Source organism: Apodemus sylvaticus, chromosome 17 (assembly GCF_947179515.1).
Source record: "Apodemus sylvaticus chromosome 17, mApoSyl1.1, whole genome shotgun sequence".
Classification (NCBI taxonomy): Eukaryota; Metazoa; Chordata; class Mammalia; order Rodentia; family Muridae; genus Apodemus; species Apodemus sylvaticus.
In genome coordinates this window covers 48,735,590-48,806,058 of record NC_067488.1, presented here as the reverse complement: position 1 = coordinate 48,806,058, position 70,469 = coordinate 48,735,590, and the positions used below count along the sequence as shown (strand labels likewise).

The 70,469-nt window shown below is 52.1% G+C and overlaps 1 protein-coding gene and 1 long non-coding RNA gene across 3 annotated transcripts; one reads left to right on the top strand and one right to left on the bottom strand.

Moving 5' to 3' along the window:
• Positions 1 to 37,563: 37,563 nt before the first annotated feature.
• On the bottom strand, positions 37,564 to 49,732 carry LOC127667701 (uncharacterized). Of its 2 annotated transcripts, none has more exons than XR_007973919.1 (3): positions 49,401 to 49,732; positions 38,956 to 39,100; positions 37,564 to 37,693 (listed from the first exon to the last, which is right to left on the bottom strand). It is a non-coding gene; the product is annotated as an uncharacterized LOC127667701 (long non-coding RNA). The 2 variants fall into 2 exon arrangements; XR_007973920.1 differs by lacking the exon at positions 49,401 to 49,732 and adding an exon at positions 40,686 to 42,324.
• Positions 46,155 to 63,633, top strand: Pdgfb (platelet derived growth factor subunit B). The gene is made up of 7 exons (XM_052160909.1): positions 46,155 to 47,203; positions 54,791 to 54,887; positions 56,962 to 57,051; positions 58,454 to 58,659; positions 59,854 to 59,998; positions 61,789 to 61,936; positions 62,248 to 63,633. The coding sequence occupies exons 1-6, from the start codon at positions 47,141 to 47,143 to the stop codon at positions 61,911 to 61,913; spliced, it is 726 nt and encodes a 241-aa protein (XP_052016869.1). The 5' UTR covers positions 46,155 to 47,140; the 3' UTR covers positions 61,914 to 61,936; positions 62,248 to 63,633.
• Positions 63,634 to 70,469: the final 6,836 nt, after the last annotated feature.

Sequence of the window (70,469 nt, the reverse complement as noted above, 5' to 3'; positions counted from 1 at the left end):
CTAAAGGTCACACAACTCTCATGTGTGGTCTGACTTACAGCCAGAGCTCCTGTTCTCAGTAGGGTTTTCTGCACTGGTTTAGACCCCTCAGTTCCCTTTGGCATCCACCCTACTCTCACCTCCCACCCTGTCCCTTTTAAAGCAGCAGGGGTTTGGGGAGAGGTAGGAGGGGTAGAGAGGCAGAGCCGGTCTCTCTCCCTCCCTCCTGTGCCATGCGACCAGCACCAGCGGAGGAGTAGCCGCCACACCCCCCTCTGTGTCCCCAGCAACACACTGGTTAAGCCTTCCAGCCCACTGCTCTGCCTTTGTAAATCTTTAAACAGCTTGATGATTAATTAGTTACTCTGAACCAGGGGTCACTTGAGAGCACCTGGTGCCTGAGGCCCAGGGTACCCTGTCCCCTGTACCCCAGACCTCAACAAGCCCCCAACCACAAAGTGAGTAAGAGATACGCAGGCATGTCTTGCCAGATGCACAGACAGATATACAGACATGGCCCGTCCAGAAACATGGGCCTGGCCAGTGTTCTGAGCATCAGCACCGTCCACTGTAATCATTCCTCGTAGCTCAGTTGGAAAAGGTACTTTCCAGCAAGCCAGACAACCTAACCCTGGGACCCAAAGGTAAAAACAGAAAAAGGAGCCGGGCAGTGGTGGTGCATGCCTTTAATCCCAGCACTTGGAAGGCAGAGGCAGGCGGATTTCTGAGTTTGAGATCAGCCTGGTCTACAAACTGAGTTCCAGGACAGCCAGGGCTACACAGAGAAACCCTGTCTGGAAAACAAACAAACAAACAAACAAACAAACAAACAAACAAAACCAGAAAGAGAAAACGGGTTTCCATAGGGTTATCCTCTGATCTCCTTCCAGCAGCCATTGGAGCCTCTCTCTCTCTCTCTCTCTCTCACACACACACACAAAGTAAATAAATAAAAAGTCAAGATGTATTTTTACAAATTTCAAATGAGAGCTAGCAAGATACTATATGTTATGAAATATAATATGGGCCCGTGGGCCCCAGGGGTGCCTGGCCAGCCCATGCCAAGGTGCCCCTGAGAAATCACACCATGTAACAAATCTGGTATAAAGGAGGTTTATTTGGGGGAAGAGAGGGGCGTGAGGGCCTGGATAAGAGGTGGAGGCAGACAGAGGGGAGCAGAGCCATGAAGGCAGAGAAAGGGGGACAAAGAAGGACAGAAGTGTGTGTGGGAGAGACTGGCAGGGAGCACGTGGGAACAGAGGGAGAGAAAAAGACAGAGTGACTTGGGGTGGCCCGCACCTGGATGCAGGTAACGATGGCAGGAAGTGATGTAAGCTGGCGATGACATAAGCCGTTACTAAGTCCCTGGGAAGAACCTAACCTAGCGGAATTGCCTATAAATCAATACTGTGACCTCAAAACCAGGAAGGTGGAGGCAGAAGATCAGGAGTTCAAGGGCACACACATTCTGCTACATAAGGAGTTTGAGGGAGTCCGGCCTGCATGAGGCCACGATCAACCAACCAACCAACCAACCAACCAAAACTCTACCACCAAGCTGGGCATAATCGCAGCCCTCAGGAGGCAAAGGCAGGCAGACTTTTGTAAGCACCAGGCTAGCCAGAACTACACCAGTGAAAACTATCTCAAACAAAACAAAATGAAACAAACAAAGCCACCTAACCCTCAAGCAAGCAACCCCGCCCCCCCCCCAAGAAAAAGATAAAAAATTCAAATGAGGAGCTCAAGCCTGTAATCCTAGCACTTGGTAGACTGAGGCAGGAGAATTACTGGGAATATAAGGCCACTCTGGGCTACAGAGTGAGACCCTCTTAATACAAAGAAAGGAAATGTAAACAAGGGGACCTAGGTCTGGGGAGAGTATTTGCTTCTAGGGTGTATGGCCACCAGTGTGAGCCCCGAGCCCCGGCAGAGCAAAAGAAAAAAGTCCCCAGAGGCTTTCACGCCATGCACAGAAAAAGCGCCTCTCCAGCCTGTGAAGTGGGCTGAGTAGGGTCCCCCAGGTTCCTACCTGCCTCAGAATGTGACCTTATTAGGAGGAGGGTTGTTCACTAATTAGAGGGAGGATCTCAAAATGAGGTCATCCTGGAATGGGAGGGGCAGAAGTCCAGACAGAGCTCTTCTGAGAGGAAGGAGTGGGCTACTTGGAAAGCAACTGAAGGGGAGGAACTCACTTGGACAGAGGCAAAGACTAGAGGCCGGTGGCATCAGGAGTAGGAAGAGGCCGAATGCTTCTTGAAGTCCTTGGGTACAGACTTGTTACTGGCAGGTTTGGGACTTCCAGTGTGCAGCGCTATGGCAGTGGATGTTGGGTGTCTGAGCTTCAGTTTGTGGTTACAGAGGACACCGTGTGCACAGTCCATCACCCAGTCCTTTCTAGCGGGCTCTTCCTCTGCTAGTCTACACAGCTGCTGTGTTTGGGTTTTGTTTGTTTGTTTTTGGTGTATGTGTGAGTGTGCATGTGCACACATGTGCTTATACTTGTGGATATCAGAAGCCAACCTCCACTGTAATCCTTCAGACACAAATTTGCAGAAATCCCTCTATGCCGGCTCCCCCAAGAGCTAGGATCATAGACATGTACCGCCACACCTGGCCTAGCTGCGGTGTCTTCTCACTTAGGGTATGTGAATGGAAACAGAGGATGCAGAATAGGGGCCGTGGAACCTTGGGGGTCTTTCTTGGGAGCTCTGACATGGGCTGATAGGGTACCCTGCCCAGTCTAGTCTCCTCTTGCTCCATCGCCTTGGGGCTGCATTCTAGCTGAGGTACCAGGGCAGTGGGGCTTCTGTAGCCACACACAATGGTCCTTCTGTGCATGGCACAAAAGAAAATATGAATGGAAAGGGTAGGGGTGAGGGCAGAGGAAACAAGGCCGCCTGTACTAGAATAGAGCTTAGGCGTTGGCGGAGGTCTGGGGTCCAGAATTGGGCGTGAGGCTCTGTGCTAGACATTAGTTGACTGCTTTGGGGTCACCTCCGCTCTCACCGTGGTGATTTCGAATAAACCCTTCCCCAAATATTTAATCCTGATGCTGATGCTGACCCTTATCTAAGGGTCTCATGGCCTTCCCTGGAGTCTGGGCTCTCTCTGTGGGCAGGTACACAATAAATGTGGCACAATGATAGTGGAGGGGCTTCTAGGCCCAAGAAACTGCAACTCTGGGGGCCAGAGAGGTGGCACTGGTCTTTCAGAGAACCTGAAATCAGCTCCCAGCACCCACGTTGGGATGGCTCACGAGCACTTATAACTCTAGCTCCAGGGGATCTGATACCTTCTTCTGGCCCCTGGGGATACCCAAACTCATGTTCACACAACACACACACACACACACACAAATGCAAATAAATCTTAAAAAGCCAAAACAAACAAACAACCACACTGTAACTTCCACTTCTCAGCTCTTGGGAAGCTAGTCTCCAGGTTCTGATGCCCAACAGCTCCCAGACGAGACCCATCTGGGAAGCAGTAGACGCCTAGCTGTGAGTCCTGCAGAGCTAATGGCTTATCCAGCCTGTCCAGGGCCCTAACTGATGCCACATGGGGAGGAGAGGGGTCTGCGGAGCCTAGCTCAACATGCAGATCTGGGAGCTCGATGAATGCTTGCTTTAAAACAAAAACAAGAGGCTGGAGAGATGGCTCAACGGTTAAGAGCACTGACTGCCTGCCCTTCCAGAGGTCCTGAGTTCAAATCCTAGCAACCACATGGTGGCTCACAGCCATCTGTAATGAGATCTGATGCCCTCTTCTGGTGTGTCTGAAGAAATTTACATTGTACTTACATATAATAAATAAATCTTAAAAAAAAACAAAAATGAAATAAACGAAACCCCCTGTGTGTATGCATACATGTATGCATATGTGTGTGTGTGTGTGTGTGAATGTGTATACACAATCATGTGTGCACAGGGGCTTGTGCGAAGGTCAGAGAACAACTTCAGGTGCCATTCCTTATTTTCAACCTTGTTGGAGACAGGTCTCTTTGTTTTCATAGCCGAGTACATCGGGCTAGCTGGCCTAAGAGCTTCTGGGAAACTCTTCTGTCTCTCCCTCTTCTCTCTCCACAGGAGTACTGGAATTACAACCATGCGCTACCACCATGGTAGGCTTTTTGTAAGTCCTAGGAATCCACGCTCAGGTGCTTACACTTGTATGACAAACATTTTAATCACGGAGCCATCTCCCCAGCTCCTGCTTGTTTCCAGCCTAATATTTCAGGCCTGTATGCTTCATAGCAACAGATAATTGTAATTCTTCCAGCCGGGCGTGGTGGCACACGCCTCCAATCCCAGCACTCAGGAGGCAGCATCAGGTGGGTCTCTGCGAGTTTGAGGACAGCCTGGTCTTCTAGTGAGTTCTATACATATGTAGCTAGGGCTACATATAGAGAGACTCTGTCTCAAAAACAAAAATTGGCAATTTTTTCATGGCCAAGAATGTCATCTTTGATGCCTGTGAGCTGGTGAGGGATGTGGGCTTCTGGGTGCCGAGCCCTTCTCCTGGTCCCTGCTTCTGGGTCTGCAGGTGACAACTGTGATCATGCTCATAATGCAGTTCATGAGTGTGGCAGAGGGGGAGATGAAGTGATTGACATGGGAGTGTTCCATCAATGGCTGTTGTTTATTATTATCACAATCTTTTTGTTTGTTTGTTTTTTTCGAGACAGGGTTTCTCTGTATAGCTCCGGCTGTCCTGGAACTCACTCTGTAGACCAGGTTGGCCTCGAACACAGAAATCTGCCTGCCTCTGCCTCCCAAGTGCTGAGATTACAGGTGTGTGCCACCACGCCTGGTTTATCACAGTCTTTTGTTTGTTTGTTTGTTTTTGTTTTTCGAGACAGGGTTTCTCTCTGTAGCCCTGGCTTTCCTGGAACTCACTCTGTAGACCAGGCTGGCCTCGAACTCAGAAATCCGCCTGCCTCTGCCTCCCCAGTGCTGGGATTACAGGCGTGCGCCCCTACCGGCTGGCTTTATATTATTATTGTTGTTGTCTGTATTTTGTTTTTGTTTTGTTTTGTTTTAGACTCCCTCAACTGCTGGAATTACAGCTGTGCCCCACTATACCCATATTTACACGGTGCTGAGTGCTGGGCCCAGGGCATGCTGGGAAGGTACCTGACCACATCTCTGCCGCCATCATTTTCATAAGCATTAGATCATCCCTTTCTCCAGGCAAGTCTTCGCTGCTCTCCTCTTCAAGGACCTCTTCTTCCAAGAAGCCTTCCTTGGCCTCCCCAAACTGCATGGCACCTCTGGCGTCCTGTGACAAGGGTCGTTCCACATGTCCACTGCTTGTCTTTAGCTGGCACACTGACACCATGCTGAGGATACCATTGTGAAGCCAGCCAAGGGCTAAAGTCTCAAAGCTGGGACCGAGACCTCGGACACACAATGGGGGCTCTGAAAATACGATTTTGTTTGTTTGTCTGTTTGTTTGTTTTAGAGACAGCGTTTCTCTGTATAGTTGCTCTGGTTGCCCTGGATCTCACTCTGTAGACCAGGCTGGCCTTGAACTCAGAAATCCGCCTGCCTCTGCCTCCTAAGTGCCGGGATTAAAGGCGTGTGCCACCACTGCCTGGCACGATTTAAAAATATATATATTTATTTTTAAATAAATAATTTATTTAACTCCCTCAGACTGTGCAGGTTTCTTTGCATGTCAGTGTGCCTGCCTGCTTGGGTTGTGTCAATACAAGCATTTGCACACATGGATGTGGTTTTGGAATCTTCAGGAAAGGATATAGGTATGATTACACACCACCATTAACTGCCACGTCTGCATATGCTCGTGGGCATGGGTGTGTCCCTCTAACGTGCCCTGACACTGGGGCATGCCTCTGTGTGCCCAGAGCAAGGCTGTGGCGGGGAAAGCGTAGCAGCTGCTACATCCAGGTTCTGCCATTTCTCATTTGGAAACTAAAAATAGCCAGTGCCCAGCCCTATCCCAGGAGGCAGGGACCAGCAGGCAAGCCTCACAGGACACCCCAGACTGGCTGTCGCTTTTGTCCCTTCTTAGGCTGCCATACTCCCTGGGCCTCCCTGCCGTGGGCTCCCATGACCTCATGCAAGCCTTGCTCAACCAGGGCCACAGGAGGAGGAAGGGCCAAGGCCACGCCCATGGCCAGGCACTGGACACAAGCGAGGCCTGATAAGGTCAAGTAGGGACTGGGGTCCACCCCCGCCTCCAGCTGGGGCCAAGCAGGCGGACATGAGTCAGCACAGGGGGCATCAGCAGCCCAGGCCTGGCCACAAGCTGGTGACAGAGAGCTTGGAGGAAAACTCTTTCCCAGGAGGCCAGAGATGGGTGTGGAGGGCTCACCTGGTCTCTGACCTCACTTTCCAGTTCCTCATCTTCGCTTCCACCCCAGAAGCCCCTGGAAGAGCCCCTCCTCCCTCGCTGGCTTCCTGTCAGCTCCAGCCATACCCTTGTCCTTGGAAAAGTTGATGGTCTTTTACAGAAGAGCTTCTGGCTTAGCTTAGGAAGTGCCGTCCCTGCCCTCCCTAGGCAGGCAGTCAACATTGCCTTCTGGTCCGGAAACATCTCAGGGTGCCCCTTCTCTGGGAAGTCAAGTCCTTTGCACACATATCCAGACCTGTGCTTTGTAAGGCCTTGAAGTGTCTTTTGAAACTCTACCCGCACAATGTTCCCTCATGGGGTCCAGTCACAGGCCAGGAGGGGTCATTGTTGTCCTCCTTTACAAGGAACAAAAGCACAGCCCTGCAGGACACACACTGGCTGGAGACTCGCCAAGCTTCATCTGAGCCCAAGCACGCTCCAACATCCACTGGAGCTGGTCTGCTCTTTCCTGCTAATGCCTTTAGTATTGACGACCCAGGTTGAGGGCCCTGAACCTGGAAAGATGTGCAGCTAGGGCTGGGTTAGCCTGAGCTATGTAGTGAGACTCTGTCACAAAACAAGTCAATTAAAACAAACAAACAGCCGGGCAGTGGTGGCGCATGCCTGTAATCCCAGCACTCTGGGAGGCAGAGGCAGGCAGATTTCTGAGATGGAGGCCAGCCTGGTCTACAGAGTGAGCTCCAGGACAGCCAGAGCTATACAGAGAAACCCTGTCTCGAAAAACCTAAAATCCAAAAAAACCAAACAAAAACCAACCAACCAAACAAAAACACAACCAAACATGTACTGCTCTTGCAGAGAACCTGATTTGAGTTTCCAGGACATAAGCTCAATTGCTCACAACTTGAGTTCCAGGGGATCTGACGCCCCCTTCTGGCCTCTGAGGGTACCTGCACTCATGTGCATATACCCACTTCGGACCCCATATATACATGTAATTAAAAATAATTGTTTTTTGTTTTGGTTTGTTTGTTTTTGAGACATGGCCTCATTAAGTAGCCTTGGCTGTCTTGGAATCCACTTTGTAGACCAGACTGGCCTTGAAGTCACAGAGATCTCTCCTGGTCTGCCCCCAGAGTGTTATGATTGAAGGCACGTGTCACCACACCTGGCCTAAAAATAAAATTCCTTATAAAGACAAAAAAACACAAAAAAACAAATACACTCATCACTAAGTGACTGAGCCCCGTTTCCTTATTTGGAAAACAGAGCCAGTAGGAAGCTTTCTCCTGGACTGGGGAGACCCCAAGAGTGAAGATTCCGTCTGTGAAAGGAAAGCAGCAAAGACGTGGTTAATGCTCACAACGGGGCACGGTTGATCAATTTATTTAATTTTTTTTAAAGGTTTTTTGTTTGTTTGTTTGTTTTGTTTTGTTTTGTTTTGTTTTAAGACAGGGCTTCTCTGCAGCCCTGGCTGTCCTGGAACTCACTCCTCACTCTGTAATCCAGGCTGGCCTTGAACTCAGAAATCTGCCTGCTTCTGCCTCCCAAGTGTTGGGATTAAAGACATGCACCACCACCGCCCGGCTTTATTTAATTTTTTAATTGATGAATTTTATTTTTTTTTAGACATAGTCTCAGGGCTGGGGAGATGGCCCAGCACCCACTCAAATGCCCCGTTGGCATGGCTGTCTTCTTGTTATTCCAGTACTGGGAAGGCAGAGATGGGGATACCCACATCTCCACTAGTGAGCTGCCTAGACAGTCTAGACAAATCGATGATTTCTGTGATTGATTGAGAGACACTGCTTCACTAAATAAAGGGACAGAGCTATGGAGGGAGAGTCCTGACCACCTCAGGAGTGCACATGCGTGATCACAAGTACCCACATACCCGTACTCATGTATACAGAGAGACATACAAACCACATACATATACATGGGGGGTGGGAGAGAGAGAGAGAGAGAGAGAGAGAGAGAGAGAGAGAGAGAGAGAGCGCGAGCCCAGGCTGCCTTGAACTTGCTGTGTGGGTAAAGATTTCAGCCACCCGGGCTGGAGAGATGGCTCGGTAGTTAAGAACACTGACCGCTCTTCCAGAGGACCTGAGTTCAATTCCCAGCACCCACCTGGCAGCTTGCACCTGTCTATAGCTCCAGTTCCAGGGCTTCCGACACCCTCACACAAATATACATGCAGGCAAAATTAAAAAGAAGAAAAAAAAAAGATTTGAAATACAGATCTCCTTCCTGCCTTTACCACCCAAGCATTGGGATTACAAGGTTAGAGGCCTGAACCTCCGTGTCTAGCTTTTTGTTGTTGTTGTTTTGCTGTGGTTTTGTTTGGGGTTGCTTTTTTTTGTTTGTTTTTGTTGTTTTGTTTTGAGACAGGATCTCACTGTGTATCCCTGGCTGCTATGTAGACCAGACTGGCCTTAAGATCGCAGACAGCTGCTTGTCTCTGCTTCCCAGGCACTGGAATTTAAGGTTGAAAGTGTTTGGAGATAAGAGCTGAGGGAGGCAGACCCCCGCCTAAGCCTCCCGGAGGCTGAGAGCAGTCATCCAGAGAGCTGTGCTAAATCCAGAGGGAGGAGTCCTAGCTTGTCTCTGTCACTGGGACCAACACCTTGAACGAAAGCGACTTGGGGAGGAAAGTGTTTATTTGGCTTAGCCATCTGGATCACAGTCTCTGACTGAGGGAAGTCAGAGCGGGAGCCCAAGCAGGAACAGAGGCAGGAGCTGTGGACGAAGGTGGCTCAGGTCTGCTCCTGGGCTTATTTTCTTGTGGTCACCCAGGGGTGCTACTGACTACTGTGGGCTGGGTCATAGGCTTAGGTTTGTATCAAGTTGGCCAAACCTAACTGGCACAATGTATCTGTTGGGGATGAATCAAGGGAGGGGCGGGCAGAAAGCAAAGGGGTTGTGGGCGTCCCTTGAGAGTCTTCACAGTGTCGATGCATTCTTCTACAAGCAAATCCAAACTGCTGCAGTTTACCTCTGTGCCTCTTTACTGTGTGACTTTAGGCAAAGCTCTTAATCTCGCTGGTGTTTTCAATCGAAAGAGTCAGTTAGATGGTGATCTATCTCTTCCTGAGCCCAAGGGACACCATGAATTCCCAGGATGCTTTGCCCACCGACCAGTTGGGCAGGATGTACCGGGGATCCCCAGTATTAGCTCCTTTGGGAGCTGCTCAGCCCTAAGCTGTGCCAGAGGTTTAGAGACGGTAAAGGTTGGCTGGACTGGAGCCAGTCCTTAGACCCCGCTGGGGCGGTCCAGGAAGAAGCCCAGCTGCTCTCAGCCCAGCTGGACGGCGGGAGTGTGGGCTATGGAGGGGCCGGAATGGCCACCTGGCTCAGGGAAGGAACCTGAAACCATTCTGGGCCAGGAACTGTACTGCCGCAAAGCCCTGGGTGAGAACCGATGGCTGACAAAGGGGAGGCCCCAGGACTTGGCCTGTCCCAGAGCCAGTTTCCTCAGTATCCGGTTCCTGACTCAGTTTCCTCCTGTGTAAAAATGGGGGCGATCGATCACTGCTTCACAGAGCTGTGGGGAGGGACCCAATGAGCAGTATGGTACAGAAGAGTTCCTCTGGGATCCCCTCCCCCCCACCCCCACCCCCACCCCCACCCCCATCCTCTGCGGGGACCTCAGGGACACCTGCAGACCCCCTTTTATGTCCCAGACTTAGAGACTTAAACAAGAGGAAGAAGAGGAAATAGTTAAACGCAAATAAACAAAACAGCAGGCCGCCCGTTTTCTTGAGGAAAAGCTGCTGAAATCACGTGGCCAACCATTAAAATGCGTCAAAAGGTTCCTGGGAAAGAGCGTCCCTCCCACTGTCCAGTCCGTTTCTGGTGCATTCTTCCCGAGCCTTCGAGAGCAGATGCATGCCAAGATGTATTTACCCCTTCCTTAGAAGCACACGTTCCGGTCAGCCTTGTTTCTCCACCAGGATGCTAGGATCAGGGGCTGCTCATGAAGCACTTCCTGGTTCCTCCACGGCTGGGATGGGCACGCTATTGTTAATTAGCTAGGCCCTGGAAGAAAGAGCTGTGCTCTGTTTTACAAGCCCGGGAGTGGGGAGGACGGGGGTCTGGGTTTGGGATCCACTGCCGGCCATTGCGTGTGTGTGTGTGTGTGTGTGTGTGTGTGTGTGTGTGTGTGTCCCCTTCTGCCTCCTTTTCTTCATCCGGAAGAGCATGGCTGCAGCCATGGAGGAATTCACGTGGTCCACGATGGCCTGCAGGCCATATCCTGAAAACAGTGTTTTGTTCACACAACTTTCCTTAGCGCGCCCTGGGGAATATAGCCCTGTCGGTATAGTGTGTGGACCCTGGGTTGCATGCACGTCTGTGTGAAGGCATCGGAGACCGTGGAACTGGGGTTACAGACAGGTGTGAGCCGCTGGTGCTGGAATTGAACCTGGGTTCTCTGGAAGAACGGCCAGCGATTTTTTTTTTAACTGCTGAGGCATCTTTTGAGCCTTGAAACTGTTTCAAAAACAACCAAACAAAAATTTCCCCTAGATTTGCAGATTTTTTTCTTACATTGAACACAGATTTATGGATTTAAAACAAAAAAGAGACCCCCAGTTTTCAGTGCTAGCTGGCTAGGGACTAGATGGCCTTAGACCCCACCCTTCCCCTATTGCTAACTCCCTGCCTTAAGGGCCTTGAACATAAGAGGATTTAGCCACTCTGAGATGAGCAATGTTTAAATGTAAATACGCTGGGAGGCCCTGGTCCCCAGCACCCGGCTTCACCAAAATTTGCCAGTTTCGTAGGATCCACAATTCAGGATGAGCCGAGCCTAAGGCCTGGGACCCCTGAGCGCTGGCTCCAGGTTGTCTCCCCAACCAAACGGGAAGAGGAAATGCTGGCACCAAGTCTAGGAGGGGCGCTGGGCTCTGGGCCAGATGCTGCATCCCAGGAGGCAGCTCAAGGCTTCTCCCCTAGGCCTGTGCCGGAAGCTGGGTCACCAACACCTGGAGTTGCCATCTCCTAGTTCCCCAGGATGTAGATTCCTGTGCGCCCTGCCCCCACGCCTTCCTCTTCCCCACCTACATTCAGAAGCCACATCCTGCTCAGAGGGGTGGGCCAAGGCAGTCCTGAAGGAGACAGGGATGTGGGTGGAGTCTCTGGGGACCTAGGACATCCTCTCTCCAGGGTGGTAGAAATCCCTTCTCTGCCTCAGGTTCCTTGGAGAAAATCTTTTTTTTTTTTTTTTTGGTCGAGTTTTGTTTTTGAGACAAGGTCTCACGGATGCCTGACTGGTCTAACTTGCTGTGTTCCTGGAGGTGATCTTGAACTTCTGATCCTCCTGATTCTACTTCCTGAGCTCCAGGGTTACAGGCAGGCAGCGTCATACCTGGTTTCAAGGTGCTGGGCACAGCCTGCCTGTCAGCAGCAGGACTCAGAATAAGTAAACTGAGGCTGAGTCTCTGCAGAGGACGAGAGGGACCTGAATCCATCTCCGGCCAAAGCCACTGGGGACTGGGAAGAGTTCTCAGCATTATAGTCACTGGAGGTCGGGGTAAGGGTAAGAGGTAGGGGTGTGTGGGGGTGGGAAAATGGAGATGAGGATGTCTGAGAGGCCCCAGCATGCAGGCCTGACACTTGAGACCTACTACTCTTTATCTTCTCTGTGACCTCAGAGAAGAGCTTCCTGTGGGCCTCAGTTTCCCCATTTAAAGATGACTCCTCTATAAGCATCAGACTTGGCAATAAAGCAGATGTGAGAGAGGCCAGTGACCTGGGGACGGGTTGCATGAGGCGGCTCCGGACTGCTGGTCTAGAGGAAGAAGTACATTCATCTCCTGAGCCTTGGTGCCCCCGCCACCTGCTGCTTCCACTAGGGGAAGGGTGGGAGTGGAGAGGCTGGGGAGGAAGCCCCCCTCTGTTGAGAAGCTGGTAGACTGACTCACTGGCTTTGAAGACCCGTGGGTGGTCAGCCCAGGTGCAGCTTTGGGCCTCCGGTGCGACAGCTCTGCCCACAAAGAGCCGTTCCTTTCCTTAGGAAACCTGATGAAGGGGTGGACACCACTGGATGAGGGCCGGAGAGATACTCCAGCTCTGTCCTCACCGGGCTCCAGAGGGATATGGCGGATAGAAAAAGCAAGGACAGAAGGCACTGGCAGGGACGTCCCGAAATGCCATGTTTGCTGGGGCCATATGCGACCCACCCACCTCAGACACTAAGCCACTTAGTTCAGGAGGCAACACTTACAGACAAACCTGTGTTCACAGTGCGGATCAAGGGAATAAAACACACCAGGCAACTATTCCACCACAGAGCTACACGTCCAGCCTGTTGGTTTTGGTTTGTTTGGTTTTTCCAGACAGGGTTTCTCTGTGTAGCCGTGGCTGTCCGGAAACTCACTCTGTAGACCATGCTGGCCTTGAACTCAGAGATCCACCTGCCTCTATCCCCAGACTGCTAGTATGAAAGGCGTGAGCCACCACTGCCCCGCTCACATCCAGTCTATTAGACGATCCATTCTCCTTTATTTGTCTGTACCTGAGGGCGGATGCAGTTGGGAGAACAACTCTGTGGAGTTGGTTCGCTCCTGGCAACCCAACTCAGACCACCAGGCTTGTTTGTTTTTTTATTGTGGAAACAGGGTATACTGTGTGGTGTAGGCTAGCCTCGAACTACTGCCATTTCTTAATCCTGCTGAGTTTTCCTAACTCAGCAGGTAAGACAGTGGTAGCATGTACACACCATACATATCCGGACTGGAGACTTTTAAAGGGCTGGTAGTGGTGAATGGCTGCAGGCAGACCGTGCCTTAGGGTAGCCTGGTAGGGTGCAGGTGGGTGGGGGTAAGGGCAGCTCGGGTGATGGGAGTCTGGGCACAGGCCAGCACAGCCTGAAGCCTTATCTGTTGTCTGGTCTCCACCATCCTTCCGAGTTGCTCCTTGGGTTTCAGCCTGGAGTCTTGGGGAACGGATGGGTAGTGGGAGACCCGGGGGCAGGTAGATGGCTGCGCTGGCACTGCTAGTCTGTCGCGAGGACCCAGGACTGTCACAATCCCCTGACCCAAGTTATCTTCTCCAGGAATGGTGGGGAAAGTGAGAAGCCCTTATCTTCCCCACTTCCCTCCACAGATACCGCCTCAAAGCCCTGTTGTTCTGTCTCTCATGCCCACCCCCACAACTCCGAGCCCCAGGGACACGGAGTAAGGAAGGGGGAGCTGCCTGTAGCCCTCCCACCATGAGGCCACAGGGAGGGGCAAGAAGTAGGGTGAGATGGGGCAGAAGGGGTTCGAGGCTCCTTCCCTCCTTGCCGGCTCCCTGGCCATCTATCCTGTGCCAGAAGGGAAACCTCAAACAGTCACCCCAGTGTTGCTGAGCTGAGGACCATCAGACAACCTGGGGCTTCCTCTAGGGCTCACAATACCTGTGAGTTGCTGGCTCATAACCCGGACTGGGCTGTGGGGAAAGGTTTGGGCAGCCAGGGCTGTTGGAGCAAGGAGCCTAAGAGGGTTTCTAAGTAATCCAGGCTTGTACAAGACAAGGATGGCCTTGAACTTCTGATTCTCCTCCCTCCACCTCCTCAGAGGTAAGATTACAGATGTTGGGGGCTGGAGAGATGGCTCAGTGGTTAAGAGAGTCGACTGTTCTTCCAGAGGTCCTGAGTTCAATTCCTACCAACTGCATAGTGGCTCACAGCCATCTGTCATGGGATTCAATACCCTCTTTCTGATGTGCCTGAAAACAGCTACAGTGTACTCGTATATATAAACTAAATAGTTCTTTTTTTGTTTGGTTTTGTTTTTTTCGAGACAGGGTTTCTCTGTGTAGCCTTGGCTGTCCTGGAACTCACTCTGTAGACCAGGCTGGCCTCGAACTCAGAAATCTGCCTGCCTCTGCCTCCCAAGCACTGGGATTAAAGGCGTGTGCCACCATGCCCAGCAAATAAATTTTTTTTTTTTTTTTTGAGACAGGGTTTCTCTGTGTAGCCCTGGGTGTCCTGGAACTCACTCTGTAGACCAGGCTAGCCTTGAACTCAGAAATCCGCTTGCTTCTGCCTCCCAGAGTGCTGTGATTACAGGCGTGCGCCACTACCACCCGGCTAAATAGTTCTTAAGAAACAGAGTAATAATAATAATAATAATAATAATAATAATAATACAGATGTGAGCCACCATTCCCACACACTGTGGCCCTGGATGGAATTGGAATCAAGGGCTTCGTGCATGCTAGGCAAACATTCTACCAACTGACCCACATGCCAAGCCCCCTCTTTCAGGGTCTGAACAGCCTGCCGTATCACAGTGAGCTGTCTAGAGAGGTGGACGCCCGGCATGCAAGTGTGCCCATATGCACGTGGGGACTTTGTTTGCCTCTCTGGGCCTCAGGTTCCTGGCTATGAGTCTGAATCTGACCCACAGGTTTCAGCTGGAACACAGCTGCGTACTGCCCCAGATGTTGGCAGATGTGAATGAGGGAGAACCTGGTGGCATTGTTGATAGGGGTGTTGATAGGGGACCAAGCCCAAAGTGGTCCTGTCACATGCTCTGAGAGAAGGGCTGATTAGCAATGGAATTCATGTCTCCCGAAGCTTGTTCTAGGAACTGGGGCTGGCTAAGTTGGGGGGAAGGGGCTGTCGGTGGTAGAAACAGTCCCCCTCCCCCAACGCTGTCAACGTCCACACTGCAATTCTCAGAATCTATGAATCTGTCGCTGGACATAGCTCAAGGATTCTGTGGCAAGATAAGAGATTTGGGATGGAATATCTACGCTAGAGGTGATCCAAGAGCTTCATAGAGAGCAGATAAACTGAGGCACGCCGAAGAGCTCCGCCTGCTCTTCCAGGAGATGCGTGATTAATTCCCACATGGTAGCACAACCCTCTGGGACCGCAGTTCCAGGGGATCTGACCGCAGTTCCAGGGGATCTGACAGGCACACAAATAAATAAGCGTAATTTCGAAAAGGTTAAAATTATGCTGGCCATGGGGGCACGACATTTGGTCCCAGCACTTGGGAGAATGAGGCAAGTGGATCTCTGTGAGTTAGAGAGGTCAGCCTGGTCTACAGAGCCAGTTCCAGGACAGTCAGGGCTACATAGTGAGATCCTGCCAGAAGGAGGGGGAGGGGAGGAGGAGGGGGGAGGATGGGGAGAAGAAGGTGGAGGAAGAGGAAGAGGAGGAAAAGGAGGAGAGGGGAGGTTAAAATGAATGTTGGGGGGCTGGAGAGATGGCTCAGCAGTTAAGAGCACTGACTGCTCTTCCAGAGGTCCTGAGTTCAATTCCCAGCAACCACATGGTGGCTCACAACCATCTATAATGGGATCCGATGCACTCTTCTGGTGTGTGTCTGAAGATAGCTACAGTGTACTTATATAAATAAAAATAAATAAATCTTTTTTAAAAAAATGAATGCTGGGCTGGAGAGAGAGCTCAGTGGTTAAGAGCACTAACTGTTCTTGCAGAGGATTTGAGTTTGTGCCCAGAACCCACACAGCTGCTCCCAACTACCTGTAACTCCAGTTCCCGGACACCTGGTACACTTCTGGCTTCAAGAACAGCACACACGACACACATACAAACAAGCAGGCACGCACATACATGTAAATAAAAAGAGAGTGCCAGTTGGGATAAATGTGGAGGGACCATGGAGGCTGGGTGATTATGTGATATGTGGGTCCCAGAGCAGGAAAAGGACATTGGTGGGAAAGGTGGCAATGTCACTACCAGTGTAGGTGGCAGGGTCCTGTCAGTGGGGATGGCTCATCTGTTCGTATTTACTAGCTGTTTCTGCGTTATTCGGTTGAACGCATCCGAGAGGCCAGAGTCCAAAACCGGGTTTGCTTTCCTGACTTTGTTTTATCTTTTATATATTGAGACAAGCTCTCACTGTGTAGCCCAGGCTCAAACTCAACTCTCCTGCCTCAGCCTCTCAAGTGTTAGCATCATTCTGACTTTGTCATTATTTCAGTATCTATGGCATAAAGACCCCTCCTCATGGCTCCAAATGCGGTTTGATTCATAGGGGACATGCCCCAAATATCTCCACCCTCCAGCAGGGAGTCCATCCCTGCATTTCACTATTTTTTTTTTTCAAGATAGGGTTTCTCTGTGTAGCCCCGGCTGTCCTGGAACTCACCCTGTAGACTAGGCTGGCCTCAAACTCAGAAATCTGCCTGCCTCTGCCTCCCAAGTGCTGGAATTAAAGGCGTGCGCCACCACTGCCCGGCTCCTGCATTTCACTATAATTGATTGTCTGTGATAGGGTTCTGCTCTGGTCCTGTCACCTGCAAGTGTGTCATGGCACATTCCTGAAATCCCTGTTCCAGGAAGATCTCTGTGAGTTTGAAGCTGGCCTGGATTATGGGGAGGGGGGAGTTCCAAGCCAGCCTGGACTACAAACTGAGACTCTCTCTCAAAAGAAAAAAAGTATGTTCTTCTAATTTATCAAGAATCTTAGTCCACTTTCCATTGTTATGATAGCATGTAGGAGGTGGGGTAACTTAGGAAGAAGACCATTCCACTCTCAACAGTGGAGGCTTGAAGTTCCAGTGCCTGGTATGGGCATCTGCTTGGGCTCTAGGAAGACCCCTCGGCCTTGTGCTTACAGAGAATTGGAAGGGCAAGCATGGGGAAGGGAAGAAACCCAAGGAGCAGGCACCATTCATGAGAACCTGCTTTTAAGGTAACTAATCCAGTTCCACAAGAACAGAATGAAGTGTCAGGAAAACTAACTGGTCTTGAGAGCCCAGCTCTACAAGAGAGCTGTCAACCCATCCCCCTACCCTGATCGCCTGTGGTAAACTCTGGCCATACTCTAGCCACACCACCAGCTCCATGGTTCACAGCAGTCCAGAGTCGAGGAGGCCACACTGAGGGTGCTGGAGGATCTGTGTACCCCAGCACTCCAGAGAAGCACTCTGTTTATGATGTTAACTCAGCTTTACACACATTTCTCTGATGAGGGATTAAACTTTTTCGTGAGTGTGAGTGTATGTGCATGTACACTTGTACATGCCAGGGCACACATATAGAGGTCAGATGACCACTGGCGGGAGTCTGTTCTCTTCCTGCACCCTATGGGTCCCACCCGCAGCATCATCTCAGGTTGCTGGACTCCAACCAGCACCTTTACTTGCCAAGCCATCGTGCCAGCCTCAGAGGGACCGGAGTCAGCCTCATTTTACCATTGAGAAAATACAGGCACAGAAATGATTTGTCCAAGGCCACATATCTGCAAGTGGCACAGTGGGAAGCTTACCCATGTAGGTGGTGACTGGGCCTCACTCAGCATGCGACCACCTTTACTGCAAGCCACCAGCTAAGCATTGGGCCTTTAAAGAAAAGATTTGGTGGCACTGCTGGCTGACAACTTCCATCCCAGCAGAGGCAGGCAGATCTCTGTGGGTTTGAGGTCAGCCTGGTCTACAGAGCAAGTTTCAGGACTGCCAGGGATACACAGGGGGCTTCTACTGCAACCCCCTTATTTTTTTTTCCCCAGGTTTCTCTGTATAGCCCTGCCTGTCCTGGAACTCACTCTGTAGACCAGGCTGGCCTCGAATTCAGACATCTGCCTGCCTCTGCCTCCCAGAGTGCTGGGATTACAGGTGTGCGCCACTACCGCCCCGGCAATCTCCTTAATTCTCGACTATTCTGCCTCATGGCCACGTGCGCTCTGTTCTCTGATTGAATGACATTGGCGCCCTTGTCAGATGTCCTCACACCCCTGCACACCAGAAGCTCAGGGACATCCCGGCCCATTGTTCAGGCCAGGAAACCACCCACCCTTCATAGCCAGGGAGGTGGCCTGTGAGTTGTTTCTTCCCAGGGAGGCAAAGGCTCAGGAGCTGGCTATGTGTGTCTAGATGTGGACACACATTGCTGTGTCAGGACACGGGGCTGGGAGAGACTGCCCTGTCCCAAGGGTCACCTGACTATCAGCCTTTTGAGGGATGGACTGAGGGCAGCGGATGACAGAAGCCAAATAAGAGTAAGGGTGATCTGTTTCCTCACACTCAGGAAGGCAGGGGTTGGGGGCCTCCGGGCCCAGGTGGCCCCATGTAGGTCCTCTCCACTCACTGATAGCACCCCAACTCTTCATTCATCTGCTCCATTGGGCCTCATGGTAGCCGGTATGCGTATGTGTGTGTTCATTTTCTCCATACGGTCTACTTTATGTGTGTGTGTGTGTGGGGGGGGGGGGGTGCTTGAGAACTGAGTTACAGAACCATCAAGAAAGGCCCAACCAAGATCATGTAGAAATAGGAATGGTTTTTTTTTTAATTATTTTATTTTATTTTATTTTTGGTTTTTTGAGACATGGTTTCTCTGTGTAATGTCCCTGGCTGTCCTAGAACTCACTTCATAGATCAGGGTGGCCTTGAACTCAAAGATCAGCCTACCTCTGCCTTCCCAGCACTGGGATTAAAGGTGTGGTCCACCATGCCTGGCCAATTTAAAAAAAATTTTTTTTTAAAGATTTATTTATTTATTATAGGTAAGTACACTGTAGCTGTCTTCAGACACAAGAAGAGGGTGTCAGATCTCTTTACAGATGGTTGTGAGCCACCATGTGGGTGCTGGGATTTGAACTCATGACCTTTGGAAGAGCAGTCAGTGCTCTTACCCACTGAGCCATCTCTCCAGCCCCAATTTAAAAATTTTTAAAGACAGGTTCTCACTATGTAGCTCTGGATGGCCTGGAATTTACAATATAAAGCAGGCTGATCCTAAACTCAGAACTCTCTCTTCCAGTCTCTGCCTCTGGAATTAGAGGTGTATGTTACACGCCCAGGCCGAAGCTGGAAATCCTGAATAGGGTTCTGGATCCCAGGTGACATTCTTCTTTGTCCCTTCTCCTCACATCACAGAGCACACTTGGTGAGGGACAGCACAAGCTGGGGTCTCCCCTGGGATCTATGTCACAGTTGATTTGGTCTCTTCCTCTGGCCAGGCCCAGCTTTCCCTCATTCCTGGATCAGGATTCAGGAGCTAGATGAATCGTGTCCTCTCTGGTCCTGGCTAGGGCTAGGACCTTCTGGAGGAGGAAGCATCTCATTTAACATCATGTTGGGAGAGAAAGGGAGAGAGCATTCTGAGCAAAGGGAACCCCAGGTCAAAAAAAAAATAGGAAGTGTCTGACCTGGTCTGTGAGTCCCCGCTCCCTGCCCCTTTCCCCCATGGGAGACACTGCACTGTCACTGTCTTTGGCATGACAGTCTGTCCACCTGCAAGGCCTCTCATCTCTCAAAGATCTCCCCTAGGACTAGCACCAGGGTAACCTCTGAGAGCTCAGCTGTAGGTTCAAATCTTCCCTTTTGTCACTGCAGCTCTTAAGGCCTAAGACGAAGCTAATGTGCTTGGGAAAGATATCCAGAGGACTGTGCAGAAGCTATGGTGGAGCTCCTGCAGTCAGCATGATTCAGGGCCCAGGAGAAGCTGGAAGTCCAGGCTTTGAGGAAACCACCTGACTGGTTAGCAGTGTGCCTTAGGGTTTCTATTCCCTTGACAACCTGACACAAAACACATCACTATTAAGCCTTAACCCTTACTTTCTTATTAATTCCCAAGATCTAAATAACTTTAAAAGTCCCACAGTCTTTACAAATTCTTATATATTAAAATATCAATCCTTTTAAAATATCCAATCGCTTTTAAAATTCAAAGTCTTTTTACAGTTCAAAGTTTCTTAACTGTGGACTCCACTAAAATACTTTCTTACTTCCAGAGGGAAAAATATCAGGGCACAGTCACAATCAAAAGCAAAATCAAACTCTAACCACCCAATGTCTGGGATCCACTCACGATCTTCTGGGCTCCTCCAAGGGCTTGGGTCACTTCTCCAGCTCTGCTCTTTGTAGAACACACCTTGTCTTTTAGGCTACAGCTGCCTGTACTCCACTGCTGCTGTTGTTCTTGGTGGTCATCTCATGGTACTGGCATCTCCAAAACACTGCTGTCTTCCACTGTAACGAGGCTTCACCGATAGCCTCTCATAGGCTCTCTTCATGGTGCCAAGCCTCAACTCCTTTGCATGACCCCTTCAATCCTGGGCCATCAATTGAAACTGAGGCTGCACCTTCACCAATGGCCTTCCACGGCCTCTCACAGTGCCGAGCCTCAGCTGCTCTTCAGGACCCCTTTGTGCCTTCAAAACCAGTACCACTGGGTGACTCTTACACAGTACCAATTCCAGCTGCAGCATGAGGTACAACCATGGCTATCTCTGGAACACAGCCTCTTTGTGTTCTCAGGAAACACTTCTTAGCTCTAACTAATCAGCATCAATTGTCCCAGTAATACAAAGATTTCACTTTAGTAGTTCTAGTATCTTGTTAATCACAGCTGATTCTTCAGCCTCAGCTAACCAAAACCACAGAATCTTCACAATCAAACTAGCAATGGCCCCAATAAGAGTCTTTAACCTTCCCTCTGAAAATTTCACAAGCCCGGTCTCCATCACTAGCACTGTTCTCAACATTATCTCCCAAGTTCCTACAGATCATCCCACAGAGCTCTTAACACTGAACGGCTCTTCTGGCCCAAAGTTCCACAGTCCTTCCACAGTCCTCCCCAAACATGGTTGTCAAGGAATACCAATTTGTCTTAGTCAGGGTTTCTTTTTTTGGATTTGGTTTTTTCGAGACAGGGTTTCTCTGTATAGCCCTTGCTGTCCTGGACCTCACTCTGTAGAACAGGTTGGCCTCGAACTCAGAAATCCACCTGCCTCTGTCTCCCAGAGTGCTGGGATTACAGGCGTGTGCCACCACCGCCCGGCTTAGTCAGGGTTTCTATTCCTGCATAAACATCATGACCAAGAAGCAAGTTGGGGAGGAAAGGGTTTATTGAGCTTACATTTCCACACTGCTGTTCATCACCAAAGGAAGTCAGGACTGGAACTCAGGAAGGTCAGGAAGCAGGAGCTGATGCAGAGGCCATGGAGGGATGTTACTTACTGGCTTGCTTCTCCTGGCTTGTTCAGCTTGCTTTCTTACAGAACCCAGGACTACCAGCCCAGGGATGGCACCACCCACAATGGGCCCTCCGCCCTTGATCACTAATTGAGAAAATACCTTACAGCTGCATCTCATGGAGGGATTTCCTTAAGGGAGGCTCCTTTCTCTGTGATAACTCCAGCTTGTGACAAGTTGACACACAAAACCAGCCGGTACAGTGTCAACCTGACATGGGTTAGAATCACCTGAAAAAGGAGGTTCAGTGGAGCGATTTATCATATTGGAATAAGGGCGTGTCTATGAGGGCATGTCTTAATTTTTTTTTTTTTTTTTTTTTTTTTTGGTTTTTTGGAGACAGGGTTTCTCTGTATAGCCTTGGCTGTTCTGGAACTCACTCTGTAGACCAGGCTGGCCTCTAACTCAGAAATCTGTCTGTCTCTGCCTCCCAGAGTGCTGGGATTACAGGCGTGTGCCAGCACCACCCAGCTCATCTCTTAATTTTTAATTGATGTAAGAGGGTCCAGTTTAGCTGGGATATGATGGAGTACATCTTTAATCCCAGTACTTGGTAGGCAGAGGCAGTTGGATCTCTGTGAGTTCAAGGTCAGCCTGATCTACATAGTGAGTTCCCGGACAATCAGAGGCTGTCTCAAAAAAAAAAAAAAAAAAAAAAGGAGGAGGAGGAAGTACATCCCGCCACGGGCAGTACCATTCCCTGGGCAGAGGTGGTCCTGGGCTAGATAAGGAAGCTTTACTCTGTCTACCAGGCAATAGCCTTCCTTCATGATTCCTGCCTCTAAGTTCCTGTCTTGAGTTCCTGCCCTGCCTTCTTCTCCCAATGATGATTTGTGACCTGGAATAAAAAACCAAACAAACACTTTCCTCCCCTGGTTGCTTTTAATCTGAGTGGGGGTTTTTGTTGTTTATTTGTTTTTGTTGTTGGTTTTTTTTTAAGACAGGGTTTCTCACCAGGCGGTGGTGGCGCACACCTTTGATCCCAGCACTTGGGAGGCAGAGGCAGGTGGATTTCTGAGTTCGAGGCCAACCTGGTCTACAGAGTGAGTTCCAGGACAGCCAGGGGCTACACAGAGAAACCCTGTCTTGGAAAATAAATAAATACATAAATAAATAAAAATTTACTCCTACCTTTTTAATTAAAAAAATATATCTTTTATGATCTTTTGGTGTTTTGCTTGTGTGAAGGTGTCAGACCCCTGCAACTGGAGTTATAGCTAGATGTAAGTTACCATGTGGGTGCCCTTTTATGTGTATGGGTATTTCACTGGCATGTCTGTATATCACATGGGTATAGTGCCTACAGAGACCAGAAGAGGACATTGCATTCCTTCAGAACTCCATGGTTGTGAGCTGCCTTGTGGGTACTGAGAATTGAACTCAGGTCCTGTAGAAGAGCAGCGTCTCAAGCAAGAAGACAGACATGCATAACTAGTATACCAAAACTTTTATTATTCTGAGGCTCATCACACAATGTTCACACTCTTAATTACTAACTACAGTCCTTAGCCAATCTCCCCAAAGCTGCTTACCTGTGACGTATCTTAGCTGAAGATCAGGCCTACTCACTAAGAAGTCTCTGATTTGAGGGTCAGGATCCTGGGGGAGACTCCCCAGTCACAGGGCAGATTGAGGTGGCATCTCTCTAGACGTGCAGACCAGAGCATGGTTCTTATGTCTGCTTAGATACTGTCCAATGGGCATCATGGTATTTAAGAACTGTGTCTGGCCAGGCGGTGGTAGCGCACGCCTTTAATCCCAGCACTTGGGAGGCAGAGGCAGGCAGATTTCTGAGTTCGAGGCCAGCCTGGTCTACAGAGTGAGTTCCAGGACAGCCAGGGCTACACAGAGAAACCCTGTGTCGAAAAACAAAAACCAAACCAAACCAAAAAAGAACTGTGTCTGGTTGTCTTGAGTGAGTGATATCACTGAGTTCTGGTTATTGGGTGTGCCGTGTGGGTAGTGGAGATCCTGACTAAGCTACACGTCCAAAAGGCAGTTTTTTAAACCATGCTCATTACAAGCAGTAACCACTCTTAAACGCCTTCTCTCCAGCACCTTCCTGTTTGTTTTTTGAGACAGGATTTTTCTGGATAGCCCTGACTGTCTTGATACTTATTCTGTAGATCCTGAACTCCTTCAATCCACCTGCCTCAACCTCCTGTGAGCTGGGATCAAGGTGTGCATTACTACTGCTCAGTTTCCATCAAGTTTTTGTTTGTTTGTTTTTTGGATTTGGTTATTTTGAGACAGGGTTTCTCTGTGTGCCCCTGGCTGTCCTGGAACTCACTCTGTAGACCAGGCTGGCCTCGAATTCAGAAATCCGCCTGCCTCTGCTTCCCAGAGTGCTGGGATTACAGGCATGCACCACCACCGCCCCGGCTTCCATTAAGTTTTAAAGGAAGTCAACGTTCCCTCTGCCTGTTTACCCTCCTGGGGAGGCATGCAAATGAGATGGCGAGCCACAGAGAACCTCATTTGCATATAACCAAATTTCAGGCCCAGTGTCTTCTGGGCTTTCTTTTTGCTTGTGCCCTCCCTTCTCTTCCTGATGGCAGGTTTTGTCTGCTCGGATCCCTGCAGTATCCTGGAGTCTAGACCTCTGCCCAGTCTCCCCTTATGTACCGGAACCAGAGACTGACGAGTGGGCAGAGGGGGAATAACTGGAGGAGGCACAGGAGCCGCAGTGGAAGGAGAAGTAAAACAGCTCTGCTCACGGTCCGAGCGGCGGAGGGTACTCCTGCCACCTCTGGGGTGCGCAGGCATGGCCATGTCCTCTGGGAGGCTATTGGGTCAAGGGTTCCAGGGCACAGACTGAGTCACCAACCCAGCAATTCCATTCCAGCTAAGGAGCTAGCCCCAACTGTGGAAAAAATGACGCTTTCCATACGAAGATACCAATCATGGCTCATTATCTCTAACTCCCCCAAACTGGAAATAATGGAGGTGTCCATCAACAAGGGAATGGCTAAGTCAACCGTGGAACTTTCAGTCGATAAAATATTAGGCAGCAAATAAAAATGAGGTTCAGAAACGGGGAAAGGAAGCTAGGCCGGAAGTAAAATAGCCCAAAAAATGAAGCGGGGATAAAAATGGCGGGCCAGAAAAGCAGGATACTACTGTTTGGGCTCCCCCCGCCCCCTTTAATATACAGTGTGATCTCAGCTGTGCTTTTTAAAACAGTCGTCAAACAGAACACTATGAACGGAAATACATCAAGCCCTAACAATGACTGAGCCTGGGGGGTGGGGCTGTGGGTGGTGATCTTTCTTCCTTATTTTGACTTTTCTGCATTTTTCAGATTTTCCCAAGTACCCATGCATCATGCCTTTTATAGTCAAATTAAAAATGAGAACTTAAACTTTGGGGGTGAGCAACCAAGATCTGCCCAGGTGCTGGAGTGTCTGTCCCAGGGCCCAGTTCTGGGCTTGGAGGCGGCCCAAGGGTCAGAATCAGAACGGCCTATGTGTTCCTGGACAATCGCTTTGTAACTTAGCAGTCATTCCTGCCCAATGGGTTAGGGCAAAGAACAGGGTGAGAATGTGGCCTAAATGGGGTTGTTATTATGTTCTCTAGAAGAGCTATCCTGCCACCAGACACTCAGAACGATGGCCAGGGAGTCCTAGCGGGTAGAACTGGGGTAGCTTCCAGAATCCCATCATGGGGGGTTGGGAGGGAGCTGAGGCACACAGCCAGGAGTCAGAATCCTGGCTTCTACCTTATATATCTGTGTGACCTTCAGTGAGAGTAACAATGTTCCTGTGCCTTGGTGTCTCTCCTCTGAAGGCTTTGCCCTGAGGACTGTGGGTCCATAAATGCTCTAAGTGTCCCCATGCCCTTGGAGTAGGGACAGGGGTCTGAGAGGCTGCTCCTTGCACTGGGGTCGCTGACACCTCTCCTGTCTATTGTCTACATTGTTTCCCGCCCTGTCCCTGGAAAAGAGTGAGTGAGTGTGTGTGTGTGTGTGTGTGTGTGTGTGTGTGTGTACAAGGCTATCCCGGGGCTGTAGAGACTCACACCACTGAGAACTTTGTCCTCAGAGTCCTCACTCTCGGTGGTACAATCTGCCTGCTGAAGGTGGGCATGAGGGCAGAGTGGAGGCTGCCTCTGGGTAGCAGTGTGGCTGTCCACAAAGACCCTATGTACAGCCAGTCCACACATCCTGCAGAGTGAACAAGCATGCTCTCAGCCAGGGCTGCCTGTCACTGCAACACTGCCAAAGCTTCTCCCTGCATCGTGTTCTAGACACTGCGGAAACCTCAGAACAGCAGCCTGGGATACACCCGGTCTGCTGCTCTGATGCAGTTATTAGATACAAACATGTCTGATTCCTGAACACTACACACACACACACATATGAACATGCATACTCATATACCACACATATATTCCACATACATACATATCACCCCCATACAAATACACACACATACAAATACCCCCAACACACATATTCAAACTCATACACACCAATACCCACACACCTACCCACACATACACTACCCACATACAAAACACATACACACAAACCCCCACATATACACATATATCACACACACATAAACACACATGCCACACATACATACACCACATGTGAACCACACATATATACACTATATAGGCATACACATACTACATACACATTATACACATACACCATACACATATACCATATACACACCACACACACATATACACAGATACCGTACATACAGCCCTCCATATACATCCCACCTCCTCATGCCATCCCCCCCACATATACAACTTACACACACACACACACACACACACACCCTAAGACCTAACTTTGACTCCTGTGTGACAGTGATTGTGTTGTGTCATCTCATAAACACTCGGGAATCCTTGAGACAAACACTAAGGTTCAGCACATACAGCCATAGAAACAAACTCGAGAGATAGTAAAGTAAATCATCCAGCATTGTACAGTTGACAGTGACCAAGGCCAGGCTTTGACCCAGGCTGTGTGCTCCACATCCAACCTTGGGGCTCGTGCTTTGAGAACTGAGACTCTTCTAGCTGCTGTTCTCATAAAATCCAAGGCTTCCCAAGGTCCCTGCAGATTAATGTGCGGGCCCAGACTCCTAAATTAGGGAAGGACTCTTTGCCCATGAATGTGAGTACAGTCAACTATCAGAGGGACCCTAGTTTCTTGTTCTGACACAGTGCCCAATATTTAGGACCAACTGGACATGAGTCCCTGTCCTTCCATCTATCAAGATGCTTCTCAGAGACCAGCCCTGTGCCAGTCCTTGGGGAACAGAGATTAGGACTCACCCTCTGCTCCTACTCCAGGATGCCCAGGGGACAGCACAGGTCGATTAGACAGAGAAGGGCAGGAGGGACACTGTAGGCCGAGATGAATCCGCTGCGTGGTGAGTCCTGAGGTCCCAGGAAGGCTGTAGACAGTAAAAGAGAAGGGACTGCAGGGACGGCGGCTGCTGGGGCCAGAATGAGGGTCAGTTGCTGGGGTCCCCATGCCTCTGGAAGGATGGATGCGGCTCCCAGGGTGCCATCTAGGAAAGGATGTGGCCACTGTCTTCCCACCCACAATGGGAAGGGGAAATCCAGGCTAGAGTTAGGGGTAGGTGGGGCCAAAGGTCACAGTGGGGAAGGAATTGGGAAGCAGGCAGTACCCTAGAGTCTCTGACACATCCCCTGTCACTGCCTCCCCACTTCCCCCTTGTTGTCTTCTTTAATGAGCAGACTGTCCCTACCACTGGGCCTCTGTAACTGCTCCTCCTCCAGTCTGGAATGGTGCTCTCTCTTAACCATTCTTGTGAAAGTTAACTTTTTTTTTCTTTCTCTAGAGTCTGTGTGACATTGATTGGTCTGGAACTCGCAAGGTCAATCAGCTTTGAATGTATGGTGGACTTCCTGCATCTGTGTCCCAAGTTCTGGGGTTAAAGACTATGCCACCACAGCCAGAATAATGGATGACCACTGTCAACCCAACTGGCCTTACATTCACCCAGGAGAGGGAGGTACACCTCTGGGTGTGTCCTTGCACGTGCTTGAGGCTGTCCAGTAGACTGGGGCCTGTAAGGAATACAGAGAATCCCACGAGCAGTCTCCTTGCCTGCATCCTGAGCCGCTGCATGCAAAGTGTTCTCTGCTCCTCCTACCTAGACAGGGTTGGCCGAATAAAAATGAATCTCAAGCCAGGCTTGGGGGCTCACACCTTTAATCCCAGCACCTGGGAGGCAGGCGGATCTTTTTGAGTTCAAAGCCAGCCAGGCCTACAAAGTCAATTTCAGGATATCCAGAATGGTTACACAGAGAAACCCTGTCTCGAAACAAAACACAAAACAAGATAAAATCTCCTTTAGGTTACTCGAGTCAGGCCACTTGGTCACAGGGACAGAAAAGCAGCTAATGTGGCTAGTCCCCTTCAGTGTCTTCCTCACAGGGACTCCTGTCCCCTCTAGGGGCCTCTATGGTGGGGTCTCCTTTAAACCAGCCAGCTCAACTAGAGTTCAGGACGGGTACCTGGGAAGGAGCATGCTTGGTTGTTTGCAGTCATTCCGTTTGACGAGAGGAAACTGAGGCACAGAGAGGCAAGCCACTTGTCCCCTTGGCCTGCCAAAGTGGCCTGGGTTTCTGGATCAGACACTGAAGGGGTGGGTGTTCTGTGCCTGCTCCAGGCGTCTTTCCTCATCTGTACCAAAGATGCCAATATTTCTTTCTCTGGTAGGGATGGAATCCGGGGTCTCAAACACGTTAGCGAAGCCCTGTGCCACTGAGCTACGTCCCCAGCTCTCTTTTCACTAAACTTTATGTTATTAGTTATTATATTGTGTGTGGATACCCACATGAGCCTGTGCATCGGTGGAGGTCAGGGGTCAGCTTTCAGGAGTTCTCTCCTTTCACTGCGGGTTCCAGGGATGGAACACAGATCTTCAGATTTGTACAGCGAGTTTGATACCAGTTTTCATTTAACTACGTCTTAGTTAGGTTTCCATTACTGTGATGAGACATCATGACCAAGGCAACTCTCATAAAGACAAACATTTAATTGGGGCCGGCTTACAGGTTCAGAGGTTTAGTCTTCTATTATCATGGTGGGAAGCACGGCAGCATGTAGGCAGACTTGGTGTTGGGGGAGCCAGAGCTCTACATCTTGATCTGAAGGCATCCAGGAGGTGACTGAATTCTGCACTGGGTGGGGCGTAAGCATAAGAAATCTCAAGCCCACCACCACAGTGACAGACTTCCTCCAACAAGGCCATACCTATTCCAAAAGGCCACACCTAATAGTGCCATTCCCCTTGGGCCAAGCATTCAAACACAAGAGTCCATGGGGGCCATACTTATTCAAACCACCTCAACTAATTTACTCAAACAGGCCTTATGCTGGAGTCCAGGTGGGCCTTGAACTCACCCTTTCTGCCTCAGCCTCTCAAGCATCTGGGACTGCAGGTCTGGATTTAAATGTTAAGTTGTTCATGACTATGATGAATGGTGGGATGGATCCTTCAATGCATAGACACACTATGTGCTGGTTACATCAGAGAGCTTAGTATACTCAAGAAACATCTCAAACAGAAGTTACTTCGTGCTAGGAACATACGAGAACGATCCTTTCCATGAGGTATCTGTCTTGTGTTTGTCTGTTTTGGTTTTTTGCTGTTCTCTTTTTCCAGACAGGCTTTCTCTGTATAGTCCTGACTGTCCTAGAACTAGCTTTATAGACCAGGCTGGCCTTGAACTCAGAGATCTGCCTGTGTCTGCCTTCTGAGTGCTGGGATTAAAGGCATGCGCCACCACTGCCCAGCTTGGTTTGTTTTGATACAGGATCTCACTATATAGCTCTGGTCAGCCTGGAACTCTCTATGTAGAGGGGGCTGTCCTTGAACTCACAGAGATCTACCTGTTTCTGCTGAGTTCCGGGACTAGAGGTATTCACTAGGACAGCCAGATTTCTATAAGTGTTTTAAAGTATACATCTGGAGGCTGCGCAGTAGCTTATGGTGGAGCACTTGCCTGAGACCCACAAGGCCCTGACTTCAGTTCCAAAGCTGAAGAGGGCATACTTACCATTGCTGTCAGCCACAGTACCCTCACGTAATGATTCCTCTTTTAAAAAGGCATTATTGTTGTTGTTGTTATTAGTGTGTGTGTGTATGAGAGAGAGAGAGAGAGAGAGAGAGAGAGAGAGAGAGAGAGAGAGAGAGGTATAAAGAGGCTGGTAAACAATTTTGGGAAGTTGTTTTCTTCCATCTTTATGTACCTTTATGTAGGTTTTGGTGATCAGACAGGTTGTCAGGCTTGCTAGGCAAGTTCTCTGTCAGTCAGTCTGTCTGTCTGTCTGTGTCTGTCTCTTAGACAGGGTCTTTCTGTGTAGTTGTGGCTGTCCAGAAACTTGTTATATAGATCAGACTTTTCTGGAACTCATAGAGATCCACCTGCCTCTGACTCCTGGTGCTGGGATTAAAAGCGTGCATTATAACATCTGGCATTAGTTTAGTTTTAAACTTTTTTTCTTTTGGTTGTTATTTGAGACAGGGTCTCACTATGTAGCTCTGGCTGTCCTGGAACACAGTATGCAGGCCAGGCTCCCCTTGAACTCAGAGAGATTTGAATGACTGCCTCTCGGTGCTAGGATTGAAGGCATGCATCACCACCACCCAGTTTTAATTTTTTGTTTATTTATTTTGGTTTTTTGAGACAGGGTTTCTCGGTGTAGCCCTGGCTGTCCTGGAACTCACTCTGTAGACAAAGCTGACCTTGTACTCAGAAATCAGCCTGCCTCTGCCTCCCAAGTGCTGGGATTAAAGGCATGTGCCACCACCACCCAGTTTGGTTTTAGTTGTTTACTATTTATTTGATTTTATGTGTGTGTGTGTGTGTGTATGTGTGTGTGTGAGTATGTCTGTGTATCACATGCATTCAGGTACTCAGAAGCTGCACTGGAACTAGAGTTATTGACAGCTGTGAGGAACCTTGAGTGCTGGGAATCGAACCTGGGTTCTCTACAAGAGGAGCCAGGGCTCTTAATGGCATCTCTCCAGTAGGTGTAGGTGTGTGTGTGTGTGTGTGTGTGTGTGTGTGTGTATGTGTGTGTGTGTGTGTGTGTGTCTTGATTACCAATTGGATGGGATTTAGAATCACTACAGAAACAAGTCTCTGGGTGTATCCTTGCATTAGGCTAGTCTCTGGGTATGTCTGTGAGGCATTAGGTCAGTCTCTGATGTGTCCATGAGGCATTAGGTTAGCTGATATGGGAAGAGCCACCATGTGTGGGGTCAGCAATGCTCCACGGCTGGAGTAAGTGAATCCATGGTAGAGAGCCGAGTGCCGGGCATTCCCCTGTCTCCACTTCCTTACAGTGGAGTCTATGAGCAGCTTCCTCAAGTTCTTTCCATCACGCCTCTGCACCATGATAGGCTGACTGACTGTACCCGGGAACTATGAGCCAAAATCAACCCTTCCTTCCGTGAACTGCTTTTGTTGGGTATTTTGCCATAGTCAGGAGTAACTAATGCACCCTACTATGGGGTCCAAAATTAGAAGCCATTCTTCTGGTCCAGCTGAACCTCAAACCCGTTAACCATCCTCCCTCTCTCCCCTCCCCCAGCCCAGTCTCTGGTAAGCACTCCATTTTCTCCTCCCAGGATGGCCACTTCTCCAACTTCCCTGTGGAAGTGAGAATGTGTGGTTTCTGTCTCCACAGAGTGAAATGACCTCCGGGCTTAGCTATGCTGCTGAGAAAGGCAGAGGCTTGTTTTCTCCACCATGACTAGTTCTTGGTGCCACACAGGTACCACATCTCTTTGCAGCCATCAGCACTAAACTGATGCACTGAGGTTGGCTCCTCGTGTTAGCTATGGTGAACAGAGGCTCAGGGGAAGGGGCAGCACCCTCCAGGACACTATCTGCTCTCCTGTGGGCATGTGCACCTAGCGATGGGCTGGCTACACCATGAAGTAGGGCCTTTCTGGTCTCTGAGGCACTTCCATGCTACTTCCGGGATACTGGCACAAACCAACAGCCCCACCAACAGTGTCTGTTTTCCTCTGCGTCCCTGCCCAGCGCCCATCACATCTTGTGTTTATTTTTACTTTAGTATGTACGTCTCTATGTCATTGGAGACACCGGGGTGCATGCACACGTGTGTGGGCACCAAACATTGGCAATGGGCGCCTTCCACGACTGTGTTCTCCCTCGGTTTTTGAGACACTCTCTCACTGAACTGGAAGCACACTGATTTGGCTAGACTAGCTAGACTGGGAGCCCCACCCCCACCCCGGGGTGTCTGTCTCCCGGACCCTGGGATTACAGGCAAACATTACACCAATGCTGGGGAATCAAACTCAGTCCTCGTACATTTTATCAATTCAGTCATCTCTCCAATTAAAACATTAACCAATTCTGTGTGTTTGCGGGTGTAGGTGCGCGTGCCTTGGCATGACTGTGCCGGTCAGAGGACAACTTTGGGAGTCTGTTCTCTCTTCTCTTGCTGAGACAGGGTCCATCTTGTTTCTGTGTTTCTGTGTCCAGTATAGCCGGCCTGAGAGTTTCTGTGAGAGTCTCCTCTCTTTGCTTCTCACTGTAGGAGTGCTGGAGTTCTTGTTGATTGGGGGAAAAAAATAACCCTGATACCACCAAGAGAAAAACAGAAAGGTAAATGGATGGATGGATGGATGGATGGATGGACGGACAGACAGATGGACAGACAGATGAGGAGATGGCTCAGTGGGGCACTGGGCCTGTCACACAAGCATGACATCTTCAGTTCCCCATAACATAGGTAAGGCATGAACATCTGTAATCTCAGCACTCCTATGGTGAGAACGGAGGTGGGGACAGGACACAGCCAAGAGAATAAGGACAGGAAGTACTATTTGTAGTAAGGCCAAGAATGCGAAGGGGAGCACGGAGGTGGGAGGGCTGGGAGGCTCCTCCCATTGGCACGGAGGCCTTGTCCTCTGTCCTTTCCTCTCTTAGATGCCCGGTCCCCCAGGGGCCAGTGGTGAGGCCAGGCTCCACTGTGAGGTCCTCCCAGTCTTAGAAGAAGTAAGGAGGACCCTGCCCCCACCCCCTTGTCTGGCTCTCAGTGACAACTGCTTCTGGTCACCTCTGGGGACAGTGTCTCCTGCGGCAGACTTGGGAATTTTATGTTGGGCTGTGAACAAGGGAGTTATGAGGGGCACAAGTGAGATCCTGGGAGGTGGGTGGGCGGCTCCTCAAAGCTGCCCCTCTTCCTTCCCCAGGAGGTTGTTAAAGATGGAAGGGATTGCCCAGATGCCCAGTGACACACACCTGGTGTGCCTTCCTGTCTCATGAGAGAGGCCTGTGTGTGCAAACCAGGGCGATGACAGCTGGCTCTAGAATCTGGGACCTTGAAGGACAGAAAGGCTAAGCTGTGTGGGAGGAATGGAGCGAGCTCTAGGCCTCTCCTGGAGGGAGGGCAGGGTCCCCTGGGTACTAGTGCTGGCCTGGGAAGGGCGACTTCCCTCCCTTCTACTCTGTCTTCTGCAGAGCCTGTGCCCCACCAGCCATTGTTCAAAGGTTTAAAAATAAAGGTCTCTTGGCCTGCGCCCTGCTGGGGATCCGAGGGGCAGTGCCAGCCCAGGGCTGACAGCCTTGTGGCAGGATAAGGGGGCCTTACCCAGTTCTCTCACCAGCATCCCTGGGGGCATGGTGGTCTCTCAGTCTTTTTTGGGGGGGGAGAATCTGGCAGTATGGGGGAGGGGCAGTGCTCCTCACTGTGGCTGTTAAGAGTGGGGTGGGGGACCTGCCCTCCCCAAGCTCCTAACAACCTCTAACCAATGAGGGAGACATGCCCTTCTCCTAACGTCCTCCTTTTCCTACCTTATGGTTTCACAGCAGCAGCCACTGTTGCTAGCCTGGTGTGGGCGTGGCCACTGTTACCACTACACACATGAGGAAGCCAAGGCTTAGAGAGGGTTAATAACTTGCCTAGGTCACACAGCTGGCCAGTGGGGGAGGCAGGGCTCACCCTGAAGTCTGTTGGGTTCTGAGTTGATGGCATCACCCACTTATCTGCTACCTCCTGTAACTAGGATGCCACTGCCTTCCCAGGGCTCCCAGCCCACACCCTCTCTCAGATTTCTGCCTCTCCTAAGCGACAAGAAGAGAGGAGACACCAAGTGGAGTAGGGGTCAGAACCATCAGGGCAGGGGCACTAGAGTGTACCATGGCCAGGGTAAGGCCTGTGTCCCGGGGTTCAGTGCTTACCCAGAACCTTGGAACATCCCTGAGGAAACAAGGTCTGTCAGATGGTCACTGCTGAGGCGGGAGCCGCACACAAAGCTTTCTTCTAGACAGTGTCTAGGACAGCACTTCTCAACCTGTGGGTCACAATGCCTCGGTGGGTTGCAACCCCTTCCCCAGGGGTTGCATATCAGGTATCCTGCATATCAGATGTCCGGCATATCAGCTATTTGTATCATGACTGATAGCAGTAGCAAGATTACAGTTACATAGCAATGAAAATAATTTTATGGATGGGGGTCACCACAACATGTGGAACTGTATTAGGAAGGTTGAGAACCACTGGTCTAGATGGTTAACTGGGACCCTCCCCATTCCTTGCCTGAGTCAGAGTTTTCTTGTGAACCAAGGGACACTGAGGCACCCTATGTGGTAAGCAGGAGAGGTCAGGTGGGCCAGTTCCAAAAGGGGACGTCTCCACATGAGCGTCATTCAGCAGGCAAGCAGGGCCCTGTCTTCCCATGGTGGCACGGCTGCCAGCTCCCCATTCCAGACAAGGTCTGGTGATCCCCCATCCGCCCCCGAGGCCTCTGGCAAGGCTGGCACACTGGTGCTGGCACCGGAGCGCAACATTCCAGAGCCCCCCACATTCCTGCCAACCCGAGGTTCTTGGCAGCACAGGAGAGAGCAGGGGCTTCAGGATGTTGGGGTGGTAATGTGAGGAGGATGGGGGAGGGGCAGACCCCTCCTACCCACCAGAGAAGGGGCCTCAGGGGCTGCCTCTTTCCCACCTTAATTAAAACCTGCAAGTTCACGGGCACTGGGTAGAGGGCAGGAGGCCAAAGTGTGGCAGGAAGGGTCTGACCCACTGTGTGACTCTGGGCAAGACAATGCCTTCTCTGGTCAGAGACTCAAGAACACCTGAAGCAGATTCCTGAGAAGGTGCCTTCCATAGTCAGTATAGAGTGCTACAAACTACTGTCCGAGCTGCCTGGATTTAGGCTTGCCCAACCCGTCACTATAGCAGCTCTGCAGTCTCATCACAGGGGTGTCCCTCTCTCCCCAACATCCCTTCCCTCCAGTCACACCAAGAGTCTTCCCTCCTGGGCTCATTTACCCCCCTGTGGCCTTCAGGGAGTGGCCCACACTAGGACCAGCCTTCTGGTTATTCAGACCTCAGCTCAAATGTCACCCTCACAGAAACCTGCTCTGACCTCTTTCTTAAGCCAAGGCCTCTGCCCACTCCGTGTCTGTCAATCAGATTTCTGATTTGTGTCCTTTATGCCACCCTGACACCGCTGAGATGGCCCTGCTCATTCCTTGTTTATTTGCTGACTGTCCTTCCCTTGGCCTGTCACCTCCAGGGCAGGGGCAAAGCATGGCCAGTTGCTTTCTTGTCTGTCCCCCCTGGCTTCTGCAAGCATGGGTTATCCCTAAGTCACTTTGGAGAAGGTTCTGAGATTCAGTGGGGTGGGGCAGGAGGGAAGACTCAGGACCTCTGATCCCCATGGTCCATTTCCCAAGAGCAGGAGAGTGCCCCAGACCTGGAAACCCCCTGGGTCTGGCTGCCAAGGCATGCAGTTCCGGGGTGACCTCATCGCCTTGAAAGGAGGGCAACAGGGGCAGGAAGCAGAGGGCGCATCAGACAGACTAAATTTAGAGTGTTTGATTCAGTCCGGGTAGACAATATTCCTGGAGTCCCTATTGTTTGTGAGAGGCCAGAGGGCAGGTTGCTTGCTAAAGGGCAGATCCTGATCTATGCCAAGTTGTCTGGGCATATGGGGGTGGTGGGTGGGGCAGGAGCAGGGTTGGGGGGCCAAGATGGAGCTGGAGAAGAAGCTGGGTGGAAGTTAGGGTACAGTCAGGTAGGCTCCGGGCTCTGGGAGCACTGCCCTTTGGAACTAAGGTCAAAGGTGGGAAAGAGGTGCCCCTGATAAGGAAAAGAGCCCTGAAGCTTCTTGCGTTGTGACCTCATATGCAGGAAGGTCATGACTCTCTACCTCATTCTGCCATTGTCCAGGTGGGGGACCTCAGGCTCAGCTCCAGGGACATTGTACCCAAGGCCTCATGGATACCCTAATATCCTACCTGGCCTAAGATTGACAGGCAGCTGTGCCCTTGGCCTGATACTTTCCTCTTGGGGCAGGCACTGGCTGTTTCCCTGACCTCACGGTTCTGTTGCCAGCTTCAGGCCTGCATGGCAGGACAGGAGAAGCTGGGCCTTCCTAAGGACCAAAACCCATTGCCATGGCAACGAAGATTCAGCTCTGTGTGGCTCTGGAGATGCAGGAAGTTGAGGCTGGGGTGCTTCTGACTGGCTTGACAACGCTGAGGACTGGACCACAGCCCAAGCTAATCCTACCGCTGGACCACACATCCCTAAGGGTGTCCTGTTTCTGCTTCCACACTGCAGCCAGCCTCTGGAGGAAGATGGTCATAGGGCTGTTCTCATTTAGAGCTAACCTAGGGGTGAAGCCTCAGCAGGCCAAGTATGGACAGCCCAAGCCCCACTCCCATCCGACAAGCCCCACTGAGGCCCAGAGAACTGCTTGGCCCAGTTGCCCTGGAAATAAATAGGGAAGGGGACCAGGACTTTCAGTCAGATTTGCTCTGTACCCTGGTGTGTGACAAGCAGGGGGAGGGGACCTGGTGGTGCTTGGTCCTGCCTCCCTTCAGCTCTCTGGCTCAGACAGGGCCTTGAAAATGAAGCCACTCGCTGGTGAGGCCTCAGGAGGGTCTACCAGATCACATTGCCCATCTGATTTGCCAGGCAGGGCCTTCACTAGCAGCGGTCCGTGGGTACCACACTGCCCTCGTGCAGCCCACAACCCTGCCCTGGGTGGCTCCGAGGCTGCTCGCAGCTCCTCTTGATTTCACAGGGTGAGTCACGTTATCATGTTCGCAGGGCTGAGTAACCACCTGAGTTATTTATACCCAGGCTAAGCAGGCTTCCTTCCCTCCTCCCAGAGCCTGGCTGGCCAGAGGATGGGTGGGGGTGGGGAGGAACCTGGAAGGGGGAAGGGGACTGGAAGGAGGCAGCTGAGGCACCCCCACATCCCCTCCCCTGAGCCGCCACCCCCATAAAAGCACCCAAAAATAGCCATGACTGTCCCAGCACAACAGGATGGGCCGGACCTATGGCATCGATGCATAGGGTGACAACGGGTTGGGGAGGGGGGAATTCCTCTCCTGAGCGAGTCACCCGTCTGGAAAAATAAAGAAGGAAAAAGCTGAAAATTTTTTCCTTCCATCAAAACAGGAAGGAGCTGGGGTGGCGGGAGATGAAGGGAGATGAGAGTGAGGCTGAGGTGTTGTTCTCCAACCTGAGGTGGTCTTCCGGGATTGGAGGCCCTTCTCTGCCTGCACACAGGGTTACACCAGCCAGCCTGGCCCCCCAGGTGCTTCTCATGGGCCATTTCTGGGTGTTTTGACCTCTTCCCAACATTAATACCTTGATGCACACAGACCCAACCTCCCACTCCCATCGTGTCACGCAGACACACTTAACTCACCCAGCATACCCCAACCATCTTCCACATGGGCGAATATTTCATCTAGAGAAGAAAGATCTGCCTTTCTGGCAGGGTGTGGTGGTAAGGCAGGAGGATAAGAATTTGAGGGTAGTCTTGGCTACCCAGCTAGACTGTCACAACCAAACCAAACCAACAACAACAAAAACAAACATTTTTTTTGAGACAGAGTTACACTGGCCGGCTTGTTACTTGTTATTAGACTAAGCTGGCCTCAGACTCAGATCTGCCTTCCTGTCTGCTGAGTGATAAAATTAAGCACATATTCCAGCACGTACCCCTGGCTGGCCTGGAACTCACCATGTAGACCAAACTGGCCTTGAAATCACAGAAATCTGCCTGCCTCTGCCTCCTAAGTGCTGAGATTAAAGGAGTACGCCACTGTGCCCAGCAAGACTTTTTTTTTTTAATTTTTAATTTTTTGGTTTTTTGAGACAGAATTTCTTTGTATAACCCTGGCTGTCCTGGAACTCACTCTGTAGACCAGGCTGGCCTCAAATTCAGAAATCTGCCTGCCTTTGCCTCCCAAGTGCTGGAATCAAAGGCATGCACCACCACTGCCCAGCAAGACTTATTATTTATTAAAGATTTATTTCATTTTTAGTTTTGTGTATGTGAACACACACATACAGTGCAGGTACTCCCAGAGGCCATAAAGGGCCTTGGATCCTCTGGAACTGGGGTTGCAGCAGATGAGGGCCTCTCAGCCTGGGTCTGGAAACAGGCCACTGGTCCTATGGAAGAGTAGCAATGCTTTTAATCACTGTTAACATCTCTCCAGCTCCCAACTATTTTAATTGTTTTTAAAGATTTCTGGCCAGGCAGTGCTGGCATAGCCTTTAATCCCAGCACTTGGGAGGCAGATTTCTGAGTTCAAGGCCAGCCTGGTCTACAGAGTGAGTTCCAGGACAGCCAGGGCTACACAGAGAAACCCTGTGTCGAGAAACAAAACAAAACAAACAAAACAATTTTGTATATGAGTGCTATTCGCAGTGTGAGTGCAAACAACAGAAGAGGACATCAGATCCCATTACAGATTGTTGTGAGCCACCATGTGGTTTCTGGGAATTGACCTCAGACCTCAGGACCTCTGGAGGCCCAGCCAGTGCTCTTAATCACCCAGCCATCCCTCCAGGCTGATTTATTTTACTTTTCGGAGTGTATGCTCACATGTGAGTGCAGGCACCAGCAGAGGTCTGAGGAGGGTGGAACCAGAGCTCCAGGCTTGGGAGCTGCCTGTCCTGTGTGCTGGGAACTGAACTCGGGTCCTTTGCAAGTTAACCACTAAGCCATCTCTCCACCCCATGACTCGTTTCCCCCTCCTTCTAACACTGTCTTGGGAATCCTGGCAATTCAGGTCTAGGTCCAAGTCTGAGCACAGAGACTCTCCCGGGAGCCACACCCCTCCCTCGGGCTGTTTCCTCACCTGTCCCAGGAAGGTGGTCACGCTTCTGCAGCTTCCTGAAAGCTGCCTTGGAGCCTGTCTGTGAAGCCTGGCGTCCTCGGTGGGGGATGGCGAGCACCGGTCCCTTCTGCGTGGCCCCAGTGCTGCCCACGGGCCCTCATTCACTACCCTAACCCAACACCATCACCTAATGCGGCTGCCTTCAGAACAGGACAAACACAGAGGACATGGCTGGGACCTGAGGGGTGCCGTTGTAACCGTGGTAGAATAAATGGGGTCCCAGAGGGTCCGGGCACAAGGGGAGATGAGGGAGAGAGAGGGGGAAGGAGTAAGGCCATCTTCTGGGGACTCCCGCTCCCTTCTGTGGCCATGGATGATGGTTCACCATGACTTGGTGGCTCTGGCAAGGTGTGCTGGCTGGCTGGGGCGCATCTTCACCCAAGGAGTTGTGCACTCCCCAGGCCGGATATTTCTGAGGCCACTGGTCACTCCACTGGGTGGACCTTTATGACATAACTGCTACCCAAGGCAAGTTGGACAATCATCTAGATCTGTCTGGAAGCCCCGTGGTACCACACTCCTGGCACTTACACCGTGGCTGCATCCTCCGCATCCTATAGAGGAGGCCACTGAGGCCTTGGGCAATGATCCTCCAAGTCAGGACTCCATTTTCCTGTCTGGTCAACAGGGATAATAGACTCTCCCCACACGGCTGGGCAGCTGAGAGCGATCATGTCTGAATGTAAACCATATATAATTAGTGGATGTTCCAAGTGTGAAGGTTCACACCTCTACTCTCAAGCTTGGGAGGCAGAGGCAGGTGAATTCCCAGTTTGAGAACACCTGTGCTACACAGTTAGTTCCAGACCAGTCTGAGCTCCAGACTGCAAAACTACATAACCCCCAAACCACTGCTCCCCACCTCAAAAAAAAGGGCCATGCATAGTGGCCCATGACATTAACCAACACTGGGGAGTGAAAGCAGGATAGAGATTTCCAGTCTTTTGGCTCTATGGTAAGTTAGATGCTAGCTGGGGACACGTTATTTTAATCGTTTTTAAAGATTTATGTATATGAGCGATCTGTCTCCAACCAACCCACCTAAAAAGTGAAATTAAATTATCTTTAAAAACAAACAAACAAACGCCAGGAGGGGCGTGGTGGTGAATATCTTTAACCCCAGCACTTGAGGGTCAGAGGAAGCAGAGGCAGGAGGAACTCCGGGAGTTCAAGATCAGCCTGGGCTACAGAGTAAGGGTCTGTCGCTGGTAAAAGGAAAGACAAAAGAAAGGAAAAAGAATGAAAGGAGGAAAGAAGGAGAGGAGAAAAAAAGAGATAAGAGATGAGAGACGAGACAGACAGACTGATGGACTTACTGGTAGTTAAGAATGCCTACTGTTCTTTTTTTTTTTTTTAAGATTTATTTATTTATTATATGTAAGTACACTGTAGCTGCCTTCAGACACACCAGAAGAGGGTATAAGATTCCATTACAGATGGTTGTGAGCCACCATGCGGTTGCTGGGATTTGATCTTAGGACCTTCGGAAGAACAGTCCGGCACTCTTAACCTCTGAGCCATCTCTCCAGCCCCTGTGCCTACGGTTCTTGCAGAGGAACTGAGTTCAGTTACTAGCACCTACTTGTAAGCACGAGGCTTACAACCGCCTTAACTGAGCCCCTGGGAATCTGATGCCTCCGACTTTCAAGGACACGAGCATTCACTTGCACACTTTACAAAGATAAACACAAATCTCTGGAAAAGGATCTGTTTACTTGCTCATTCGCTGCACATCCACGGGGGAAGGAAGTTCAGAGGCAGTCCATAAAAGCGGGTGGGTGAGGGTGGAGCCCAGGGGACAGGCAGTGCCCAGGGGACAGGCAGTGCCCAGGGGGACAGGCAGGGGTAGAGGTGTGTTTTTTTCTCTTTGCCCTCTGGTGGATGAAATGGCAGAGGTCAGGACATAGTCTGCAGCTTGGCCGAGCTGTGAGAGGCCTTGGTGTCCCCACCTGTGAGAACACCCTGCTCCTGCGGGCTCTATGGGCTCTATGCACCATAGATGAGTGAGTGACTGTGCAGAGGATTCAGGGCAGGCTGTCTGCTGAGCACTGGGACACTGAGTGTGTGCCTTTGATGGAAAACTGGTGACTTTTATGTTGTAGCAAACTTCCTGCTCTGTTCACAGGCCCACCGCAGTTATAAATAGGTCTATCAAGCAAGCTGGTACCCCACCAAGAAGGGCTGCCTGCGACCTGCCTGGGCCCCCTCCCTCCTGCCCCATGCCTTCCAGAATGCTCAGGGCTGGACTGGAACTGACTTACAGCAGACTGGTTGACCCATTCCCAGGACACAGCTTCTTCTCCGGGCGCCTCTAACAATTCTGCCCGGGGTGAGGTAGGTCCTGGGATATTCCGAATCCTTAGCTTTTCTCCTCCAGCCCCAACAGCTCCCAGCATGGAGTGCCTGTGGTTTAGGACGCCACAACACTTCAGAGATGTGCTGCTTTGATCCAAGCAACATAGGAGACACAACAGAACAGGGAGACAGCCTCAGGTTAGACCGCCACTGCTATGTCCTTGCTGGGTGACGCTGGCTAAGTTGTGAGCCTCTCTGAGCCTTAGTTTCCCTAGGAGTGAATTCCAACAGCTCCTTCTCCGGAGCTCAGCAAGAATGATGCAGCCATCTGCTTGTCCTTGCTTTCAAGGCGTGCTTTCAAGACTGTCCTAGGCCTGCTGTGAGCAAGACAGGGGACTTCAGCTGAGGCAGCCAGTGACAGAGGTCCAGAGAGTGCCTTGGGGCTGATATGAGCCTGGCAGGGGTCTTCTCCACAGAGGAAGAACCTTTGTCCATTCCAGTAAGAGGGCAGTGGGTAGGCCCCCTCCCAGCCATCTGGCCCAGCTCGGTGACATCCAAGGACTCTGCTCCTTCCAGCGGTTTCCAGGTAGGCAAATCCAAGTTGCCGGTCCAAACATCCACATCCTCTTCCTTGTCTGGAGCCTGGAGGATCTAAAAATGTTGCGGCTCTGCCTGGTGGGGTAAACAAACACTGGCTTCCCTTGCCCTGTGTACCTGACAGGCCCAAGGCAGCAGGGTGGGCTCCCATGGGCAGCCTGGACTCATGGTCCATGGCTCTGTTTTTCCTGGGCTTTCCCTCAGACTCACAGCGCAGGGACCAGAGCCTTGGGAGGAAGGGGGAATCTGTCTAGCAGAAGGCCCAGGGCCCTACATGAGGACAAGCCACTCTAGGTTCTGAAGGCCTAGGATCCTGACAGCCTTGGGCTGTTTTCCCACCCCTGGTTCCTGGGTATGGAAATGGTTGTGTGCACACACATACACTGGAGTATTGTAAAGCCCAACATTTGCACAATGTTCCTGCTGCACTTAAAACAGTGGTCTGTGTGAAGTCATTCAAGCCAGCGAGGGGTTACTACTTTACTACTGATACCCACAGCTACAGAGGAGTTCATCGCAGCACAGAAAGGTTAAGTAATTTTCCCAAGGTCACACAGCTAGTAAGCAGTTCAGGCAGTTTCACTGGGTGGCCCTTTAGGCCTCTCTTGTCTGTTAAATAAGAATACGTGGTGGCGTCTCTCTCCTTCTGGCAGCTCTGAGGTGAACAGAACAATGAGGAGGACTGACGGGTTTACCATAGGCCTCTTCCGCAGTGAGGCAGAGGGCGACCACCTCACACAGTGGGGTAGCGTTTTATGTCCCAGGGCTGGAGTGCAGGGTTATCTGTGGCAGAGAAAAAGCAACCTTGCCAGGCATTGTTGGGGCTGGAGACACGGGATGGGCCCCGGGCAGGAACCACCTCTTTCCCTGGCATCTCCTAGCTTCAGCCGGGCTCTAGGCGACCACACCCAGGTGCAGCTGGTTTATTTTTTGTCAATTTGAGGTAAGCTGGCTATCACCTGGGAAGAGGTTCAACCTCAGCTGAGAAGAAGCCTCCTTTAGATTGGCCTGTGGGGCATATTCTTGATTACTGTTGAATGTGGGGGGGGGGGGGGAGACCCAGCCTGCAGAGGCTGGTGCCATCTTAGAGCCAACGAGGGCCTGGATGTATAAGAAAGGTAGCTGAGGGGCTGGAGAGATGGCTCAGCAGGTAAAAGCACCGACTGTTCTTCCAAAGGTCATGAGTTCAAATCCCAGCACCCACATGGTGGCTCACAACCATCCGTAAAGAGATCTGATGTCTAAAGACAGCTACAGTGTACTTGCATATAATAAATAAATCTTAAAAAAAAAAAGGAAAAAAGAAAGGTAGCTGAGTGGGCCATGGAGACGCAAGCCAGTCAGCAGTGTGCGCCATGGTCTCCGCTTCAGTTCCTGCCCGAGTTCCGCCCTGACTTCCTTCAGTGAAGGACTGTGGTTAGGACGTGTAAGGCAAACAGAGCCCCTTCTGCTTCACATTGCTTTTGGTCATAGTGCTTCATCTCAGCAACAGAAAGCAAACTAAACCAGAGGGTTGAGTGGAGGAGGGTTGAGGCTACTCCAAACAGCTGGATGAGTCTCCAACTTGGGCAAACCTACCCCAACACTCAGAGGTCCAACACAGCCCTTCTGCCCCATTTAGCTCATATGGGTCAGAGTGTGGGGCGGAGACCTGTCGGGGTGAGGTCCCCACTCCAAGGCCTCATCCCACTTCCAGCCCGACCTGACAGGAGACTCTGATTCCTTCCTGACTCGAATGCAATCATCTGACCTACTGTAACCGTGGGAGGGCAGGAGCCACCCCAGACTCTGTGCTTGGGTTTTGTATCATGCTACCTTTTAGGAAAGTGCTATCGATGCACGAGGTAGCCAGGAACAAAAACGGCATGACGTCTGCATTTTTATTTCCTGTACGGCAGGTACTTACTAAGCAGCTGTTGCGTACTGAGAGCCAAAGCCCCCACTCACTTTTCAACTCAGTGGGGTGCGGATACTCGTGCAATGTGCAGACAACTCTGTAGGGTGCTAACAGAGAACCTGGTACCAAGTACCAAGCCTGACAGGCTTTCTGGAAGAGGCTCCCCTGCAAGGAGGGGCTCTCCCAGAATGCATCTCAGCATCTATGTGCAGTGCCTACGGCCTCTTCTGCCCGCCCTGGTCGGGTTGTTTTTGTTGGTTTTTAAATTATTTTTATTTTGTAATTTGGGTGGGAGGCAGTGCCCATGGAAGTCAGAAGAGAATGCCAGATCTTCTGGAGCTGGAGTGAGACTTTATGACCTTTCCATAGTAGGTTCTGAGAACTGGACTTAGTGAGCCATCTCTTCAGCCCTGGTGCACACGCGTCCTGTCACCTACTTACAGACGTTGCCGTAACTGTCCGCTACAAAGAGTTCAAGGTCTCTCATTTGGGGTTGGTTTCCTTCCTCATTCCGTTTCTTAAATGCTTTACCTAGGGCCTACACACAGTGGGTGCTCAAGACTGCTGCTTCTACAGCCCTGCCCCACCCTTCACATCTGCCCTGTGTGCTCCTCCAGAGCATGGAACAGATGATAAATTCCTACAGCAACACAATCTTTCAGGGGACAGAGCACCTAGATGTGTATTCCTGCATGGCAGTCATGGAAGCACTGTGCAAAAAGCACCTGTCGTGTCGTGGGGACTAGAGAGTAGGTCACTGGTTAAGAGAAGTTGCAGCTCTCCCAGAGGACTGGGGCTCTATTCCCAGCACCTACGTGGTGGCTGACAACCAACTGAAACGTCAGTCCTGGCAGATTTGACGCCCTCTTCTGGTCTCTGTGGGTACCGCATGCATATGATGCACAGACATACGCAGACAAAACACCTATATACACTATTCCATCAATTAATAATAAAAATTATGCAAAAAAGGCAAATCCAAAAAAAGCCCAAAACAAATAATAATAATAATAAAAATTACAGACCCCTGGAGCCCAAGTTGTGGCCCTATAAATTACTAGAACTGTATGATCTGGTCATGCTTGGTCCCTGTGTGGCGGTAAGATATAATGACAACACACCTTATATAAGTACCAAGGGTGCCCAGGGTCAGCTCATCGGTGGCTCTATCGCTGTACAGATAAGAACACAGGGTAAGAGCAAGGCCAAGCTCGCCCTGCTGTCTGGAGAAAGTATTTTTAAATATTTAAGTCTTTTGAATGGGATCAAGTGTATTGAATTATTTCTACCCAAACAGGGCTGTCTGTCCATCTTGTCTCAACACATCTGTCTGTCCTGGATGATGGTCCTATGGGAGAGTATCTTTTGTGTGCTTCCCGCCACTCTGGGAGGAGGACAAACCCCTTTCGTTGCATCAAGGTATAACCAACTGCATCTATCAGTTAAAAACAAAGTTCACTATATGTGTGTGGTATGTGTGCATGCATGCACATGTGTGCAGGTGACCTTAGAAACACTGTTCACCTCCTTTGAGACGATATCTCTCATTGGCTTGAAGCTCATGGATTGATTGGTCTAGACTGGCTGGGCAGCTAGCGCTTGTCTCTATCTTCTCAATACTGGGATCACAAATGTGCACCACTATGCCTGACTGTTTAGATGAGTTCTGGGGACTGGACTCAGCTCCTCATGTAAGCATTTTACCAACTGGGGTCAGACCCTCAAGCCAACCTGTGAGCCCATCGTCACGAAGGTAGCAAAAACTTCCAGCCCCCTATCATTTTCCCACGATCCTCTAAAATTCCTCTTTTCCTCCATTTGTGTCTCTGAATTACAGAAGAGGAAATCTAGGTGCCATTGGAGAGCTTAACCTTCCCAGAGGTCACCTGCTCCAGACTACGTCCCAGCCGCTGGGCCACTCTGCCAGCTGGTCATTTGGAAAAGCGGGTACCTGGACCATGTGTCAAGAGGCCCCGGGAGGTTCTTCCTTATCAATACCACCCCGTCCAGGGCCATGAGAGACAACAGCAGCATGCAGTGCATTGCAGTGAGACTGCTGGTCTTGTGGTGGGTGCTGGGCTGGCAAGCGTGCGTGTGACTGTGTCACTGTGACAGTGTGACTGCTGAAGGCAGGGACACAGCAGTTCTCTGAGCTGGGGGTGGAAGGCGTTAACTGTGAGAGTGCTGGTGTGGGTGGGTAGCCTTTGGGCCTGGAACTGAGGGGCAGAGAGGGGTAGTAAACACCCGGTGATGCGGTGGCAGCATCTTGGTGACAGCCTTGGGAGGATGCTGCAGGGCTGGGGGGGGGGAAGGGTTGTGTGACTTTGCAGTTCAACAGATTCAAATTCAGCCTATGCTGGCAAGGCAGGGCATGCTATGTGCCAGGCAACATGCAAGGAGAGGCAGATCCAGCTTCGACCAGAAGGGTTCCTACTGTGGGTTTAGAGCTTCAACCTTGGGGCCGGTGTGTGGGTGTGTGGCTAAATGATGTTTTCTGATCATCCTGACATTTAATCCACACAACACTTCGTCCCCCACTTAGAGAATGTAGGGTGAATCACAGAAGGAAAGGGACTTGCCCAAGGTGACCCAGCTATTCAATTAGACTCAATGGAATCTAAGCTGCCAGGCTGCAGATGTCGGTGCGAGGGTTCAGGGGCCACACTGCTGATCTTGGTCCTGGCCCTGCAGACATATCCCTAAACATTGTGCTAATGGGTGGGGCCATGGTTCACCTTCAGTTCTTGCCAAGGAGCTAGATTCACAGTTGGGGGGGGGAGGGCTGCATGGCTCTCAGAGACCCCTCAAGCAGCAGTCTCTGCCCGAGGACCTCCCTTGGCTCCTGCCCCCTCCCGGCGCTGACTCGAGGCCAGGAGAGGAAAGGCTGTCTCCACCCACCTCTTGCACTCTCCCTTCTCCTTTATAAAGGCCGGAACAGCTGAAGGGTGGCAACTTCTCCTGCAGCCCGGAGCAGCCTGCCTGCCTCCCCCGCTGCCTCCCTGAGGGCTTCCCTCCGGCCGCCAGCGCCCAGCTTTCTTCAGAGAGATATTTTGCGCACACACCACATACACATACGCGCTAAAGGGAAAGGAGGAAAAAAAGCCCACCCTTTAGCTTCGTTGCAACAAGAAAGCCGGAGCAGCTGCAGCTCGAAACCCGCAGAGGACGCCCAGAGTGGCGAGCGGGTGGGGAGATACAGACTGACCCGCGCCGCGTCCACCTGTCGGGCCGGGCCGGCTCTGCGCGCAGTGGGCGCGCCGCGCGCTCGGAGCAGTCGTGCCCGCCGCTTGGGCCCCGCGCCAGGGCGCACACGCTCCCGCCCCGCCACCCGGCCCGGGCGGGAGTTTGCACCTCTCCCTGCCCGGGTGTTTGGGCCGCCGCTGCAAAGCCAACTTTGGAAAAAGTTTTTTTTTTTGGAGACTTGGGCTTGGAGGTCCCCAGCCCTGCGCTTTCTGAACTGGGGAGGGGGCCGTTCCAGAAAATGTTGCAAAAAAGCTAAGCCAGCCGGCAGAGGAACACGCCTTTAGCGGGCGAGTGAAGAAGAACCATCGGCTGCCGTGTTCCTTTTCCTCTCTGAGGTTGGAGTCCCCTGCGCGCCCCCACACGGCTAGACGCCTAGGCTGGTTCGCGACGCAGCCCCCAGACCGTGGATGCTCGCGTGGGCTCGGGATCCGCCCAGGTAGCGGCTTTGGACCCCGGTCCCTTGTCCAGGTCCTCCCCAGCCCCCAGCGACGGAGCCGGGGCCGGGGGCGGCGGCGCCCGGGGGCCATGCGGGTGAGCCGCGGCGGCGGCTGCAACGGCCTGAGCGCCTGATCGCGGCGGACCCGAGCGGAGCCCACCCTCCTCCCCAGCCCCCCACCCTGGCCGCGGGGGCGGCACGCTCCGTCTACGCGTCCGGGGCCCCGCGGGGCCGGGCCCGGAGTCGGCATGAATCGCTGCTGGGCGCTCTTCCTGCCTCTCTGCTGCTACCTGCGTCTGGTCAGCGCCGAGGTGAGTTGCGACGGCGGCTGGGGCTGGATCCTTTCCTGGTTGCCCCAGCCCCCACGCCTGGCCGCCCCCTCCTCTCCCTGCAGTGAACTTTGGAGCCTTGCAGCGCATGGGCCAGGCGCCGGGCACTGGGTGGCCCCAAGGGCTGGGAGGCCAGGTCCGGGGTGCTGGGCTCATGGGGAGAAGGCAGCGGTGGGTTTCTTTCCAGTGGACCAATCTAGATCCCTAAAGCTTTTAGCGTCCTAGAAGGTGTGTGTTGCCCTGCCCCCCTGCCTCGGGAGCTAGAGCTCTTAGGCTCCTTTCCGGTTAAGGGGAAAAGGTGAGGTGATATCTAGGGTGCCTAAGGCATCGAGACCTCCTGAGTCCACCTCAGAACCAGCTTGCGGTTTGGTTCTTCCCAGGACCCGGTCTGCCCTAGAAGTGTGCGCCCTCGAACTCAGGACATCCAGAGACCTTTGGCGAGGGTTTTGGTCCCACCCTAGCTTCTGCACTGGGCTGGGGTGGGCACCTTGGGGACATGCTGTAGGGTCCAAAAGCACCTTGTGTCTTGGCGCAGGGAGCCCAGAGAGAGAGAGAGAGAGAGAGAGAGACAGACAGACAGACAGACAGACACTAGAGAGACAGGCAGACAGACACATCTTAGGTTCAGACGCTTGGAGTAAAGACAGGACTGGAGATGGGGCGCGCACGCGGGGGGGGGGGATGTTCTGAAGGAATCCAGCCCCCGGGGCGGTGTGTGTCTGAGGCCCAGCCGTACCTGCACCGGCACCCTGCAGAGAGGAAGCACCTCTCCCTCGCAAGCAGGGTGCGGAGCGCACGCCTGCAGAAACCGAGCTGCAGGGGCGGTAGGGTTTGGAAACGTCTGCGGGAACGATCAGGTCGGATCAGTGCCCCTACCCTTCCCAGCCTCACTCACGTAGCAGTGAGTTGGCAAGTCTACCGGGAATCCAGGTGGGAAGGGGGCGGGGCAGGAGGAGGCGCGAGCCCGAGCGAGGCTAGGACCAGAAGAGCGGATTGCCGGGGTCCTGTCCCGCCTCCTCCCGCGGAGGTCTAGACCCTACACCTAGTCGACTGCCCGCAGGGCCAGCCCGATCGCCCTCGGCCAAGCGCAGGGGAGAGGAGAGGAGGTGGCAGGGAAGGGGTTAAGGCGGAGGGCTCCGAGGCCGCAGCCCGACCTTGGGCCGCAGCCAGCGCAGGTTGTTTTGACCACGGAGGAGCCGTCGCCGTCTCCTTTTGTTCTTGGGGCTCCTCGAGGGCCGCCGGCCGGCCGCCCTGGGGGCCCCGCCCTTCCGTGGCTGCCCCCCGCGGCCGGAGCCCAAAAAAGAGAGCAAGCTGGGCTTGGCCCGGCCGCTGCAGGCCGCTCGCGGCACCCCCTCCCCTCCTCGTTAGCAGCCCCCCCTAAGGCCGCGGCCAGCTGTTGGGGAGGGGGACGCCGGGAGGCCCCAGCTGCTGCCTCGCTGTGCCGCGCCTCGGGGACCTGGAGGCTGGCCCGGTGCCAGGGCGTCCTGAGAACGGCGGCACCCCGCGGCTGCTCTCTGCAGCCCACCCCGCCCGGCCCCCGACTCGCTCACTCACCCCACGCATGCACACTCCTGGCCGGAGGCGATGCTCCGCTCCCGCGGGCGGGCGCGCAGAGCGACGGGCACGCACGAAGGCGGCCAGGTCGCGCGCCCGCCGCCACGCCCGTGCACACGCGGGACCCACGCGCACGCGGCCCGAGTACACGTGCGCTCACACACCCACGCACGCACACAGGCACGCACAGTCCCTCTGAACACTCAGCGCCAGGTGCCCGCCCCCACGCAACAGGTGGGCCCTCAGTGCGCCCTGGCACTTCACCGCCTCTGTAGCCACCCCATTTCCTTCCTGGGGGGTCTGAGAAGGGAGGGACAACCCCAGATCCTGATCTGGACTCCTCAGCACGCATTTTGGCCTGTTTAGGGTAGCTTAGCAACCCGTCAAACTTTACCCCTCTAGTGACTTTTCAACCACCCCACGTGGCCGACAGTGTAAGCCTAGAGACCCCGGAGTGCAAATGAGTAGCCATTTGATTTTCAAGACATAGGGACGCCACCTACCTGCTGAATGTGTCACCCACAACCTCCTTATGGGCACTGCTAGCTATGTAACATCAGGATGGGGTTTCTCTTACCATTCCAGCTATCTCCAGAGGCACTCCACCAGTCGCATGAGTACTTACATTTAGGGTTAAGGCTGCTGCTCATAAATTCAGCCTCGTTCCTTCATAGACTACTGGGATCCCAATTATTACACTGTTTTGCAGTTGTCGAAGGTCTTTCCTGATAAACTTGGGAGTATTAGACTGAAATCATGCGGACATGCATGTCCCCATGGAAACCAGCTCAGGCAAGCTTCAGATCTCCAGTGTAGGGAGACACAAGGGCTTGTCTCTCGGGACGACCCCCGTAGTGGCTGCGTTTTACACGCTGGTAGTGTTGAGGCAGCACTGGAGGAGAATCTGAACAGGCCGCTGAGGCCCGTCTCCATCAGCTGAGCTGGCTTCCCAGAAGGTGACTGTCATGTGACTATCTGTCTGCCTCAGCACCCTTCTGCCGGGAAGGAGTGAAGCACCCTCCACCCCCCAGTTACCAACCGCCCCGTCTCCTTCTGGCTTGCTAATGTCCAGGGTGGGGGAAGGGACCCACTTGCTGGAATCCCCCTGCCACTGGAAATGTGAAAGTCAAGGTGAGAGAAATTCTGGAGGCCCTAGTGCAAGAGTCAGGAAGTGTGTGTGGAGGAGTTAACTCAAGGTGTTTGCCTGGGGTTTGTGATGCCTTCCCTCCTTCTGTTGTCCTTTTTGTGATTATATTTTCTTTTAGGCTATTTATTTGAGATAGGTCTCATAGACACTATGTGGGGATGGGTTTGAACCTTTGGTCTTCCTACCCACCACCTCTAGGGGTATAGGTGTGTACAACCCTGCCTATGACAGCTTTTCAAGTTTTGGGTTATTTAATTGTTTAGTACCTGCTTTTGTCCATGAACTGCAAACAGCAGGGAGGGTTTTTTTGCCCTGGTTCCCTGCTGTGCTTGTGGCCTGAACAATCACCAATAAGTGTGAACAGAATGTGAGGGTGGGTGGTCCAGCAGCGCCTTATTTATTTATTGATTGATTGATTTATTGGGTTTTTTGAGACAGGGTTTTTTTCTGTGTAGACTTGGCTATCTTGGAACTGTCTGTAGACCAGGCTGGCCTCGAACGCAGAGGTCCTCCTGCCTCTGTCTCTGTCTCCTGGGTGCTAGGATTAATGGTGTAGCTGCCACCACTACCCTGCTCTGAGGTGCTTCATGAACATGGCCTTGAATCCCCGCCCCCAAGGTGAGGACAGTGACTGCAGTGGGCCACGGGGTGGCATATCCCACAGACTGGAGCCTTCTCTTCTAGCTTCAACATGTTTCTCTTGCTGGGCTGCAGGGAGATGGGGAGGCTGAACAAGAGAAAGGCCTCCCTGTTGTGCCCAGAGAGGGCTTCTCTGAAGAACCTGTCTTTGCCATCTCATCTAAATAAGGCCTGAGACGCAAGCAGGGAAGCAGGCAGGCCCTAGGAGGCTTTGTCAGCTTCTGCCTCTGCCAGCCACAGACAACGCCTGGGCACTGGGCAGAGAGCCTGTCTCCCTCACTGCAGAGGCAGCAGGCTGTGCGGTGCGGCTGGGGAGAGAGAGAGAGAGAGAGAGAGAGAGAGGGGGGGGGGAGGTGTGTGTGTGTGTGTGTGCCTGCCCAGGTGGAGGGTGGAGTTCAAGCCCTTTTGATCTGCCAGTCTGGCTGGGAGCAGGTAACTCACCTGGCCTCACTCCTGCTGCTGGCTCTGGGGGTGGGGCAGGGAGGAGGCTGTTTCTCTGGGCTGCCAGCCTGGCCTGGCCCCACCTGCTTCCATCCCACACCCATGCCCTCCCGGGAGCCCCAGGTCTGAGATCTGGGGCAGCGTCTTCAGGTTGGCTTCCTGTCCTATGTATGGGGGTAGCCAATGCCCACCTGCAGGCTTCCAGACCTGCGGCAGAAAAAAACAGGCTTCAGCAGCTCCATATTGGGGTCAGGGGAGGACTGTTACCCACAGACACATGGACTCTGCAAACAGGTGCTTCTGGGAGTCTCTCCGGAGCACTGCATCCTGAAGAAGACCTCTGGCTGTTACACCCCCGGACCCGGAAGAGACCCACCAGCCCACAGGGCACCTGGTGGTGTCAGTGTGGGGCTAGGTGCCATTTCCTGTGGCCCTGCGTAGGGGATATTGCAAAGTCACACTCCACCTGCCACCGTCCTTGAAAATGTCCAGGTCGCTGGCATTTGCGGCCACCCTTGTAGGAAACATATGAAAAAATTGCTCAGCTGTTGAAGTGCCTTTTATTTGGGACTGTTCTGCTGCACACAGTTACAGGAGTCCTCAGGACCAGCTGTGGTTAACCCCATTTAAAGGGCAAATAAGAATCCCTTTGTTTCCCTTAACAGTGGTACTGGGAACTGAACCCAGGGCCTTACCGATGCTAGGCAGTAGCTCTGCCACTGAACTATACCCCCAAGCCTTTCTTGCCTTTGTTTTTATCTTATAACAGGGCACTGCTAAGTTTCCCAGGCTGGCCTTGAATTTCTTCCATAGCCCAGGCTGGCCCCGAATTTACAATCCCTCTGCCCCATCCTTCCAAGTAGCTGGGATTAATGCCTGTGCTTTTATGGCCAGCCAAAAGTAAACATACTTGAACTGTCCCCGGAGAGGGCCAGGAGAGGTTAGGTATTCTATGGCTTTGGAGGGGCCCACACTAGCCTTGTGGCTGTGTATTAATTTCTCAAGTCTCAGTTTTCCCATCTGGAAGATGGGACTAATGATAATGTTGGCATGAGGGATTGCACCTGAGAGTCTGCAGAGCAAGAGACAGTCCTTCACATGTCTTCCCAGTATTTACTGAGCACCAGATGAGTGTTTTCCCACCTCTGTGGCTTCTACCTGGGGTCTTTCCCCACTCAGCCTCTGGGGCTAAGTGGGCTGAGGATTGGGGTGTCTGCTAGGTCTGTCCAGGGCTCAGTCTGTTTACCTCACTGGCGGCTCCAGCCATCCCTCCACCAACACTGCTCATCCCCTTGGACAAGCCGCCTTACCCAGCCTGGCTCTGGCTGTCCTCGGCTCCTCTGTCAACCCCATGCAGAATTAGAATGGAATCAAATGTTTTCTAACTCGATTCATAGTTAAGAGGCTAGATCAGAGAGGGACAGTGGTCAGCCAGAGGTCACACAGCAGTGGGTAGCAGCGGGAGGCATGGGAGCTAAATCTCTTGACTACAGTTCTAAGTTTGATAAAACTCAGGGCGAGTGGCCTTCTCTACACTTGCTCCAGACCAGCTTCTGACCATCTAGCTCACACATCTCTACCCAGCCGCGAAGCTGCCGTAGACACTACAGGACACCAAGTCCCTGCCCTGCTCCCTAACCTACCTGTCCATCAAACCTCTAACATCCTTAGGATACCAGGCAGGTATATAAACTCCATGACTGAACAAAATGACCTTGGAGCTGAGTGATGTCTTGGGAGCCAGATTTCAAGGTGTTTTCCTTACCCCCAACCTGTCTCTTCTAGTTTCTAGGTTGGCTGGCGGGGTTCAGAGGTGGGCATGATTGAACCCCTTTAGAGTTTTTCCTAAACATTAGACAAGTGTCCAAAGTTATTTGTCTTTTGATTTTTGATGACACTGAGTTGCCCAGGCTAGCCTGGAACTTCTGGCCTCAGAAGATCTTCCCACTCTGCATGGTGGTTCACATTTTTTAATCTCAGCACGCAGTAGTAGAGGGAGTCAGGTCGCTGAGTTCAAGGCTGTCCTGGTCTGTATCGAGTTCCAGGCCAGCCAGCCAGAGCAAAATAAGACCATGTCTCCAAAAAGCAAAACCAAACTGTCTTAGGTTTTCTGTTGCTGGGATAAAACACTATGGCCAAAAGCAACTTATGGAGGAAAGATGCTATTTTAGCTTACAGTTCGACACCACAGTCAGTCAGCGAGGGAAGGCAGGAGAGGAACCCGGAAGCAGGAAGTAAAGTACAGGCCATGAAGGAGAACGAGTTACTGGATTGTTCCTTGTGGTCTTCCTTGCTTTCTTATAGCACCCAGGTCCACCAGCCCAGGGGTGGCAGCATCCCTGGGGATCTGCGTCTTCTCACATCAACTGTACCCCAGGCTGGATCACAGGCCAATCTGATGGAGACATTTTCTTAATTGAGATTCCCTCTTCACAGTTGACTTTAGCTTGTGTCAGGTTGACATAAAACCAGCCAATCCACAAACAAAGATCTTCCTGCCTCAGCCTCCAGAATAGCTTGGGACTACAGGTGGGCGCTTGGGCACCAAGCACTCGGTTCTCAACAAATGTCTGAGGCACATAACTTCTGAGAAGATCCCTCCCCGCCAGCAGCTGGCCAGGCCAGGAGCCTCTATTCTGCCATAGACAGGGGAGAACAGTGCCACCCCCCCCACCTCCCCCCTTCCCCCCTCCCTGCCACACACCTGTGCTCAGTTAGTCCGGTCCCAGAGGGGTTCAGTGAACATAGGCCGGGCTTCTTGCCTTCTGAGGCACAGGGTGCTTTAGTCCTCTCAGAGCTTCTCTCAGGCTACATGTTCATGTCACAAGCTTGTGTGTGTGTGTGCGTGCGTGCATGCGTGCGTGCGTGACATGGTATGTTACCTTGCGGCTTTCCTTTGCCCCTTATTGCTAGGACTTTTCCCAGTCGCCCTCTACCCTCACCTCTTCCCTTGGCGATCTTGGCACCAGGCCCTCGAGACTCCTGTGACTGTGGGGATGGTCCAGCTGTATGTGTGTGATTGTGGGACCTGCGGTTTCCCTGGAGGAAGCTGGCTCGTAGTGAGGCCTGTTAAGGTTCTAACTAAGTTTCAAGTGTTTGGTGACAGGCCAGAGGGGCTCTAAAAATAGTTTGGTTGGGCACAGGGCATGGGTAAGCTTTCAGGTTTCCTGGTTGGGCCTGAGGATTCCCCTGTTTCCTCTTTGGCAGAGACTGTCAGCGGCGCTGGGGTGCATGGCCTTCTGAGGCCACAGCTCAGCAAGCATTTTTCAGCACCTTTCGGGCTGGGGGCTGGAGTCCACACTTCACTGTCCTTGAGTGAAGCCTCTTCTCACACTGGGTTTGGGGGCCCTGGACAAAGGATGTTACTTGCTTGAGCCTCTGATTTTTTTTTTTTCCATCTGTGATGTGGTGATAATTAGGTCAGCGTGCGTGCGTGTGCATGTGTGTATGTGCGTGCGTGTGTGTGTGCGCGCGCATGCGCGCGCACGCGCATGCTCCTATGAATACATGAGACAGATATAGACAAGCCCGGCTCCTGTGGAGCGCTGGGTAGAGCCTTCCAGCCTGCTCTGAGTTAACCAGGCACTCCGCCCTCAGAGCTCCTGGTTCAGCCTTGGATCTCGCCTGTCCCAGCCTTACTTAGCCTTACTGTCTGTTTGTTGGGGATGGCGGGGTGGGGTGGGGAGGCTTGTAAGAACTTTGTGCCAGAGAAAGCATGTGGTTGGCAAGAGAGCCACGGGGAACTGTCTTCGCCCCAGTTTACTCAGTGTCCGGTGTCTGCCCGACAGGGGGACCCCATTCCCGAGGAACTCTATGACATGCTGAGCGACCACTCCATCCGCTCCTTTGATGACCTCCAGCGCCTGCTGCACAGAGACTCCGTAGGTAAATTGGACCCTCCTCCAGAATGTCAGCCTGTTCCTGATCCATAGCACATCCCAGCCAGGGCCTGACCACACCTACTACCTAGGGCAGGGCAGAGTAGGCAGACTGGTTGGTACCTGGGATGTGGGTGGGGCAGAAACAGCACCCACATGTGGCTCCAGTGCAGAGGGTGGGATTCCTGGAGCGGATTGGACAGGGACAGAATCCTCGGGCGCACACTGAGCCCCTGTCCAGGTGTAGACCCAGCTTAAGAGGGTAGAGTTATCTCCCTGCCCCTCTGGCTCAGAGCCTGGTTTCTAAGGTCTCCTGGGGACACCTAGCTTGGATCAGCTGGCAGCGCTGCCCATGCCCAAGAGTGCGCTGGGCAAATGGACACGTGCTTGGTGGCACACACGTGGCGGGGCCGGCAGGCTGGGTTGGGAATGTATTTATAAATGCTGTCTTCAGAGCAAATTCCATTCTATTCTAACCTCTGGCCTGGTCCCTGGAGCCCTGTTCAGCACCCCCCCCCACACCCCACCCCACCCCCGCACCCGCAGGCCCTTGTCCCTCTGGGGTCCTGTCTCTTTGTCACTTTGTAACCCTTGCCCAGACGCTATCTACGGGGGAACAGCATTTCCTGCCTTTGTTTCCTCTCTCCGTTGGGCCCCTGGCTCCTTCTCAAAAGCATTCCCGGGCCCTTTCAATACCGCCAGGGCTGGGGGTGGTGAGGCAGGCTGGAGGGGGCCCCAGCTGGGCCCACCTATTGTTCACCAGGGCCCCCACCCGATGTCTCCCATCCGTGCCCGGCTGGCCAACTCTGGCCACACAATGGGGCAACTTCCAAATTTAGCTTTCTTGCTGTTTCTTTCCAGGGCGCTCTGCCGCCCAGCTCAGGCTGCCCCTCCACACCCCTGGTGGGGGTCGAGATCTTGGATGTTCGGGTTTCAATAGCAGGCCTGTTTCGAGGCAACCATGTGGCTTATTTTTTCCTAATCAACTTAACCTTTCCACAAAGCACATCTCTCCCCATCTCCTCTGTACCAGGGACATTCCAGAGATGGCAGAGGGAAGGGAAGAGAATAAGGAACAGACAGACAGACAGACAGACAGGCTGACATGGTCAACACCGTTGGGCTGGACGGAAGCAGACCAGTCAGTTAGTGGCGATCTACCGGATATTCTTCAAATAGCATCCCCAGGATCCTAGATGGGCTGGCGGCTGGCAGAAGCCTTTATCTTTGATGGGACCAGTGGGCTGGGGAAGATGCATGAGCCCAGGGTGTCGATAGGAGGTGTCAGAGGCTCATTTCCAGCAGTTCATTTGCTGCCCCTCACCACTGAGAGACAAAGGGGACTCTCCATGTTCAAGATCAAGTTCCAGGCCTTCTGGCCACCCTAATGTAGCCAGCCCTGGCCAGTGTCTCGGGGTGGTGTGAGGGTGACATCACCATATCACCAAGGAGAGCTGGTAGCCCTGAGAGGAAGGGACTCCAGCTTAGAGAAGGGGGCTGTGGCTACTGACAGGAAGATGAGCGAATCTTGGAGAAGGAGCAGAGAAGCCCAGAAGGATGAAAGGCAAGGAAAGCCAACCTAGTGTGGCTGGCGCAGGCCCTCCTCCCACTCCTTCCCTCTCCACCCTTTTTCTCCAGACCAGTAGGGCCATTGTCAAGACTCCAGAAGGCTGTGCTGGGACTGCTGGCCCCGAGGGGATTCTGGGAATTTCCCCATTCAGCACTTCCTATGGGAACGCTTTGGAGGGCACTGGGAACTGGGCCTCCAGTGCTCTGGGTCCCTGCTCCACCCTGGAGGCTGAGGAGGCTTCTCTGACAGTAGCAGAGGGGAAGGGTTATTTTTAAACTTCATTAACATGAGTTCTGGCCAAAAATGGGGCTAAAAACACAGAGCAAGGCTGGAGGCTCTCAAAGATGCAGTTAGGCCCCCGCCAATCCCACTGAGACATGGGGCTGCTCAAGGCTTTGCCTCTTCAGAGCCGGGAACCTCAGGTTTAGAGGATACTAATGGTGGGGCCTCAGAGTGCAGAGAAGCCATTCTTGACCTGGACCAGCAAGGCTAACTATGCTTTCTCTTGCAGATGAAGATGGGGTGGAGCTGGACGTGAACGTGACCCGAGCACACTCTCCGGTCGAGTCAGAAAGCTCATCTCGAGGGAGGAGGAGCCTAGGTAAACTGAGGGAGCTGAGGGTCCGAGGCTGTCCCTCAGACGTGGGCTCCAGGGGAGAAAAACTAGGGCACACTCCCCTCCTGGATTGGAAGCCTACCTCCAAAATCTGTTTCCCACAGTTAGGGCTGAATTAGGGGTGTGGCTGTCTTTGGGGTTGGGCTACTACGCCCTCTACTCCATGCTGTGCTTTTAAAATAGCGGTTTGGGTCTTTCTGGTTTTGAGACAGGGTTTTACTACATAGTCTTGGTTGTGAAAACTAGACTGGTCTGGAATGTAGAGATCTGCCTGCCTGCCTGTCCCTGCTTTTACACTCACTACAATCGCTGTGGCCTTGGAATGAATGTGGCTAACCCCACTCCACAGGCCTGAAAACCAGGGTGGATAAACTGGAATGGAAGGACTGAGGTCATAGGGCTTGCTTGTCGCAATTGAAACCAAGGTCTTCTGGGGGAGGCATCTGTCCACTACAAAACACAGATGCACTGAGGTCTAATGCAGGATCCAGCAGAGGCTACAGATTGCTCCTTAGCAGAGACCAAGCCAGTGTATCTGCTGGCCCTAGTAAAGACCTCCAGGGTGAAGCAGGTGGCCACCTACGGTTTCCAAGTTACTGGAGATGTGACTCTGCTCTAGGCCCACCGCTCCACCTGTGAGCCAGCCGTTCCCTGTAGTGCCCGGGCACTTGCTGTAGACTTCACCTCTTGCCCTTGGCTCAGATGTGAGCCATAGCTCTGTTAATCCCATTTCACAGATTAGGCTTTGAAGGAAAGAGCCACATACGACTAGATCAGTGGGGCTGGAGAGATGGCTCAGAGGATGGGGAGCACTGGCTGCTCTTCCAGAAGACCTGAGTTCTGTTTCCATGGCAGCACACGACTGTCTGTAACTCCTCCTCCACAGATCTGACTCCCTTACACATGCAGGCACAAAACAGCAATGTACTTAAAAATTTTCAAAATAAGTAAAAAAGGAATAGACCAGTGCACCCAGGTGTGATGGTACACACCTTTAATCTCAGCACTCAGGAGGCAGAGGCAGGAGGATCTCTTGAGTTTGAGGCCAACCTGGTCTACATAGAGACAGAGTGTGTTCCAGGACAGCCAGGGCTACATAGAGAAATCCTGTTTTGAGTGAAACAAAAAACAAAGAAAATAAACAACAAAAGACCAATGCAAGCTAGCAGGGTAACAATGCAGAAGGACTCAGGACAGTCACACAACTGTGTGAACCCAAGCAACTGGAAGCACGGTCACCCGGGATGATCTAGCCTGATCTTGACTGTGCTCCTTGGGTTTAGATCTCGCTCTCGTTGTTTGGCCACTTACCCAAGTTCAGGCCCGTCTGTGGATGGGGGAGGTTCCAAAGAAGTCAGTCTGTTCCTGACTGGCCTCTTTCTTCCAGGGTCCCTAGCAGCAGCAGAGCCTGCCATAATCGCCGAGTGCAAGACGCGCACAGAGGTGTTCCAGATCTCACGGAACCTCATCGATCGCACCAATGCCAACTTCCTGGTGTGGCCGCCCTGCGTGGAGGTGCAGCGCTGCTCCGGCTGCTGCAATAACCGCAACGTGCAATGCCGGGCCTCGCAGGTGCAGATGCGGCCGGTGCAGGTGCGCAGAATCGCCCCCACCCCCCAGCCTCCCTCCCCCCCCCCCCCCCCCGTCGGGCCCCGCCCCGGGTCGGGCCCCACCCCAGCGGCTAAGCAGCTGGTGAGGGTTGCAGAACTTTGCTGGTTCTTCTTGGCTCCTTGCAGAGGGGGATGCTTCTGGGATGCTTCCTCCAAGATGTCTCAGACCAGAGTCACTGAAAGTTAGATGGAGCCCAGGATGTGACTTGGTTGAACTGCTAAGTAATGAACTAGTGTCACCTGCTCTACAGGGACACAGCCCCACAGTGCCCCCTCAGTGCTCCATCATCCTCAGGGGCCCCTACATTTTTGGACTTCAGCTGTCTCTTTGGCAAACTTTGTCTTTAGCAAAGGTGGCACACAGTGTCCTATAGGTGGCAAGCACTATAGGAACACACACACACACACACACACAGAGCAAATGACCCAGCTCTGGCTACTTGGATCTTCTTGGAGAAATGATACAGATGCTATGCTGTAGGAGTGACCCAGAGGCCCGGGAGGTGTGCCTGTCTTCTAACTCAGGTGGACAGGTCTCTGTACCCTGGCTAAGCCTTCCCTTTTCAGCTCCCCACCCCCCCACCGCCGGCACGCCCAGTGCACTGGCTATGTGGCCACGCTTTCCTTCTCTGCCCTCTGTCTGTGGCCTGTGGCCTCTGCCCAGTCTTCCGCCTGTCTTCCATTCATGGCCTCTCTCTGTGACCCAGAGTACAAATGACAAGCTATGCTTCCCCACCCACTGCCACGGTATCTTCTGTCCCCAGCTTTAGGGATGGACACCTGACAGCTGCCTCCTCCTCTTCCAGCCTCTCTTCTAGATAAGGCCTCTCTCACATCCTCCCAGATAACCATCTCCCCGCTCTGCTACAGCGCCTGGCCTTGGCCAGTGTTCCAGGAATGGGGACCTACAGGACTGGAGCTCTGCCCGGAAATGCCTTTCTCCCACTCTGGGGGTTCAGAGAGGCGGGGGTGGCTGCAGCAGGGCGGGAGGCCAGGTTAGCTAGGTTGAAGGGCTTGTTTTGATGGAAAAGCTTTGAGAGGGGCAGAGGGAAAGGCCTGGCTATTGTTTGGCTTTTGGCTTTCGAGGAAAGAATCCAGCACCAGGAGACAGCCAGGCGAGCGAGGCCGCTCCTGCACAGGTGGCTTACAGGGCGGTGTGGCTCATTCTGTCCTCCAGGTGAGAAAGATCGAGATCGTGAAAAAGAAGCCAGTCTTCAAGAAGGCCACAGTGACCCTGGAGGACCACCTGGCCTGCAAGTGTGAGACGGTAGTGACCCCTCGGCCCGTGACTCGAAGTCCTGGGACATCCAGGGAGCAGCGAGGTAAACCGCCTTCCCTGGGGCTGCTCTGTGGGGCTCAGCCCAAGCCTCTCTCCTTTAACAACAGCTGGGCAAAGGGCAGGTCTCTAAGTCAGCGTCAGGAGGCTGGGGAGAGCGCTCGGTGGGTGGAGTGTCTGCTGAGCAGGCCTGCAGACAGAGTTTGAATCCCTGATGCCCATATAAAAACCAAGGCGTGGCAGCCGTGCCTGTCATCCTGCAACTGGGGAGGTGGAGATAGGAGGACCCTGGGGGACCAGTCTAGCTGTTGGTTAGTTCCAGGTTCAGTGAGAGTCCCTGTCTGAGAAAACAAGGAGAGCAATAGAGGAAGACTTGATGTCAACCTCTGGCTTCACACACACACACATCTAAACCTAAACAATGTATATACCACACAGAAAAGACTTAAACGGAGATCGAATACATCTCCGATTACATTTATCTGAGACTTTTTGATCTCACTGAGAACTATCTAGATTCTTCTTAGCCCTAAGTGAGGTGGCAGCGCCTGGCCTTGCCACCAACCAGTCCCCTTCGCTCCTGACGTCTCCTGGAGATAGGGCAAGTAAAGGCCGAGCATCCACATGGCTGGGATGCGGAGAGCGGGCCTACTGTTCAAGCATCCACCAGAGGAGTGCACATCTGACTCCACAAGGGTCAGACAGTTGGGTGTGAGTTGGAAACGTCTCAGAGGCTCTTTCTCTCTGTGTAGTGGAAGCACCCGAAGTCCAGAGACACTCAGGCCTTGCTCCAGGTCACATAGCCCAACCCCGATCAGTGGGATCCAGAAATTCCCTTTCTTGGCTCCTCCCTCTGCCTGCCAGTTTTCTCTGGCTTTTACTCACCCGCCCTACCATCTATAGGAAGAATTCTTTTATTAAAAAGAATTTATTTTTTCTTAATTTTTATTTTATGTGCATTGGTGTTTTGCCTGCATGTATGTCTGTGACAGTGTCAGATCTTGGGAGTTATAGACAGTTGGGAGCTGCCCTGTGGGTGCTGGGAGTTGAACTCTGGTCCTCTGGAAGAGCAGCCAGTGCTCTTGACCCTTTGAGCTATCTTCTCCAGCCCCTGTCTAGGAAGCATTCTCAAGTGTTAGTACCGGAAAGTTAAGAAGACTGAGAGACTGGCCTCTGGTAGAGCATAGGACAAGCGCTGGTGTTTTGGAATTCTTAGGCTCAAACCTGTGTCATTTGTGAGATGTATGAATTGGCTCAGGCTTAGTCTGGTCCAGCCTCCTGCACATGGCCTTTGGGGTAGAAGCTCTCTGGGGTCTTTTCTACCCCACCCCCCACCCCTGCTGTCATCCCTCCAGGGAATCTGAGCTCCCTTAGATCTCTATCTACCCTGCAAGGAAAACTTGCATTTGCATGGAAGGGAGGCTACCTGGAGAGAGTCAGTCTGAGATGGAACAGACAGGTACCAACCTCACCAGCTGGAGGCCAGAGACTCCCCAGTGGCTCCCAGGAAGTGCTGGTCCCTGCCTGACAGACCTGGCTTCTGAGAAACCAGGAGGAAGAGAAGTTTGATTCCGAGGAACTGTCAGTTTGGCCAAGTGTTGGAAGTGTGAAGCACAGATAGATCACGGGGTTTCAAACACAGCCCTCTGCCTCAGTTTCCCCCAACACTGTAGGAAGACTAAGACCAGCCATAGAAATAAAGGAGTGTATAGTGGCCCAGGTGCACAGCAGGTGCTCTCTGGGGTTCCTGTTTGCTTTATGCACTGTCACTGCTGCTTTCAGAGTGGTTAAGTGACTTGTCCCATCAAATGCTGACAAACACTTCTTCTTGAGCAGCCAAGACGCCTCAAGCTCGGGTGACCATTCGGACGGTGCGAATCCGCCAGCCTCCCAAAGGGAAGCACCGGAAGTTTAAGCACATTCATGACAAGACGGCACTGAAGGAGACCCTCGGAGCCTAGGGGCGTGGCAAGAGTGTGGGCAGGTGAGGACCCTCGGATATTCCCTAACTTTCAGATACTCCCTGGCTGTGACTTAGACAGGCCCCGTGAGAGGGCCAGCAGAAGCATTTGCTCCCTTCAACCCAGGCATGCCTGAGTTTTCCTCCTGCCCCTTAACCTCTCCAAAAGAGGGTGCCTGCTTCACCACTCCAATTTCCCATAACTCCTCCATCCCAGCCTTGGGGCCTGCTGAAAATCTGCATGGTGGCAGGAGCCCTAGCTCCTTGCCTTGATGTGGGGGTCCAGGGAACCCCAGAGCCACCTCTGACCCTGCATCCTTCTTTTCTGCCCACAGGGTTATTTAATATGGTATTTGCTGTATCGCCCCCATGGGGTCCTTGGAGTGATAATGTTGTTCCCCTCGTCCGTCTGTCTCGATGCCTGATTCGGACGGCCAATGGTGCTTCCCTCACCCCGCGTGCCCGGCCACCTCCACCAGCAGCAATCCCTCAGCCTGCCCTGCAGCTCCAGAAGCAAACAAAAGACTCCACTCCAGGCCGCTGCTTCTCTTGACCCCAAGAACCTGGGACAAGTGTGCAGGAGCCTCGCAGGGAACTGTGGACTGGCCTGAGCCTGGCACGTAGCCTGAGGACCTCTGCATGTCCTGCCTGGTTCCTGGACCACTGGCCAGCCAGCAGGGAACACGTCCAGGCAGGCTAGGGTCCCTTGCAGTCCTGTGGCAGGGAGCACAGACTGGAGGAACTCTCCTGGCACCCAGGTCTGCTGCGCACTCATCTCTTCCTGTCCCCTCAGCCCACAGTGACTTTTCATTTTATACGACATGAACTCCTCTGGGCAGGTGGCCACACGCCTTCTCTGATGGATTAGAGGTGCAGTGTGCTTGTGAGCTGGGCCACATCCCTGCCTCTTTCCACCTCCCCTGCATTCACTTCCGGTTCATTTCTCTACCTCCACTCCGTGTCTTCTTCCTCACGTGCCCTTCAGTCTGCTCCTCCACGGGGTGCTCGGATCCTGATTGAGGCTCCGAAAGCCCCTGTCTTTCCTCCCTAGGGCAGGAGACCTGTCTGTTATATTCCACTCCAGCCAAGCAGGTCGAGTCAGGTTGTATGGGATGTGTATTGCACATGGGCACTGCATGTGGAGACTGCTGTTCATACCCTAGATATGGCCAACTTGTCTATTACGATGTTCGGGGCGATGTAGGTCAAACCTCTGAGGAAAGGGAGCCTTGTTTTAATGCATACCAAGGCCCTACGTGGACCGGCTGTGTGAGCCCTGGCCCAGCCTGTAGCTCAGAATGAGCCCACGGGGCTGGGGCTGCAACCCTGTGGTCTGTCCACCACCTCCACTTCCTGGGTCTCAGCTGTCCCCTTCCTGGCAGCTGTGGGACATCAGAAGATCTCCAAGGGAGGGGCAGCCCTCGCTGTATGTTGTCCCAGAGATCTTTTGTGGTTTTACCTAATGGCTCCCTCCAGGAAGCTAGCCAGTAGATTGGAAGTGGGGGAGAGAGGGAGAACCCTAAAGTCCTTGGGGAGGACGGGTTGATGCAGCCCACCTTCCTCCCCACCCACCCCCACTTACCCTTCCCCGTTCCTTCCGCTTCCTTCAGTTTGTAAAGTTGGTGATTATATTTTTGGGGGCTTTCTTTTTATTTTTTAAATGTAAAGTTTATTTATATTCCGTATTTAAAGTTGTAAAAAAAAAAAGCCACAAAACAAAACCACGTGAATCTTCCATAAGTCTGTCTGTTGGCATCGGGTGTGGCAATTAACCTTTCCATGTTGGCAGGATGCATCAACAGCTTGCTACGTGTTCTTTTCACTTGGGGAGGCTAGGCGTCATCGGGCATCCTCATGTGTGTTCGTGCATGTGTGTGTGTGTGAGCGGACACGCACATACACACACACACTCTAGTGCATATTGGGCCTGGCTCTAGGGGCAGCCTCTATCTCAGGGAGAGGGAGAGTTGATCCTGGCCCCATAGCAGAACCTCTGGGCTTCTGAACCTGCTACTGTGGAGAGATGGGTTTCTGTTCAGTAAGGGTTTCCATGGGAATGTATAGTCCCAGTGTTGTAGATATCTGTGTGGGGCACTAGAGGAGGCCCCAGGAAGACTGGGGTTCATCAAAAAGGGCCAAGCACTGGGCTTTGAAGTTTAAAAAAAGAAAGAAAAAAAATAACACATGCAAACCCAAACCAAGAGAGTCTGCTATGTGGCTTAGACAAGCCGCAGCTCAATCTGGGTGTAGAGAAGACGGGAAGGGAACAGATTGGTGGCCACCACAGTGGGCCCTGGGGTCCTGTGTCTTCTCATTACCCTATTCCTTGGTGCTGGAGGATCCAGCAGTTCGTGCTAAGCAAGCCCACACCCGCTGAGCAATACTCCAGCCTCACTATTGCCTCTGCTCACAGAACCTTGGATGGCAGCTTATAGGGAGTCACAGTCTGGGTTCTACATGAGTTGGTGGGGAGCCGAGGGGGGACTCTAATTGAAGAGATGATTGGAACGAAAAGCCACATTGCCCTGAAGCACTGAGCTCCCTGCCCCTGGATGTGTGCAAGGGAAGCTAGGGATAGCCTTGGCTAAGAGAGGCTCCCACTCCCCCCTTGAGCAGTACCGAAAGTGTCTGTCCCTGCCAGAACTTCCAGAGCTGGGTGACTTGAGTCTATCCTGGGTCCCAACCTGTACTAGAGCAGAGGAGTCTCTAGCCCATGGCAGTATGTGGAGCTGAAGGAAATTTCTGGAAACTCCTGTCCAGGCTGACATTCTAAGTTAAGGCCCCCCTTTCCCTGGACCTCCAATTTCCAGTTTCCCAGAGCCAGTGCTGGCATTGGGGTATAGGGGTAGAGGAGACTACCAGGATATAGAAATTGAGACAGCTGCAGGGCCCAGGGCATGGGACATCTTGACAGCTGCCAACAGCTGGACTATTTAAGGGATGATGGCAGGAACTTTGTAGAAGAACTGCTTGGATCTGCCCCTTACCCATGTTCCTTGCCAGGTAGTCACACTGAGTCCTTGGACCATCAGGAGCCTGTCCTAATACTCAACAGCCTGGTATATGCTCCAGGCTGGCCTTGAGCCTGTAGAGATCTGCTTGCCTCTGTCTCCTGAGCTCGGGCTGAATTCGTCCCTCCCTTGTCTTTGTGGTAGCCCTGCAAGGAAAAGCCACGTGATTTATCTTATTCACTATTCCCTCGAAGCTCACAGGTATCTTGATGTGAAACTGTTGTGAACATCATAATCCAGTATTGGAAGGATGGAGTGTGTGCCCCAAAACAGAGCTTCCGGATGAACATACTCACCAGGGTACGCCTGAAAAACTATAGGTTATAGTGTCACTGTTGACAACGGGGTTCAGTTTCTCAGTAGCTGCTTGCTTGGTCTAGTATCCTCCCTGTTGGGGAGATCTGCAGAGGCTGAGATCATGTTCAGTACCTGTGTCCAGTCTCGTCTCTCTCAAGTCTGTCCTCTCGTCTGTCAATCCTTTCATCTGTCCATCCACCCATCTGGTTTTCATGTATTTGTCTACCCATCCACCCATGTGCCCCATCCGTCCACCCACCAACCCATCATTAACAGATATGTACATCTACCCATTTGCCTGTCCACTCATCCACCCATCCACCCACTCATTCATACTTTCCCTCATCAATAATCCATTCATTCATTCACCCATCTATCATTCATACATATATCATCGTGCCCATTCATACAACTGCTCATGTATCTACTCAACTACCAATTCATCTATCCACTCATTCATAATCCATTCATCTTTGTACCCATTCATCTATCAGTCTATTATACCCATCTACTTTCATCCACCCCATCCATTCATCACTCATCTATCTCAGCCACCCACCCATCTATTCACACAACCACCCACACATCCATGAATCCATCCACGCATCCATCCTTCCATCCCTTTTCCTAACCCTCATCCATCTGCCCCACTTCTTCCTCTCCTGAGCATTGCTCGTACCATATTCTGTCCTTGCCACCTCATTCTCTTAATCTCTGAGGAGCTTGAGACCCACACTGGAGGGGACACAGCTTACCAGTGAACACCAGGTCCCTGTTGCAACCGCATCTCCTCCCTCTCAGAGACTCACAGAGCTGCTGCACTGGTTAGAAACACAAGCGCAAACTGCCCAGCACGTTTGGCCTGGTAAGTGTTGGATTGTTCCCTGTCTCAGCATCCGGCCAGTGGCCAAGAGCAGTGCAGGAGGTGACGAGAGAGCCTGACAGTGAGTGGCAGGGTTCAGGTCCTGCTCAGTACACCTGGTGCCTGTCTCAGGCCAGGTCTCAGTGAGTCCCTATCCCCAACAGCAGTTCCATGATGTACAACTTGTCCTACAAATGACAACAGTCCCCTTGAGGGACATTCATGAGGCTGACCACTTCCTGAATTTGAGAGCCATCTTGGATGTGGGGCTGAGGGAGACCACAAATCCTTGGCCAGGCGGGACTCCAGTTAGATTTCTGGGCAACAAACAGCCCTTTCTAGAAGATATGTCCTATGGACTGCTGAGTACATTGCTAACCACAATCTTCATGGTGCGGGGCAGGGTACCTTGTTACTGCAGCCCTAACACCTTGGGGGCCCAGAATCCTTTTGAGGTAATAAGGAAAGGAAGGGACAGATGTACAGACACACAGACAGTGAAGCTGGGATCTGGCCGAGTTCCCCAATGTTACTGCTACCTCTGAACCTGGAACCTCAGCTTGTTTATTAGAAGGGGGGTTAGTCTGGGCAGGAGGTCTCAGTAGGTGAGAAATCACAGACTAAACATCCTGGAGGAGGAAGCTGCAGTCCCTCATCTTTGCACAGCAGATCAATCACAAGCACTCATACTTGAACTTCTAAAGAAAGCTTCTTTAGCCTGGCCAGTATGAATAATGGCTTTGCCTGTTGGTCTCAATAGGTTGTGCTCATGTCAAAATCCACTTTCAGTCAGGCCTCCTCTGCTCCCTACCTGTCATGTTGCAGTTAGGCACCAGATGCACTATTGGGACTATTGGCCTGCTTCAGGACAGTGGGCCATCTAGGTTCGGTTTCTCTCGTCTCTCACTCAGACCTGCCATTTCTGCTGTGCCCACCCCAGTCAGAGGGAACCGTATTTCTGCTCTGCAGCTCTCCAACAAGCCGGTAGAGCTGTGAGAGCCCTCAGTGACATGGGCAGCACTGTGAACTCAGAGGCACCAACGAGTACAGCTGCACTCATGAATCCTGCTGGATCCTGAGACAGTCCTTGCGTTCTCATTGTGTGCAAATTCCCAGCCCACTCCTCTGGGGCTTTGCTGGTACGAAGAAGCCAGGCCTTCACAGTGTTCAGCTGTAGATAGACTTGACCATGGTCTAAAGTCTTTGCAGGGTCCTGGGAAAGGCAGGTCAAGCCTCAGCAGTGAGGCATCCAATATCCATCTATCTGTGCATCATCTACCCTCCTACCCACTCAGCTATCCATTGGTCCATCCATCATCATCTATCCATATGCCCATCATCTGTGCATTCATCCATCCTCCATCAATCTTCCCATCATGCATTTGTCTACCTATCATCTACCCACTTATCTATCCATGCATCATCCACCCACTCTCCACCCATGCTCCACCCATCTGTCTATCCGTCCATCCACCCATAATTCTCCACCCATAATCCCCATCATCTACCATTTATCCATCTCATTATCCACCCATCATTTGCATAATCACCCATCTAGCACCTGTCACTACCTGTCATTCATCCATCCATCCATTCATCCACCCACCGTCTATCCACTCAGGTATCCATCAGTACCCATCTCTCCACCATCACCCATCCGTCTATCCACCCACCCTTTCCTTTAGCAGCAGTGAAGGATCTCTGTGGAGGCCCCGGGTTCCGGATATCCCAAAATGCTCCCCAAGGGTTGTGACCTTGATAATGATGTGATTCACCATTCTGTACATTGGGTCTGGGTTTCGGTTTCAGCTCTCAGGCCCAAGGCTGTGAGAATCCAACTTTCAGGGAAGCCATAGAAATCCTCAGGGTTTGCTCTCGGTTGTTTTCTGCTCTGTTCTGTTCTTGTGGTACTGAGAATGGAATCCAGAGCCTTGCCATGCCAGAGAAGCCATGGAGTCTCACTCACGCGCCCTCAGTTCTCTGTCTGGGCCGTGAGTCCAAAATTCAGGAGTTTAGGATATTATCCTCTGATCCTTCACTGCCACCATGGAATCCCTCCTTCCTTTCCTTCTGAGGACCAGGATCTCAGCCTTCATCTTCAATGGGCTCCTCAGCTGAGGTGATTCCAAGTGTCAAAGCTGACATTTTGTCTCCTGGCTGTACACCAGGGATCCTGGCTCTAGCTGTGCAGCACAGGCCACATCTCTCTTAACCATGTGCCCATTCTTACTAACTCATCCCCAAGCGAGCCCCATAATCAGTTCCAGCTTCCCCAAGCCTCTCCCCATAGCCACTACCTTCAGACAGCGAGTCTAGGCTCCAGTTTCTATGTAAGGCAGTGTTCATCACCAGCAAAAGAAAGCCCTAGTTAACGCTAGGAGAAAGATGCTTAAAGGGTGGATATGTAAAGACTGGGTGCTTCACAAGTGGCTCGCAGGCTGGAGAGCTGCACTCTGGACATCTGCTATGTTGCCCTGTGGCTGGTACCTCCTGCTCCCAGAACCCAGCACAGTGCTGTAGCCTCAGGGCCCGGCCAAGAAGGCTCAGCTCATAGCCTGCACTTCGCCTGCGATCCTGTCTTGGTGCACCAGGTTCAGGAGTGTCTGAGTTCCCATCCTTCTGGTTTACTGTCTGGATTTGGTCATAAACTCCAGGGTGGGAGAGTGAAATTCTTTACTGGAGCCCTGATGCTGATACAGTTGCAGGCACACACGAGCACACAGTAGGTGCTGTTTAATCAGGGAATTGTTTGACCTACAGGCTCAAGACAAGGGTGAGACGAGCACAGCCCCCGGCTCGGATGTGAAGGGAGAAGGCAGCGGAGTCCTCTGCCATCCAGCTGACTCAGTTCAGGCAGAATTTTAGAAAATAAAAGCTAACAAGCCTTTAATCCCAGCGGCAGAGGTAGGCGGATGTCTGTGAGTCTGAGGCTACACTAATCTACATAGTGAGTTCCATGACAGCCAGGGATATGCAGACAGACCCTGTCTCAAAAGGAAAGAAGGAAAGAATGAAAAAGTAAACACAAACAAAGATGGACATGATGGCCCATACTATAATCCCAGTATCTGGGAGGCTGAGGCAGGAGGATTTTGAACTGTAGGCCAGAGGTCCACTGGGAAGGTGCTGTGTGCTCCATTGGTTTTGTCTGAGGACACAACTGTGGACTTGATCTGACAAGTGTGACAGGACCTGGACGCCACTTAGGGGACCCTTCACAGTGATGGAGAATGACAGCAGCCTAGTGTCCTGGGGGGCAGGGAAGGGGCAATTTGAGTTGATCTTCACTCAAATTGGAGCATGGACTTGGGCCACAGAGGGTAGCAGGAGCCTCAGGATGGTTCTCTCAGCCATCACACAGTGACCACTGCACCTGAGACCAAGACACAGGTGGCAAGTTGCAATACTAACAGCATGGTTCAAGCGACAAGGTGGCTGGACTGTGGGGGGGGGGTCTGTTACCAAGACCCCTTATTCCCCTGAGGTGCTAAGGGCAGAACAAAGGACATAGAGAGCTCTTATAGGTCAAAGTGCACACGCTCCCTCTGTCATCCAGGACCCCTGTGGCTGCTGGGCACCAAGCCAGCATCCCTTCTTCCCTCATGAATACCTGTTCCTTGACCAAGCTCATGTCTGGCCGAGTAGTCCTCAGCCAAAACTGCAGTGTTGTCTTCTGGGGCTCTCAGCCGTGTCCAGTTGTCTTGTGCAGTTGTCTAGTGCAGTCTGCTGCATGCAGTCTGCTATGTGGGTGTCCACTCCCATCACTGGACCAACTGGACCCTTGACATCTGGACAGCTGGCACCTAGAACACTTGTGAGGTTGATAATCTTTCTCTCTGTCTCTGTCTCTCTCTATCTCTGTCTCTCTCTCTCTTTCTCTCATCTTGCTCTGTCATCCTTGATGGCCTCTCTTCTAACTTGCAAGGTCAAGGTCAAACAAGCTGGCCGCAGACTTGCGGACACCTGCCTGCCTCTGTTGTCCCCGTTCCATGTTCCTTTGCAAGGGTCACTGACTTCTCGCCGTCCTGCCCCTGCGTGGTGACTCCTCTCACCTGCGCTGTGTTCAGGGTTCCAACTCCTTGTCTTTCCAAAAAGACCCGTTTCTGTAATTCATGCACACAATCTGACGCCCACATGGAATAATGTTTTCCTTATCCTCCCTTAAAAATTACTTTTAATGGAAATAAATTCAGGGTGGACCCAAATGCCAGAATTTCGATTGAAGTCCACCCCTACTCTCAGCCTACCCTTCAGGCTCTTAGAGGCAGACAGGTGCCACTCCCACTCTATCCCTGCCTTATCCCTGCCTCCAAGATGCAAAAAGGCCCTGTGACTGGTCTGTCAGCTTCTATACCACATGTCCATATGGTCTATATTAGGTTAAGCC

Excerpts from the sequence above, each read along its gene's own strand:
- Pdgfb (XM_052160909.1), top strand. The coding sequence starts at position 47,141 with ATGAATCGCTGCTGGGCGCTCTTCCTGCCTCTCTGCTGCTACCTGCGT. Across the intron at positions 54,888-56,961 it reads GCTGCACAGAGACTCCGTAG|ATGAAGATGGGGTGGAGCTG; the intron begins GTAAATTGGACC and ends TTTCTCTTGCAG. Across the intron at positions 59,999-61,788 it reads GACATCCAGGGAGCAGCGAG|CCAAGACGCCTCAAGCTCGG; the intron begins GTAAACCGCCTT and ends CTTCTTGAGCAG.